Raw genomic sequence first — 72,089 nt, 5'->3', positions numbered from 1 at the left:
AATAATAATAATAATAATAATAATAATAATAATAATAATAATAATAATAATAATAATAATAATAATAATAATAATAATAATAATAATAATAATAATAATAATAATAATAATAATAATAATAATAATAATAATAATAATAATAATAATAATAATAATAATAATAATAATAATAATAATAATAATAATAATAATAATAATAATAATAATAATAATAATAATAATAATAATAATAATAATAATAATAATAATAATAATAATAATAGCTTTATTGCTCAACTGTTACCCCATTTACAGAGCAATTTTATTTTACTACTAAAAATTATAAATACTTAATCTAAATACAGATACAATACAAACTTTGTACATTAATTACGAAACAATTAGGTAAACAAAAAAAATACAAAGATAATCCACATATCATCAAAAGATACGTTGCTGACTTAGTAATTGTATAGCAACCAATATACGCTCAAAATTATCAAAATTAGTGTCACACAAGTGGCATAATTTATTAAAGTTACAACACATTACATAAGGTGATTTTAAAGTAAGATTCGTTCTAGGAATATTACGAAAAAAGGTTTTCGTATGTCTTGAGTGTTCTCAAGGTATATTAAACTGAATTTGAGACAGAAAAACAGAGCAATCAATATTGTTATGCAATATTTTGTATAAAAAAGACAGTGAAGAACATTTTCTTCTTACGTCTAAACGGGTAACATCAAACCTTGTCAGCAACGTATTGTATTGAGTATCAAATTCTGGATAATTTTCAACTTCTTTAAAGTACAAAAATTTTAAAAACTTTCTCTGAATTATTTCAGTACTGATTTTATAACATTGATAATATGAATTCCAAATGATGCAACCACATTCTAATTTAGACCTGATAAACGAATAATATAATGTTTTTAAAGTTTTAATGATGCTAAAGTTTCTATAGTTTCTTAATATAAAGCCGCACGATTTTGCTGCCTCATTTATTTTAGTGAATATGTGTTCCCGAAAAGATAAACTATAATCAAAAAGTACACCAAGGTCTTTAAAGGTTTCATAGCGAGAAAGTGCAATGTCAGTAATAACATATTCAAAAATAATAGGTAGTCTCTTCTTGGTATAAGAAACAATTTTACATTTGGGTATATTAAGATGCAATTTGTTATTTGAACAACAAGTTTGCAAATTGGTCAGACTTCTGTAATATTAAGCAATCACCTACGGAATAAATCGATGTAAAGATTTTCATATTATCAGCAAATAACAGCTTATTGCAGTCAACTACTTGACAAATGTCGTTAATAAAAATTAGAAATAATAAAGGCCCTAGGTTTGAGCCCTGAGGGTCTCCTGAAGTTGCAAAGTAATTGGGTGATACAAACCCATTATATGAAACAAATTGGACTCTATTATTTAAGTATGATTTAAATAGTGATAACGCGTTGCTATTAAAACCAAATTCGACAAAATTCTTTAAAAGGATTTGGTGATCAAGTCTGTCAAATGCCTTTGCAAAATATGTATAAATAATGTCCACTTGACCGCCTTTATCTAAAGTATCAGATACAAATTGAGTAAAACTATCAAATTTGTAACATTGGACCTGTTCATCATAAAACCGTGCTGTTCCACCACTACTTGACCTCCAATAACATTGTATATACGATATACAGTATAATTTCAAAAATTTTAGAAAAGTTGGAAAGGATAGATATAGGACGATAACACAGCCACACAGAAAAATAAAAGTTGGGTATACTTTTTATGCGACATATATTTTTCGTAGTAATTTGGTCTCCTGAACACGAATCTGGGGACAGAATTGGCCCATCACGTCACAATTTTTTCCTAACCTCAGAAAACTTGTGAAAAACAGTGAAAATTGATGAAAATTTACTAGGAAAATTTGGAAAAAAATTGATTTCCACATCAAATAGTACATTTTTATGTAGACTCGGCTGAATTCAAATCTACTGTCAGAATTGAGCTAGAACGTGTGGTTTTTTTCTAACCTCAAAAAACCGAGCAGGAATCGCTATTTTCAAATTCTGAGCGGATTTTGACCAGATTTTGTATAAAGGGGTTTTTTGGGTCGCTGATTACGAATATGAATTCACATTGTAAAAATTCAAGATGGCTGATCCAATATGGCGGGTGTACTTTTTTGAAATCCACCGATTTCAGTAAAATTTGGCATCATAAGGATTGCTGGTTGATCTCACCTTCATTAATCACACATCTGGAGCCAGATTTTCATAAATCAAGGTAAAATTTGTAGGCAGAGTCATAATTTTAGGCCGAGTAGGCGGCATTTTTTCGGCAAAGTCACATTTTTAGATTGAAGGCATAAGCAGATGCAGTGATGTGCTGTGTGGCAGTAATGTGTCCTTTTCCTTGAACTTTAAAATTATTAAGAAATAAAAGCATCTAAATGCCATAGGAAAACTGCATAGTAGTTAAAAAAATCTGATTGGAAAACCATAAGCCCATGCACGACTAAATAAATGAAAGAATAAAGTAGAAACTTTTTTGTCTTGTCCCATGGAAACAAGCACATCACACTACACATCATTACATGTGTAGAGTCCTTAAGTCATTTTTTTAAGCGAAGTCACATTTTTAGACGGAGTGGAATCTTTTACCTTGATTTATGAAAATCTGGCTCCAGATGTGTGATTAATGAAGGTGAGATCAACCAGCAATCCTTATGATGCCAAATTTTACTGAAATCGGTGGATTTCAAAAAAGTACACCCGCCATATTGGATCAGCCATCTTGAATTTTTACAATGTGAATTCATATTCGTAATCAGCGACCCAAAAAACCCCTTTATACAAAATCTGGTCAAAATCCGCTCAGAATTTGAAAATAGCGATTCCTGCTCGGTTTTTTGAGGTTAGAAAAAAAACCACACGTTCTAGCTCAATTCTGACAGTGGATTTGAATTCAGCAGAGTCTTTTACATAAAAATGTACTATTTGATGTGGAAATAAATTTTTTTCCAAATTTTCCCAGTAAATTTTCATCAATTTTCACTATTTTTCACAAGTTTTTTGAGGTTAGGAAAAGATTGTGACGTGGTGGGCCAATTCTGACCCCAGATTCGTGTTCAGGAGGCCAAATTACTACGAAAAATATATGTCGCAAAAGTATACCCAATTTTTTTTTTCTGTGTGGCTGTGTAATTTTCAATATTCACTTTGTTGCCATTCTTAAAAATTGGGCACACCTTTGCCTGTTTCCAATCAAGTGGAAATATATTTGTCTTCAAACATAAGTTAAATAATATTTTTAAAGGAACAGCGAACACAGATATACAATCTTTTATAATGAATGAGGGTAATTTATCTGCCCAGATGTCATCTTATTTTTTAATTTTTTGGAAGCTAATACAATTTCAGATTCAGATATAGGTTCAAAATTAATGAATGCCGAGTTGTTGCATGAATTATTACATAAGTGACTTATAACCGAAAGTAACCAGACTCTTTCTTTCCAGGCGTCCACTTCGACACATCCAGCTCGAGCCTCGTGAACGAGATCACCACCGCCATCAAAGTGTACGCTTACGGGGTGGAAGACTTCACCAACGACCCCGCGAATGCCAGGCGATCCTTGAACACACAGCTCTCCTGCGAGGGGGCGGGAGCGGCGCGCTGGGACACAGGCGACCGCTTCTTCCGCTATCTCAGAAATGTGAGCGTGGAAGCCGAGCAGGGCAGGCCCAACTTGGAGTTTACACAGGACGGTGTTCTTCGAGCTGCCGAGCTTAAAATAATGAATCTACGCCCGGGGGTTAGCAAACAACTCGTATGGGAGGAGGTGAGCGAGATAGAAATGTATTATTTATGGTGCCGCGACTGAAATTCTCCGAAAGCATAAACAATAATTTATAACTTTCTTGGATTGCCACCTACGCGTAATACCCGGTTTCTGTGTACTTTTTATGGGCCAATATACAAGCTCTATAGTTTACGGGTATCCACAACTCAGCGATTATTATCGTTTCGTTTTGATAAGGAGTTTGCTACACTTTCTTTTAAAGCAATGATACAATTATTATCAAACTTATTATTTTATCAACGGCAAGGAGTTTTAAAAGGGTCAAGACTTGAATTCTATAACAAAAGAAAACAAAAAAAATAATACGTTTAGCCAAGTTTACAGTCTCAACACTTGTGTGAGTAAACAGAGAAGGAGTAAATTTAGTTGTCTCAAGGAGTGAGGGGAAGTAAGCTGCTATTATACAAAATAAAACAAAATATACAAGAAACTTGCCTCATCCAGATCCTTGAAGTGTTGAGACAACCGTATTCCAGTCCAGACCATATATTTACCAAAGGCCCAGTTAAAAAACTGCAAGTTTAGGACGTAATCGGAATTTTCTAACACCCTCTCTACAGGATGTTTCTAAAATAGGGTTCCAAACTTCTGCTGCGTTTATAACTCATTAAAGTAAGCCAAAAAGTTCCTATTAACATGTGCCCTAAAACGCACCCTTAGGAAGTTATACGCCCTTAAAAGGGCTCAAACAAAACTCCATTTTATGAGTTGTAATAATGTTGTATACTTAAATTTTCCTCTCACCACTTTTACCAATTAAACACTGCAAAGGTCAATTGACAGTTTATCAACAACTTAAATTGCTAAGCGTTGTGGCAACGTCAGTCTTTTATTTGCCATGGTAAACAGATTTTTGTATTTTTTGGCCTAATAACTTAAAGAGCAGAGTAATTTTCAAACTCAATTTACTCGAAAACCATTGGAAATATCGATTTGGACAAAGATAATTTTTTTACGTAAAATTGTTAAGATTTTATAAATCTGTAGAGAAAATTGTAACAAAAATTGAAATAAAAAAAATTACGGGCCGAAAACCCCCTTCACCGCATATGATTTGCATGTCGAAAAACGGAGTAGCACATGTTATTTAACGTAAAAAGTTATGTAAGACCCATACATTTTTTTCTATTTATTTGCGACCGTTTTGTCAATAACAGAAAAAAAACAGTTTTGTTTGAGCCCTTTTAAGGGCATATAACTTCCTAAGGGTGCGTTTTAGGGCACATGTTAATAGGAACTTTTTGGCTTATTTTAATGAGTTATAAACGCACCAGAAGTTTGGAACGAGATGTTAGAAAAACGAAGGTAACGTACCTCGTCGTACCTAAATTAATTAACAACAAGCATTTAGCAAATAGTTCAAGCAAAGCAAAATACAAAATTAATATTAAAAGAAATAAACCACAGTTGCATACCAGTTTTGAAGGTGTGCAAAATTCTTCCACGCTTAAATTCGACAAAATTAAGCAATTCTCAAACACACGATCTGTTTGCTAAGAAAGCTGAATAGGAAGAGAGAGTCTCTTGTTTCACATGATCTCGATGGTTCAAATGAAGCACCCTCTAATTCATATGTAGGGTACGTTCCATAATACGATTGGTTCACGGTGTTAGTGGTGAGGAAAGGTTGGGTAATTATGGAGTAAATAGAGGCTTTATGTAAAATAAAGTTTATACAGCGTGAATAAAATAAATGAAACGAAATGAATAAAAATTTCGTTACAATATTTACCATATATATTTATCTGAAACTTTACTCACAAATTAATTTTTACATTTAGTTTTAAGTGGATTTGAAAATTGCTTTAAACCAATAAACCAATTTTATACCCATACAAGAAGGTGATTTTTCGTATAAACTTATGGCGTAATTTGATTTGACTTAAGTTACCTTACCTAGTTTGATATTTATCGTAAACGGAAAACATCCTTTGACTTTTAGACACATATAAGTTTGTTTTCTCAAATTCCGTCAAGACAACTGATTTTTTTTCATCAATTTTTATTTAACTTGATTCATATGCATGTGTTATCATGTCACAGAAAATTTGCAATGAAAATGAAACACAAACATGCCATCGCCACAAATACACTGAACCTTATCTCGATTCCAGTAAAAATTAATACTTGCTTCACACAAAAAGTCGCGAAATTACCTACCATATTACAAACAGCTTGTCATAGACCGACAAAGTGAAAACTAAAGTGTTAAACATTTGTTTTTCGCCGATTTATCACCTTGCGGTCATATAACTAAGGCGTAAAGTCAACTTACATTGCTATGTAATAATGAACGAACACGTGTCTGCGGGACTATTGGTCAACGGGTATAATGGTTCTAAATTCATGCGTATCATTTGCGGTTTAATTTTGTCCTGTTGTTGTATGTTGTTTTGGATGAATTTAAGATATCTATGACCGATTCAGTTGATGAAGTAGTTAAATAAGAAAAGGAAGTAAGAACTTATAGTATTTTGTTTAGAATGTTATATCTTTTGAATAGTACATACCCGTTATAACTGTCCTAAATGCGGCCCTGTATACTTTTATGAACAAATCGTGGCTGGAAAAGGATCGTAGTGATCGATTTGTAATAAATCAAATCTATTTATTTACATATTAACATTAATATTTACATTTATAGTAACATACACTTCATTTCATTATTTTGTTTTATCATATTCAACTTTCTTTCCTTTAATATCAACCCGTGTAGCATTGTTGCCATCATTTTCGGAAAGCATAACATCTGCCGAAGTTTGTGAAGAATTTGCACAAGTTACCGATGTTTCTTCTTGGAAGGAACATCTATATTTTCCTTGGATGTTTTTTGCAATATAAAGTTTGTTAGATCAACATAACTTTCTGCTGCAGAGGAGCTCTTCCATCCACCATGCCGTTTGATGGTTGTAAGATCAGCACCTTTATTGGCCAATAAAGTTGTTGAAGTACGAATCATACAATGGCCAGTATATGTATGCTTCCGGATTTGCGATATTCAGGAATGAAGCATTGAGGGCAGGTACCTTCGCCAATGTGTTGATTCCAATAGGCTGAAAGTGCATTTTTGATCGATGTATCTTACAAAGAATCTGTCTTGTGTTAGGCGATTCACCCAAAATCCTTCTTCTATAACTGTAAATTTTCTTGAAATTCCCGTCTTGGTGTCAGTTATTGAAACAAGTAAGTAACTACCAACATCCTGTACGTCACTAATTTTCAAATTTGTCAATTCGCAGCATCTACAGGCCCCAGAAACTCCCATTATTAGTGTAACCTGAAATAATTCAAAGTTCATTATATGGCTAACAACATGTAAAAGATAAAGATATATCATTTTAATCATTAAATATTCTTTATCGGAAGCCGCAGTCAAAAATTCTTCAATATGTGCTCTTTCCAATACTGCAACTTTTTTGCTTTGTATCCTCTCGATTCACTCTTCGAATAAGCAGTAAGCTTGTTATATTTTCCAATATCTATATTTTTGTAGACCTTTGTAGTACGGACAGAACTTAACACGTTAATCGAAATTCTGAGTCAACAAGTCTTGAACTGTTTGTGTAAGAAAAGCAATCGAATTCTGTATAATATGAGGCACACGTTTTTAAATTGCCCAAAAGATAAAAATGGTGTGGAGTTAAGGTTGGATTATCATCTTGTCATCACTTTTGAGTTCAAAGCTAAATTAAAGTTATTCAATTTGAAGGCTTATAAGTCTGGCTGTGTGCAATTTTGTATATAGTTTGGTTAAATTACAATATTTTGCTCACCCCTACATGCACCTGTTCTGTGTCGGTTCTTATGTGGAACACCCTGTACAAAGCTACGCGTCTTGGTCTCTCGAGATTAAACTTTGTTCTGTTAAGGAAACTGGATAAGTTTTGAAAGGTTTATGTGGATGTGGGATTTCTTGATTTGATAAAAAAGTTTCGCAAACTAACTCCAAATAAATTTCTGCTAGAAAAGTTTATTTAATTAATTTTCAAAACGTTTACGATCACAAAAAAAAACAGAAATCTGGTTGTCTGATTTAAGATAATTAAATTGATTGCAAAATAATGCCATTGGCAAAGATTCTTCATTTATTAATGAAAAATAATAAAGGTTTGAAGTAAATTCAGATTGACTTGCTGTTCACCGCATCGTTTTCTTACAAAGAAATGCATATCGTCCTCTTACAAATATAAGTGCAAATCCAATGGACCTACAATGCTCAACATAAAGCAATAATAAGATAAAAACGACTAATAATAATGAATGAAAGGTTAACACTGGTCTTTCCCAATTGTATCCAAAATATGCACTTTGTGGTACTGAAAACGACGGAAACGAAAGATGAACATCCAGTGACTTCTATATCTTGCCAGAAATTAATTCAATCTAACTTTCACACTGAATTTTTTGCTATATTTTTTCTCGAAACTTATGTATCCACATCCGATTTATTTTATTAACAGCTATGATTTACATAATAAGCAGTTCCTCGTGATTTATCATAAGCAATTTGCACTATTTAGCCAGTTTGACATGTCTTAACAAGTCTTTGTGTGTGACTGGCTTTACATTCTGAAATACTCAGTAATTATTTAGTGGCTTATGGCTTATAAAACTAAAAAAAGGTAACCCGTTATCTTGGAGGAAAATTCTACCAAGAATGTTCTTATCAATTTTCTTTTTACTTTAATTGTTGCAATCTCGTTTGTAAAATTTGTCAATAAAACTAAAATAACGAATGCATTTTTCGAATGACAAACCATACACTAAACAATTTACATTGTGACTACCTATATCATCTAATACAAAGATATTTCGGAGCAATTAAATCAGGATCAGTTAAACTTCATGTTTATGTATTTTCGTAAGAGGGAGTTACATCGGCATCATTTAACGCTAATGCTAAACCTATGATTGAATACAACAGTCGAATAATTAACGATCTTCCTGATCTCCCAAATTATCCGCATATCACGTTATTTTACGAAATCGGATTCCACTTCCATTTACAGGTGGATAAATTAAGTTTGTGGAACAACTACAATTGTTGTAGATAATTCAACACAAAAATATCTTGTGTGAACATGAACCAAGAATTTTTTTTGACAACATTTAAATTGCAGTCGGAGGCAGATATATGTCTGATGGGTTCAGCTGACGAATGATCCTGGCTGTTTATTAGGAATTGTTGATATAATTCAATGCTGGTCGGTGCACGTAGTGAGCAGAGTAGTTGTAACTTAACACAGCGGTAAAAATAAAAATACCTGATCCCTATTTAAAAATTAAGTCTCTGTATTGGTTATAAGACACCGCATATTAAAATTCCTCGCCCTTACTTTAAAATTATGTAATCCAACAACAATAAAAAGTTTATAATTTTTCTTTACAGTTAATTATTTCTCGAACATTTTAAGATTATTTGTATCCTCAATTCTGGTGTCTGTATCTAATTATTCATAAATTTTTTAAACTAAAGCTACACTGAAAGAAACGCGTTTTATTCTTTATTAGAATTCTATATGCCATTATAAGACCATTGTATACTATATGTGACAGATAAAGAGGTGAATATTGGATATAAAACGCGTATTGCTAACACAGTTTTGTATAGTGACTATAAACCGTATTCTAGACCAAAAAGGATAATCAAGAGGATTGGAGTCCGGACTTCTGGCTGGCCAAGCAAAAATGCTGACATAGCCAATCCAGCGATTTGGAAAAACTGCATCTAAATATGCACGCACTCTCCGAGAAAAATGCGGTGGAGCTACGTCGTGCATGACCACATGTCTCTTCTTAAATAAAGTAGAAGTTCTTCAAGCCGTGGAAGAAATGATGAGAAACGTTAATATTGCAGCACGCTTAAAAAAAATATAGTTTCACAAATTTTCAAGTTCCTAACCTACATATTTTCAGAATAATCACAACAAAACGATTTAAAATTTCAACTTTCAACACCCTGTATTTCGGAAACTATCAACTTTCGGATAAGGCATGTTTACACCAATGGTCACCATTTCTCGTGTAGTATCTTCAGCTTTCGATTTTCCCATTGTTAATGAATCACCCTGTATTTGTTATAAAAGTTTTAATATGGGCTATACACATTATTCTAGAGAAACAGTTTAATAGGCCAATTTCTTTCAGTGTAGGATTCAATTTAATTATAAATTTTTTTGTGGACCATAATCGTGGAACTGCCAGCTTTAACAAATAACTAATACCTGTTCTATGCTATCAACTCCCATTACATCAATCTTAACATCTCTGTTAATAAATAAGATCTTATTAGCTTTACACAGACCTTAATCACTGTCGAAATTCCTGTGTTAGGACGTCCTTTGTTCAAAGTAAGATGTCGTACAAAATTTCTCAGCCGATATTATTATCTCGGCTGCCTAAAATGATTATGTGGGTTATATCAAATTAATAAAGCATAATGCTGCCTTTGTCAATATAAGGGCTTGCCTTTATCTGTTACCCTGTTGTGTATTATTGTGATATCTCCGCAGCGTCATTAATTTTGCCGTCGGTTGTAGTGTCTCCAAAAATTAGTGTGCAATATATCATTGGATATAAGATAAATATACGATATTTGTTTTGTTACTACTTTATTTTTTTCTTCAGAAAATGGTTCCGAGAGAGAAAGTTAAAAAATAATTAATTTGTTGTGAACATTTTTGTCACGTTGCTGCAAAATACTTTTATGTTCTAGAACGCCAAAATCTTTTTCGTTCTAGAACATAAAATAAATGTCAAGATAATTTGTCATTTATTCTAAATTTATTTATGATTTTATTAATTAAACAATATACATTTTAAGTAATATAACATTTTAATACAAAACAGTAACTATAAACAGGACGATTACAATTTATTTTGCACTACATGTAAATTGAAAGTGCCGATATTGCAGTGAGTTAAATTTATGCCAGATCCGGTGCGGTCAATTATCATAGCTTTTAGTTCTGGGTATTCAATAAGGCTGCTGCTGTAACTGTTTAAGTTTACTGCGCACGTTGCGTTATTGGCAAGTGCCGTAGGCTTTGCTAAAGATGGTAACAATTTATTTGCGATCGAAATTTTATTTTGCATAGAATCTTGTTGTTGTTTTTGATGTTCTTGTCGTCGTTGTTGTTGTAGATCAACGGCATCAATAACAACGACAACAACAGCAGCGGCAACTACAACTACTACTGCTGCTACTACCACTACTACTACGGCAACAACAACTACAACAACAACGACGACAGAAGCGGCAACATCTGCAAGATCAATAATAGTAATAACAACGACATCTAATCTAAGGCAACGACGCTGATAACGCTCTTAAATCTTGTTACTTGAACTGATTTCCTTAGTAGACAGTATGCGTAAGGAGGATAAGAAGCGTTCTGCCGAATTGGAAAGGAATGCTTTGCTCGTGAGGCCGTCACTCTGCTATATCTCTGCTAAAAACAGCTTTGATGTCGTCTCTTCTTCAACTTTCATGTCATGTTCATCAGTCAATACGAGTTTTTTCAAAAATGTGTCGCAGGACTGTTCTTTGTATTTCAGCACCAATTTATGCATAGATAAACTTTTGATCACAAACATAGTATTTTTAATATTTTATTAACTCGCAGCTGTTGTACTTTCTTTTCTTTCTGCTTCTAGAAACTTTTCAAATACCTAACGTTTCCTGATTATGGTTTTAGTAACACAAAACTAAGCAACTGATAGTTGCGAAACACAAAATATTTAAATGAAGATAAATACTGCGGATATCGGCAAAGTTCAAATGAACAAAATGACATTTACATAGATTTGACGTAATTCGCTCTGATTAGTGTTCAACCTATCATGGCGGTTCGCTGTAGTTTGTAGTTTTATTTTATAAAAAATATTATCAATCTCGTTAATAATATAAAAATAAATACATTTTTATATTATTCCATATATCATATTTCATTAGATAAATACATAGTTTTAGTGATTCTTGGTTACTGTCATCATGCCTATTTTCTTATTTTATTGCATTATGGATATTTTTCCTCGCTAATCTCGGCAAAATAACTTCCATTCTTGAACGCAGAAGTACCATTTCGCGTTCTAGATACAAAAATAACTATAGATTTTGTTTTCCAGTGTTCCTTTGGAGAAACCATCTTTTTTCTACAAATTCCTTTGATCAAATGTCATATTTTCGTTTTATGTTAATGTCATGGGATTTTAAGTTAATAAAGTATTTTTTTCCTGACATAGTTCTAATTTGACTTTCAAAGGAATAATTTCAACATTGGCTGCTTTTAGAACGTACTGTGAACGCAGCGAATATAGCATAGTGCTTTGTGTGGCCCTAGCACTATTTTAGTTCAGTTCAAGTTAATAAAAGGTAAAACCCAAGCACGCGGGTTGTTTCTGAAACTTTTCTGGAATAAAAATTTAATATAGAGGGATTTTAGTTTGATACAACGCTATAATCCCCGAAGTTTCTTCCAACAGCATTTTTATACCCCAACTTCTGTCCAGTAAATCCATGATGCGAATGCCGTTCATATCGTTTCGCATCGAATACATACCGTGAATTTTTAAAATCCTTTCAAATACATAATCCTCGACTAGACCAGAAAATTTCTGGGCATGTTCCCGGTTCAAATTTTACCAATATGACTTTTCACGTATCTAATATAACAGTTGTAGTTGTAGTAGATTCTTTTAACTGGTATAGTAAACACATTAATGTATTTATCTTTTGTTAAAAGTTCAAAATCAATCGCACTAGGTGAGTGTTCTTTTTTGACACTATCGCGAAACAACCCGAAAAAATAAAGACGGTCTCTAATTGTTTAAGGAAGCACTTTTGTACTGAGGTAAATTCGGTTAAATGCTTTGTTTCAATCAGAAGTACTGTGGTTAAATTTTTTATTCCCAAATTCGCAGACATGTGCATGATTGAAATGTGGAATAATAAATAGGATGTTCCATTAAGGAAAAAACAACTTTGTTTCGTCATGACTTTTTGACTGATCCTGTATACACATATCAACGACCCTGTATAATAGCTTATCTCCAATCAATGTGTATATCTGATAGTACAGTGCTTTGATTTTCCTGACATGTTACATAAGACTATATGCTATATTCGGTGTAGTCCGGTCAAGTTAGTCATAAAAATAGTGGTCAAATAACAAAAATTCCGACAGAGCTCAATTTTGGTCCATTAGAAATAAAGTGTCAAAAGTCCCCACCGATCCCATGTGTGCTAAAAAAGTTATTCGGGGTCAAATGTCCAAATTTAAGGTTTTTTGGATTTTTTCGAAAACGGTAAGTTTTATCAAAAAAGTAGCTCCTACAAAAATTATAGATCTGAAAATTATCTACAAAAATGACAAAGTCCTTATACTTTTTTTTCTAATAGCCACCAAACCTGAGACATCGTGGTTCTAAAAGTAGGAGTTCTACATGATATGCACATACATATATGCCACGTATACACATAGTCAGGCACTTAATGCAAGTAAAAATGCCTATTTGTGTCTCTTGTATGTATACTATTCTGAGAATATACACTCAGTCCCTTAGTCAAAATGACGCAGATTATCATTGAAACAGCAATAGAACAATTTAATGCAACAAATACAACTATTGTAGTTGGTGAAGATGAAGACTTATTAATACTACTCACTGCAAGGATTCCAATTGATAAAATTATATATTTTTTAAAACCTGAAAAGGCTCAACAGCGAACAGAAATATATTCTTCAAAAAGTTTATCTGCTTATCCAAAATGCCAAAACCGTATCTTATTTTTGCATGCGATAACCGGCTGCGATACTACATCAGCAATGTTCAGAAGGGGTAAAACATCAGTATTAAAATTAATTGGAAAAAAAGATTTGATTGATTGCAGAAATTGATTCTTCACCTCAAACAATAATCACAAAAGGAATTCGCTTTCTCCTTGCTGTTAAGGAGCTCCAAAAAAAATTGATTGTATAGATAAATTTAGATATTTAACTTCTGTAAAAAATACACGAAACAAGAAACAAGTACAACTATCTTGTCTTCCTCCAACATCGGTTTCTGCTAATCAACACTTGTATCAAGTTCAGACATGGCTAAGCAATCAACTGAACCCAGAAGACTGGGGTTGGAAAGTAACAAATAATACTTTGGAACCGATTCAAACTTTACTTCTACTTGCTCTGGAAAAACCCCTAATCACTATTTTTTGCAATTGCAAAAAGGTTGTAGTGCTAAATGTGGCTGTAGAAGAGTAGGGTTACTGTGTTCTCCAGCGTGTAGTAATTGCCAAAGCCAGTCTTGCTCAAATGTCCAATTGAATACAACAGACGAAGATTCATGTGATTTCGATGAAGAGACAGCTGATTCATCTCCATTTGAACAATTTATGAACATCCAGCAAGAAGAAGAGGGGGAAGAAGAAGAAGAAGAAGAAATCGAAGAGGAGATGACTGTTGAAGTTGACTTTGAAGAGTATGAATCAGATTAAAATATCAAAAGAAATCAGAATTACAGTTAAAATCAATAACCAATATCAAGGTCTCCACCAGCTCTGTCGGAATTTTCGTTATTTGAAATGTCTATTTTGACCGGGCTAGTGTGTATCCGACACGACATCGTGCAGTGAGTGTACCGTAGAAATCGCCAAAAAACAAGCACAGGGTGCAATATCGTGTAGCTGGGATTATCCGTGAATTTGTGGTATGTGGAAAAATCACCTCGTCCCGCCCCAAACTCCATTTGATTTTCAAACAGATTTGTTTTCTCTCCGGCACTCCAACCGCAAATGAATAATACAAAAAGTATCGATTTCCAAACCATAAAAGGCAAATAATTTCACGTTAAACTACTGTGATATTACACAGATTACACTTGTATTAATCAGTTAAATAGGATTAAAATATTTCATGGATTCTAATATGGCAAATATTTGGAGATATTTAATTAATGGGAACGTCAAATAAGTACAAAATTTATTCCTATTGGGATAAGCGGATTATTTATGAGGTTTTGCATTGCATTTAAAGCCGTAGGATGCTAACATTCTACATTTTGTTGAAACTCTAAATTAGGTAGAGCGAATTATCTCAAATTTAATAGATACTCGGGAGCAGTCCGGAATTATGCTCACGTATGAAATAGTTTGAGAGTATGTTCAGCGCATAAAATTAACGTGAAATTCCTTTAACAGAATAGTAATGCACAAAGTGCACTCTGGCAGAAGAACTACTCTAATGAAGGGTAAATTTAATTGCATTGTTTTCAAATTGGAGTTAAAAATAAAATTGAATTGTTGTACACCAGGAAATCTAGCCCGAAAATGACCATTTCTTTTGTGAGCAGATAGTAAAAATAGTGTAGGATAATATGTACCGTATCCGCACGCTGAAAAAGCGGGCGACATTGTTTAAAAGTTGATCAAACATGTTGTTTTAGCAGAAATTCGCGTTTTTCGACTGTAACTATCAATCCGGTCAAAAGTTACTTGCAAAAAACCGCCAATTACGCCATTTTACCAAGTGGTCGCGATTTTATTAACATAAACACATTCAAAGTCCTTTACTACGAGTATATCTTTGTCAGTATATTATGCATCACTTGTTTGGTCACAATTGTGACATTCATATAAATATCCTAGAAAATGTTCAACGAAAGATTTTAAACTTACATTCTAAAACTCATAGTGATTATCCCATCGTGGGATATCCTCAGTGTAATTATTTTCACGAGAGAATTGACGACAAACACGAAGAAATTTGGATTTGGAGAAAGCGCGAACAAACTTGTTACAAAATTCTCCTTTACGTTTTATGTGTATCATAAATTAATGGAGAAATATCCTTTAATTTAAGGTAATAGAATCTCTAAAACATTAGGAATAATATGAAATTCTGTAACGACACATTTCATTATATGATTCTGCGAAAAAAAAACAGTTACCTAAACGAACAATTTTAACAACAATAATTCTAATTTTCAATAGAAACTTGTTGGTTTAGTAGTAGTAAAGGCAAAGATCATTCCTCAAAAACTTTTGCAATTAAAATTAAATTGGGACCAAGCAATCCCAGCAAATCTTCATATAACTTGATCTCAGTTTTGCCATCAAATTCAAAGTTTAATTGACTTGAAAGTTCCTAGACACGTTATTGGTTCTGAACTTGCGTTTATACAAATTCATTAAATTCTCACATGCATCAGAACAAGCTTGTGGTGTATGTATTTAAATTCCGTTCAATTCTCATTAAATAACCATTTCATAAAGATTAATAGCGAAGTCGCGTGTTTCACCCTAAGAATATATTTCATTGAGGCGTCAGATCTGTGTCAAGTTAATGGATTTAAAGATGGATAAAAGCTATCATTACATGATTCAACCATAACACCTCCATCGATAGCAGCAGACTCAAATAATTGCAAGACTTTATGAAATTCGTTGTCGGAACACAATGTCTATTTGACAAATATCATTGGAAACAGATTAGTTCTAAGGAGAATATTGCTTAGATATTCTAGAAAAACGCAAAGCCGCTTGTAATATCGATTATTATATATTTGCTTCAATTTTATAAATGCTTATCGGAATGACAAATGACACGAGTTACATGTCAGATGAAAGCTTAGAAGATGGAGAAAAATAAACTATTTTTACTTTTAAAGACAATGCTAGTATACATCTATAACTTGCGTTAAAAAGTGTACATGTTTCTAGGACATTTAGAGGAAAGTCCTTGATAGTCATTTGTTTACATAAATATATATAAGAACTGCCAGAAATTTGAATTTAAATCATGTAAAGAGAAAAATTACTCTAAAATAAAAGAAATCAGGTAATTTGATTGTATTGAATATTAAAAAAAAAAAACATTAAAACGTCAAAGTAGTGAGGTTAAAACTTTAGAGCATAAACTACTGGTGGCAGCGTCTCAGTGGCCAAGAGTGTAGAGAGGGAGAGAGAGAGAGAGAGAGAGGTATAAGAGGTTATATGCTCTCTAGCAGCACGCGATTGCATGTTGCTAGAGAGAGATTACATATACACTCCTATACACCTCTCTCTCTAAACCTCCGCTATACTCTCGTCCACTGGGACGCTGCCTCCAGTAGTATATGCTCTAAGGTTAAAACCAGTGCAGTAAACTAAGGGCCATTTTCATAATATGCGGTAAAAGTAAAAGTAAAGGTAACTATTACCTTAAAGTTAACCCAGACATATCATTTCATAAAAAATTTCACATTCAGGGTTAAGTTAACCGAAAGTATGTATGTTTTTCTACAATTGGTAGTGCTGAGAACTCGTCACGTGACCCTTATTCTTAGATAATCAGTGGTCTGTGGAAGTCAAATAACCTCACATTTTCGTTTAGAAGAGATAATGAGAAACCAAAAAACGCAATGGATAATAAAAGAGCAGTAAACTTTACACAAGACGAATAGAATTTATTGATATATTTAATGTAAAAACATAAAAATATTATAGAGTGTAAAAATAATGATGTACGTACATGGAAAGATAGGGAAAAAATTTGGAAACGTACTGAAGAAAAATAAAAAATTTTTGCCGGACTAAAGCAATTTCTCCCTGTTCTGGCTTTGAATATATTGTGGACGTAACGCGAATAAGGCTCGATAGGAAAAATGCAAAAAAATGTAAAGTCAACATGCAACAACTGTTGTAGACAAAGCGAGGTTCCTACAAAGAAAACAATTAAGTAGTTATTACATAAGGTAATTTGGATACTTACCTTTCTGTTGGATGACTGATTGCTTCCTCAAGTTCCTCCAACAACATTTCAACTGTTCTGGGTTTTAATCTAAATCTCGCAAAATAGTCGTGTGAATCATAATTTCAAAATAATTAGGTCTCCTCCGAAGTATTCTAGGCATTACTTCACTTACTAATTTTTCTTTGCTGCTATATGCATTTTTTTCATAATCACTCAACTTCTACAAACTAAATTCTCAATCCCAACTCGATAAAATTTACGGATTTAGATAAAACTTTATAGGTTAGGTTTCTCAAAACCGGTAGTTAACCCATACTTTAAGTTATAGTTAACAAATTGGGAGGTTAACCAAAAGCTAATGCCAAATCCGATATTGTGAAAAGGAAATTTACTGGTTAACTTGCAGTTTCCAGTCATCTTCAAGTGACCAGATATTATGAAAATGGCCCTAAGTAAGAAAATAATAAACAAATTTGAGGTTTCAAGACAAATGACAATTATTCAAGTTAGGCAATTCACATTACATCTATCACAAAAATTGGTCGGCGCGTCAGCAACATTGGAAAGCAGGAGCGAATCAACATACCGAAGCGGCTCAAATAAGTGCAAAGGAAATCAAGATACTGGGTGGCTCAAAGAAGAGTAAAAGGAAACAAACAAAACCTAAATTAGAGACTTGTAACAGTGAGTTAAATATGAATAATTGTAAAAGATTAGTACAGGTTTTAGCTATTGAGTTATTGCATTGTTGCCAGATGGCAGTCCATCGAAATGGTCGTGTACACCAATTTTGATAATTTATGAAACAATTCTTATAACAATTAACTGGTTCCCACTAAAAACAAATCGGTATGGTTTAGTTTTTCTAATATTAAATTCAATATTGACAATAATATTTATAATTTTTTGCAGATTGGTGTCTGGAAATCGTGGCAAAAGGAAGGCCTGGACATAAAAGACATCGTATGGCCGGGAAATAGCCACACTCCTCCGCAAGGGGTACCTGAGAAATTTCATCTGAAAATTACATTTTTAGAAGAGCCACCGTATATCAACCTCGCACCACCAGATCCTATAACTGGGAAATGCTCATTGGATCGAGGCGTCCTTTGCAGAGTAGCAAGCGATACAGACATCACAGAGTGAGTAATTAAATGATTTTAGTTTGTAGGCTTAAAAATATTAACTATTATCCACAAGGTGCCACAGGAATATCTTGGTTAGAATCAGTATTTTGAGTAAGATTAAGCTGTAGCAATACTCAATATATGTGTACATCCTTTAAGTATGCAAATAGTAAAAAAACAAAGAAAAGTATACAAATATGTATGTAACCTTATCTTCGCTAAGTAGAGATAAAGAAAGTAAATAGCTGTTAAAACAAACCATACTTGAATAAAAAGTTGCATTATTAACCCATAAAATTAATATTTTGAAATTAGAAAATATAAAACTAAAGGTTAGAATCGATGAATTGAAAAATTATAGCAGATAAAAATACTTTGGCTGACTTTACGTCTGGAAAAGCCATATACGGGATCGCTGATATGGGAGGATGGAGGAAATGGAAACGGTCAATTCTCTCCGAAAGTAAAATAGCAATCGAAAAATCATTATTACAATAAATAAAAATTAAGTATACTGTCACCGAATCCGATACTTTGCATTACATCTAATGTAAAATAAATACAAAATCATCGTAGAGCACGAAAACACAGCGACATCGCTGTCATCATCATCAATAAAATTAAATTAAGATAGTGACAGATGCATAATTACGAATCGGCTACTGACTCTCGGACCACGGTAAATCAAACCTCGGACTATTATTTTAGTATCAAACCGTTTTTCGAATGTTTCTGTGATATTTTTAAAAGAAAAAAAGCAATACGAAGTTCTACGCCTTCCTAGGAGCCTTACCAGCCGCGGCTTCGAAACAATCGGGTGGCAAGAATCTACTAGGAAAAGGAGGCGTAGACATGGCGCCCAACTAAGGGGCCTCGAGTGGACAAGTGCGCCCACAAGGACCTTACAACCAGGTATCGATATGGAAAATAGATATCCACCTAGAATTCAACAAAGACATTCAGAAATAGACAGTGAATTGCCTTTTGGACCGGCACAACGTTCCACTCCAAGGCAGAAATCACCCACAGGCGAACAACGTCTCATTGATGCGTTTACGTCAGGCTTATGTAACATGCTACAGCCGGATACAAGGCCGACACCCCGTCTCACTTTTTGCGGCGGAATCACGAAGTGTCCGGCAACGTTCTTCGCACTTTGATGAGTGGACACCAACGCCGGAGATGGGATCAACACCTGCCCCAAGCACTATCCGTATTCCGGACAAGACAGCAACAACAGCGACCAGAACGAGCTGTTCTCAAGCCAAACTCTACGAACCAGACTCCCAAGCACCCACGCAATACCAAGCCAACGCATGAGTCTTGGTGAGGTCTCATCCAACGAATCGAGAAACTTTCGCCCCGCTCTGGACTGGTCCCGGCAGAGTACTACGACGTTTGGGAGACGTTACCTACGAAATCGGACGACACGGCGCTCGAACTCAACTCCACCACCTAGACGACCTCCGCCCAGCGCCCCAGGGCAATGATGACGTCGAACTAAGCGACGACGTGTCTGACGACGACGACCCAGTCCCAGGGGACCACCACCAACCACAACCTCCACAACCAGGCCAGCCAGCCACCAGCGAGCAACAATGTCAAGGTGACGTTTTTTTGGGAAACCTGTGAATCGAAGAGCTGCAGTAATGAGAAGATCGAGGATGCCACCGAATCCAAGCCACTGTGGTGGTTTTCGATAGAGTTCGAAATGTCGTAGCTGCGTGAAATGGATGGTATTTGACATCTTATTTGACTTTTACCCCTGTTTTGTTTGTTCATAAATAACATTGTTTATACGTAATAAAAAGTTGAGTAATGGCACCTCCGAAACCATCCTTTTGCGGATCCTTCATTAAGGCTTTTCTTCAAATTTTGCGTCATATTCATAAATTTTTTAAACATCTCTTATTAGACTCTGTATAAAACGTATGCTTTTTGAGACCACAACGGTATAAGCTAAAAAACTGTTTTTGTGCTTTTAGGATTTTTCCAGCAACGCAAATTAGTGACATAATGGAAGATAATCTCTGTTTTAAATAGCTCTACCGTGAAACCAACGAAGGGTACAATATGGAAACCATATACATTTAAAATAAAAGCAGTAGTTTTTCTAAAGCTTCGTATTAATTATCTAGATTTTATATTTTGTTGTTCTTTATATACAAGTATGAATTGTAAGTGTCGTTAAAATGAATTCGTTGCTTTTTTTAAACATAAATTCCAAACATAGGTATAGTTTTTCAGAACAGAAAATGTGCATTTCCTGTTTATAATGTTTCCTTCTAGAAATACTTTGGACATTTATGTGTCTTACATTACAACATATTGGATTTACATGTTGAGAATGTAGAGTTTAGAACTATAAAAATATTGTTTCCAATTACAATGCAATATGTCTCCTGCAAAAAAAATAATGTGCTGATAGTTTTTTGGAACTGCAGTGTTGAGAGAAAAGTTTCTGATCTTTTCTGTCAAATGCCAAACGTTAAACTCAATGCTCACACAATTTGACTAGTACAGTCTGTTGAACATCTATAAAAACGTCCAGCAGTAAAATTTAATGAGTTTCATACGCGTCCCTAAAAAAAGTTTTCTGCTAAGGTAAAATATAATAAAAATTTGTATATAATGTGTAGAAAATATCTATTATATGTTCATTTGGCCAACAACATTTTTTAATTATTTATGTCCTCAATTTTCTTTATACAGGGTGGCCAAATGAAAACGAAACAGAGCCACTTTCAGGAACTGCGTCAAGATTGTAGAAAAACGCTCAGATTCGTCGACTTTAGATTAAAGGGGGATATTCTTTGGTGGTATTTTTGACTCCGCCACTTTCACCCCCAAGCAAGGGTAAGCATCACCCCAAAATATTTAAATGGCATTGGGGGTTGAGTAAAATTTCTTTTGAAAGCTCTTACAATTCTCTTTACAACAGACTTTAAGTTTTATATTTCCCCCAATACTTATTAAGAATTTTGATTTTAAAGTTGAAACTGCAAACAATTAGTAACGGTAAAAATGTCAGTCATTCGAGTTAAGTACGCCAATTGTATAAATTTAGTATTTCTTGCGTTACATTGGTTTTTGGCTATTTGTTATCACTTTCGTAAAAAAACAGAATTGTAAAAAACAGAAATGAATGCTATACACACACAATGAACGTAAAATTAGTGGATTCCAAACTATTTTCTAGTAATATTTGGAAGCGTTGGTTGGTAGTTTATTTAATTGTTTTTGCAAATTAAACAATATGGTTTATTCCATTATGGTTTATTCCATTGCGGAAAGGGTAGATATCATTTCGCTTTACTTTATGAACAATAAATGTGCGAATAGAACAACTCAGCTATTTAATGAACAACATTAAGATCGACATGTCAGGAGGAAGTATGTTCTAGAGTTAGTAAAAAAAATTCAAGAGACAGGGAACGTATCCAATAAAAAACGAGAAATTGAAAAACCTATTATAGTTAATGAAGCTAGTGAAGTTGCAGTTTTGGGACAAATTCATCTTGATCCTACATTAAGTACGAGGCAGCTGGCATGTGTGTCTGGGATCAATCGAACTAGCATACAAACCATTTTGAAGAAGAATAAATTCCATCCATACAAAATACATTTAGTCCAGGAACTTCATGAGGATGATTATGACCTCCGTTTGCAATTTTGCGAAATAATGAGTGAGCGAGCAGGGAACGATTCACAGTTCCTTTTTAACATTTGTTTTTCTGATGAATGCAGTTTTTTCTTGAATGAGACGGTAAATCGTCACAATTGCCGCTATTGGTCCGATTCAAATTCAAGAGTTTTTCAAGAGATGCATACACAGCAACCGGAACAATTAAATGTATGGGCTCGAATTTTCGGCGACCGGCTGGTGGGTCCTTTTTTTCTACCTGGTAATTTGACTGGCCAAATGTATCTGAAATTACTGGAAGACGCTATTGACCCTGCCTTGACTGATATTATAGAAAATGTTCTAGAGCATGATGATGATCATTTGATTTTTCAACAGGCCGGTGCTCCTTCTCATTATGCGTTAATTGTCCGTCAGTATTTAGATCAACGTTTTCTACAGAATTGGATTGGGAGAAGAGGCAGCATTGAGTGGCCTCCACGGTCACCGGATTTATCGCCCCTTGATTTCTTTTTGTGGGGATACCTAAAAAGTAAAATCTATAAAACACAGCCAGCGTCGCTGGAAGATTTGCGTCAAAGAATCGTCGACGAATGCCGTCGAATCACTCCGGAAATGCTTCGGAATGTGCGTGAATATTTCGAACAAAATCTTTGTCATCAGTTTGAACAATTAATCAACTAAGTAGTAAGTAGGTAACTAAACATAATTTAAATATTAAAATGTAAATTTATTTCAAAGTATTGGGCGGAATTATAAAATTTAAAGTCTGTTGTAAAGAGAATTGTAAGAGCTTTCAGAAGAAATATTACTCAACCCCCAATGCCATTTAAATATTTTGCTTATCCTTGCTTGGAGGTGAAAGTGGCGGAGTCAAAAATATATAATAGTTTAACACTTGACTACACGCGATCGACCCGACTCACCCTGTATATTACTATTACCTTTAAAAATCGATCAATGTTACTATCTAATTCGCCCACCTGGTTAAGCAGGGGCTTTTTCAACAGTATAAAGTTAAATTGACCTCGATAAATTTGCTTGGACACTTCCGCCAGATCCTGGTTGAGCTGGGTTGAACAATAGCGGTTTTTACAGGATCTAATATTTCCCCGGTAAGACCAAGTCTGGTTAGGTGATTACGGATACGGTCCTTCTGGACGTAGCTTAATATCAGTCAGGTATATCGGTAGGGATAAAAGCTTGATCAAGCGGCTCCGCAACAGAAAGGTAAACGTGAGGTTGAAAGAAAAACGCTGCACGATTTGTAAACGTCTCACGTTCCGCATTTAAGTCTGACTTAACATATTTGTAGGAATAAATGCACTAGTTGGAACAAACATTCAATGTCAGTTTATCTGGGTGACGCTAAAAAATACATACAAAATAATTTACATTTACAAAGTTTTTAAATACTTATACAAGGTGCTTCAAAAAGCACTGTGATCGATAATCGAAAGAAAAAAACAATTAGCCTTTTAATCAAACTAAAACTCAGTCCAGTACACAGGATGATTCACAACTTACCCAAAAAAATTAGGGAATAGATGCGGCATGAAAAATGGAGTCAACATCGTAAAAAAATTTTTTGTAAAATCCTTAGTCCGAGAAAAAAACATTGAAGTTGTACTACTTTCAAGCATTACATTGCTGGACAACTGTAGCCTCTAGTGTCATTCGCAATACGCGTGGAGAGCCACGTGGCCTCAGCGACTCCCAATACAGTCGTTGTTGCGGTAGTGTTTACAATAGTTTTTTAGTACCTAGTGTCAAAAATGGCTAGTTGCACTCAGAGTTGATGGATATCGTTTTAATTTATCGGGAAGCAAGATAACATTTGTATTATGGTGAAATATTAGTGTTACGGTAAAGCAGGACAACATTTGTGTTAGTTTGTAGAAACTGAGTAAGACAGGACCAAATGTCGTCGGTGGACAAAATTTTGAAGAGTTGGTTATGTCAAATTATTTTACTAATTAAAACCACAAATTAATTTTATTAATTAACAATAACAATAGCGGCAGAAGCAGTTGAATTTACTGATATAAAATAGGTGCTATAAAATTCTATTTATTCCTTTCCTTGCGAAGTTCTTTCAAGTTTTTGTCCGTTGTGATCACTGCCGCTGTGATAGTCGCATTGTGCGGGGTCAGGTTTTACAGTGCACCAGTTTCCAGTGCCGTGCAGGAGTGTATTTTTAAAACATTTTCGAACTGCCCTTTTTGATTTTTTCTTTACAAAATTGTATTTGTAAGAGTCTACTGTACATCCAGAATTTTTTTTGGATAAGTTCTGAATATATTGAATTATATTCACAATATCTAGTAAATAACTAAGACCATTCTTCAAGAAGAGTCACCAGACAGCCAATGGTTTTTCAAGATGTTAATTCTTATCTGTATGCTGTAGGTAAGATGTCTATGTCTATTGCTGTCTATCTATCTACGGACAGGTTTAGATAAACACATGATGTTCAGATACTAAAAGGATGATATTTTTTAATTAGTGCACCTTTTAACAGATTTCGTCCTTGTTATTGATAAGAAATTCTAAAGCTTTAAATGGTTAAACTGGTTATTATTCAAAATTGATAGGTTTTTCTTATTTACGGTTGTTTCCTTAAGGATTGCTTATTATTAAGGATCATTAAAAAAATTCTCTTGTTCCAGAACGATAACATTAACCGTTTTCCTAAACTACATTTAATTGCATTATATAGGGTGTCCCACTAAGATCGGCGAGATACGATATTAGAGAAAGTTTAAGCCCTAAAGCTTCGGGAAAAAAATTGATTAATTAATCGACCAAGAGAAATCGCAATCTACATACCAAAACAGAGTTGAATTTTTCTGAGAAATGTTTCCTATTCAGGTATATTAAATAGTACAAATATGGATAGCCGAATTTATGTCGCATAACTTTTGTTATTGACATTTTGTTCTATCTCTCGACGGAAAGGGTAGGGGAAGCCCCTAATTTCTGATAAAAAAAATGCATTTTTTAAGGATTGGCTCATCAAAAGCCCATAGTGTTATACCTCGTTGGAGAGGTCTTTTCATGCTTTATCTCGTGGTGAATGCGTGATGTCAATTACCTCAATATGGAAACTTTATGATTTATCTTATTTCAAAAGAATGCCGTTTTATGGATTTTTCATAAAAATTTTAAATGCAATGCTATAGTTTTCTTACATAAATAAATTCAGCTTCAAAAATTGATGAATTTAGAATAAGTTAGAAATTTCTAACAAAAGTGTTGTTTATTTATTGGCGTTATTTATCCAAGTATAGGTTGTTTCACGGTTTCTTAAAAAAGTGAAATAGCAGAATAAACTTTTTAAAGTTAGTTTGAAGAGCATAGAAATAGCTACATTTTGACGCCAAAAAGGGTTCGATATCTTTTTTGTTATCAAGTTATTCGCAAATTAGTGAACAGAAAATAAATAATGAAATTAATTGAGGAACACGATGCTAACGAAAAGATATTTATTTATCAAAACAAGATGTGTTTATAAAAGAACTTGCCTGAACAGGCAGCGAAGGTTAAATTCCTGCATTGAAAATAATGGTATACTGTTCTTAAAATTTAACTGTTCTTTATATAATATCAATATCTGTTTGTTATTGTACATTGACTTAAAGATCAAACTAAAATTACAGTCAACGTACAAAATCAGTGACTACTAGCACTTTGTTAAGTATTGTAATATTTGTGGCAAGATAATGTAGACATTTAAAATAGCTATTTATGATATACGTGTTAAAAGTAAGATTTTCTTTTGTGAGTGAAGATGATTAAAAACGAGCGTAGCGAGTTTTTTAACTTCACGAACAAAATAAAATCACTTTTAACACGTATATCATACACTATTTTTTCTACAAAACTGTTAAAAGTGGGCTTTTAACAGTTTTTAACTAGTGTTAAAAGTAACTTACTTTTAACACGCGTGTCAAAAAATTACATTTTTAACATCAAAAATGACAATTAAAAAGCCCACTTTTAACAGTTTTGCAGAAAAAATATTTTTTGTACCCAAACGGCTCATATAATCAAATAAAAAATTGTCAATATTGCTCGAAACAGGAAAAAGTTATGAATGGATATTATCACCATATATCAATTTTGTAGGAATTGTAAGTTTTAAAAATCTACCAAAATTTGTAGATTGAAATTAAAAGTCCACACCCTAAAAATAATAAAAATCGAATAATACGTATTCGAATTATTTACAAAATTTAAAAAATTTTCACGAACTTTGAGGCTATCTAGCGGCCAAAGGAAGCGATTTTGGATATAGGTGAATTAGCCTAAATCTGTCTGTTTTGAGTCCACGAATCTGCGGTCTTCCGTTGTACACATTATTCTGGGACACACTATTTAAGAAATTGTAAAACATTAAGTAATAATATTTAATGAAGGTAAAAATTTCACTGTACTTTCCTCCAAGATTGACGGGTTCAAGAATCAGTCAAGATTTTGACTTTCAAGAATAAAAAATGAAATATTTTCTTATTTATCTTTTTTTATCAAGAAGTAATTAAATGAAAACTGATGATTTTCGTCTTTTGAGGTATAGGTATCCTTTATGAAATGGCTGTGCGTGGGTAGGCCATACACAGCATTACTTTCTTAGCGTGTTTACCGCACAAAATAGCAGGTTAAAACCTTCTAAAGCCATTCTTAAATATAAAACGTAATCTTGCTCCAGTCCATGTAACTTAGGCTTTCGCTTGACCTTTCTGATAAATTTTCTGCAAAAATAAAGCCTAGTAACTCAGGTTTATACGGTTCACAAATACCCTTCATCCCTTAGTAACTTATTCCTGTTAGATTCGAATCTGTGAATTTCCATATAAGCAAGAAGAACTATGAACTATGAATTTTATATAAATTTCAGGTCTGCGTTTTCCTGAAATATATTCAAATTACTGGCATGATGTTCCTTGTTATAACTTCATTTGTGCTGCTCCTTATTCCCCTCTCTTTTATGTTACTTATTCTGCGCAGTGTTTATAGAAAGCCTCATACCTACACATGTTGGGGTCGTTGATAGGTGCTACTACAATAAATCCTGAAGGTACAAACATTTTTCAAATGTACATACATTTGTTATCGCAGTTGAAATTGACACAATATAAAAAAAATAGGATGTAATTAAGGAAGTATAAAAATAATAAAATAGAAAATCAAAAATATTGTAATAATAGAATAAAATATATTTACAAATATATTTGTATATTACAGGTATATTATTACTAGTATAACATGTTACACAATACTTTCCTTCGGCAAGCAAAGGAGTGCCTTTTTTAAATTCAAAAATATTGAAAATTTTTCGAGTTATATTGATTTTTCGAAATAAAGGTCATCTCGAAAATCGGCTCTTCTTGCTCGACGAATAGTCGTAGAGAAACGAGTCAGGGCCCATTTTTTTTCCTTAAGAGTTGTACTTTCATGGTAAAAAAGAGTGATTACGATTTTTTTCATTTCAAATATCTAAAAATGACTGAAAAAAGTAAAAAATTTTTTGGTAGTGATTTTCTTGAATATCTTTTTCGATTTTCATTTCTCGATAATGTCTATTACAGCAATCGACTGCTGGCATTTTTATGAGAATTTAAAAAAAGACGTTGCTCTACGACCTTCTGGAGCCGAGATACTTTCATGGTAAAAAAGAGTGATAACGATTTTTTTCATTTCAAGTATCCAAAAATGACTGAAAAAAGTAAAAATTTTTTGGTAGTGATTTTTTGAATATCTTTTTCGATTTTCTTTTCTCGATAATGTCTATTACAGCAATCGATTGCTGGCATTTTTCTGCGAATTTAAAAAAAGACGTTGCTCTACGACTTTCTGGAGCCGATATTTTTTTCTTTCAAAAACTAATCGATAGGTTTTTTTAATAGCTACAACTTTCCCATTTAACTTTTTTCGATTGGAGTTCAATTTGCTTTTTTATTACGAAAAACCGTTTTTTAGGTTAACTTCGCCGTTTGTGCGCCACAGTAAAAAACTTCCTTTCTTAGAATTTTTTTTTCTATATCACCATATTTTTTTTGTTTGTAGCTGACATTTTTTGTAAGTTCTTCTACCTATTGATTGAACTATTTGTGGTGATTGTATTATTTGTTAGGTAGGCACTTACTTTTATGTATTAGACATTAGTAGATTCTAGCAGATGTCTATAAAGTGAGATTCTTAGTCATTATTTATTTATTAAATCGGCTACTGTTTGTGGTAACTAGGAAAAGGTATTTATTAAACAAAAAAGTTGTATTAGAGGATGAAGAAAATAAAAAGCATTTTTCGAGGCTTAATTGCGATAACAAGAAGTATTTTAAAACTTATTATTTATGTTGAATAGAAGAAGTACATCCATGGTTCCAATATTTTTCCTTTATTTTCATATCATTTAAGCCCTACATAAGTAAAACATTGCATTGTGACATCAAATAAGGGAACATTTTAAATCTAGGGACAAATATAGTTAAATTTCTAATTTAAATAGGAAAGACATCGGTTTAATTTAAATATGTAATTCAATTAACAAAAATACTTGCAATATTACTTATATATTATTATTTTATATTTATATACTTATTTTATTTATAATGTATCACCAAATATATGAATTGCACTGATTTTTTTTTAAATCTTCATTGAAATTCATGGAATTGTAATTGAGGATCCCAAAAACATTTATCGCATTTTGGCTGAACATTTGGGCTACCGAAAAGTGTGTGCTCTGTTTGCTCCGCACAAGTTGACTGATGACCAAAAATTGCTCAGAATTCCACATTCCAAGGACATCACCAAGGAAGCCAAAAAGGACAAATACTTCCTTTACAACGTTGTGACTGGTCATGAAACTTGTGTGTTTTCAATATGATCCAGAAACCAAGCGCCAAAATGCCGAGTTAAAGGCGGCAGATGAGCTAAAACCTAAAGAAACTCGTTTGGAGAAGTTAAAAGTGAAGACAATGTTGATTTGCTTTTGCGATTCCAAGGCCAAACACTCAATATACAATTCTATATTAGCGTTTTGAAGCGTTTGGTGCATCGTATTCATCGTATCCGACCAGGATATCGCGCGTTTGTTGCACGATAATACGCCATCTCATTGATCGACACTTGTGATCGATTTTTATTTTACTAAAAATCGCATTTTAACTGTCAATTGCTCTCTTTGTTCGCTTGAATTGGCATCGTGCGTCTTTAACCATTTCAGTAAAATGCATTTACGGATGAAATAGTTTTGTGTATCTACTATTAGAATTTCTGTTCAATTAGTGTAAGAAATTTAACTACATCCAAATGACCTCGTGAAACAGCCAAATCTGTTAACGTCAGTCCAGATTTGTCTTTAATATCAATGTCTCCTCCACATCCTACAAGAAATTTGACTACGTCCAAACGTCCTTGTGCAGCTACCAAATGCAGTGCTGTAAGGCCGTTATTGTCTTTACTATCAACAGATACCCCAAGGTCAACAAGCGCTTTAATAACGTTGAAATATCCTTTTGAAGCAGCTGAATGTAATGCTGTTTGTCCGGAACTGTTTGTAATATTAACATCTCCTCCAAATATTATAAGAAATACAATAACATCCGAATGTCCACGCGAAGCAGCAAAATGTATTGGAGTTTGACCGAATTCATCTCTGGTATTAATATTTCCCTTATATCCAACAAGAATTTCGACTATACCTAAATACCCTTCGAGAGCAGCCAAGTGCAATGCCGTGAGACCAAATATGTTTGTAGCATTAACATTTATCCCAAATTCAACAAGAAATTTAACAATGTTGAAATATCCTTTGGAAGCAGCTAAATGTAGTACCGTTGAACCAAATTTGTCACTAATATTAGCGTCCTCTTCATGTATTACAAGAAATTTAACAATGTCAAAATGATTCCCTGAAGCGGCTAGATGTAGCGAGTTGAGCCCGTCGATGTTCCTACTATCAACGGGTGTACCAAGTTCAACAAGGAATTTGGTAATACTGAGATGTCCTTTTGAAGCAGCTAGATGTAACGCCGTTGAACCGGACTTGTCTCTAATACTGAGATCCCCTCCGTGTGTAACAAGAAATTTGACTATGTCCAAATTTCCCCGTAGAGCAGCCAAATGTAGGGCTGTTTGTCCTGAATTATTTTTAATATTAACATCCTTTCCATATTCCATAAGAACGACGCCTAAATATGCCGTAAGGCCGATGGTATGTTTAATATCAATAGCTGCACCAAGTTCAATAAGGAATCTTACTATGTCCAAATGTCCCTGGGATGCAGCTAGATGTAGTGCCGTTGCCCCGCAGTTACTTTTACTATGAATACCTTCTCCGTGTTCTAAAAGGAACTGAACGATATCTAAATGTCCTTGGAAAGCAGCTACGTGTAACGCCGTAAAGCCGTGGATGTTTCTACCACCAAGAGGAACACCAAGTCCAGCTAGGAATTTGACAATGTTGAAATGTCCCTGTGCAGCAGCTAAATGTAGTGATGTTTTATCCGATTTATCTCTGATATAAATATCAGCTCCATGTCCAACAAGGAATTTAACAATTTCCAAATGTCCTTTTAAAACAGCCAAATGCATCGCCGTGAGACCTTCAATATTTTTACTATCAACATTTAAACCGCATTCAACAAGGTATTTGACTACTTTAAAGTGTCCTTCAAAGGCGGCTAAATGTAGCGGAATTTCGTCGGACTTAGTTTTAATGTTAGCATTTCCTCCACGTCTCATAAGTAATTCTAGGACGTCCAAATGTCCATGGGAAGCAGCTAAGTGTAGTGCCGTGAAGCCATTAATGTTTCTACTACCAAGAGGTAGACCAAGTTCAACAAGGAATTTGACAACGTGGAAATGTCCTTGTTCTGCAGCTAAATGCAGTGGCGTTTGCTTGGCTTTGTCTTTAATTTGAATATCTCCGCCATGTGCGACAAGAAATTCGATGATGTCTAAATGTCCCTGTAAAACAGCCAAATGCAGTGCGGTTTGGTTGGCTTCGTCTCTAATATTTGCACCTCCCCCATGTCCAGCAAGAAATTTAACTACGTCTAAATGTCCTTGTGAAGCAGCTAAATGTAGTGCAGTCCGTCCATCGCAGTCTATACCATGAACATATACACTGCGCTCAATAAGAAATTTGACTATGTTCAGTTGTCCAAGTGAAGCAGCCAAATGCAGCGTCTCCACACTTTTTCCATGTCTCACAAAGAATTCGATAATGTTCGTTTGTTCCCGCAAAATAGCTGAATGTAGTGCTGATCGACCGAAGTTGTCTTTAATGTTGATATTACCTCCACATATTATAAGGAAATCTGCAATGTCCATTTGTTCGTGATAAATAGCCGAATATAGTGCTGTCAAACCATCGTTATCTGTAGTATCAATATCTACACCAAGTTTCACAAGAACTTTGACAATTTCAATGTCCCCGTCCCTGGTAGCAAAATGCAATGCCGTGCGACCGTAATTATCTCCGGTATTAATATCTGCACCAAGTTCCGCAAGAAATTTGACAATATCCGAGGCACCCCATTCTGCAGCTAAATGTAACGCTGTACGTCCAATGTCATCTTTAATGTCAATGTCTGCGTCAAGTTTTACAAGGTAAGTAACAATGTCTAAATGGCCTCTTAAAGCTGCTAAATGCAGTGGTGTATGACTACAATTGTCCTTAAAATTGATGTTCCCGCCGAGCTCCGCAAGGAATTTGACAGTTTCCAATTGGCACCAGTCAGCAGCTAAATGTAGCGAGGTACGACCTTCTCCATCTCTAGCGTTAATATCAGCCCCAGCTTGGACAAGTAACTTGGTAATGCCCAACCCACCGCGTTCAGCGGCGAAATGCAATGCCGTGCGGCTCTCACTGTCCTGGATATTAATATCTATGCCGTTTCTCAAGAGGAAATGGACGATGTCCAATCTGCTTCCTTTGGCGGCCAAATGGAGCACCGATTGGTTGTTCTTATTTGGAGTATTAATGTTGATTTTATTCTCCCAAAAGAATTTTACAGTATCCAAATGGCCCAGTTCAGCAGCTAAATGTATAGCCAGGTAACCATTTTCGTTCACACTGTTGACATTTGCGCCTTGATCGACTAAGAACTTCACCATATCTTTGTGGTTTTCCATAGCAGCATAGTGCAGAGGTGTATTACCATTCTTATCTTCGATGTTAATTCCACCTAGTCTTACAAGACTTTGTAAATTGTCTAACATGTTGCTTCTTTCATTTTTATATTCATTGTTTGGTACAGTGAGTTCTTTAGCTCTACTTATTTTAAAATCTATGCACTTGAGAATAAGTTTGAGGATTTCTATGCAGCCGTCCTTCGCCAGGATGTGAATGAGTTCATCATGGTAAGTTGAATTTCTCAGATATGTTTGGGATTGGTAGATTTCGAAAGTATTAGTTGGTAAAGAATTTGCGGTTTGTAGAAAACTGTTAAAGAATGCCCGGGTAACATTGAATTCGGGATTTACTAATACTTCGTCTATCAGCAACTTCTGAAACTCTGGATTTTTATTATGCAGTTCCTCAAGAATACTTTCGGCGACAAAATATTCCGCGAAAGTCCTGTGGACGAAACGAAATTTATCATCGAATCTGTGCACAATTCCGATCTTTAATAAGTTTTTTTCTACATCTTCATCGAATTGTTTGTAATTTGAGAATAAATCAAATTTGCGTTTGTCTAGGATCACTTTCAGGGCGAGATGTCTGTGACAAGTAAGACATACGTTAAATTGTCTGATTAACGCATCATTTGCCGTAGGATTGCCATTGGGATTACCTTTATATATGAACAAGTCCCGCGTCTTTTGTATAAACATGTCATACAAATTTTTTATATTCGTTATTTCTGGCAGTTCTGGTTCTAGGCGATGTCCATTTAAATAATCTTTACATACTTCCCAATCCGTTGATTTCGTCCACCGCTCCTGAAAAATCTCCGCCAACATCCTGACTTGCAACGGTATGGCGGCAAAGTGATTTTCTCCACAGTGGTACAACTTTATCCAAGAGGACATCTTCGATATCAACGCCTTGGCATACTGTTCGCACCTCCCTCTTTTCCAATAATCGGCTTTCAAATTTTGCATCCAGTACGTCACAAGAAAATCTATTTGATTATGCTCTGTAAAAGGTTGCAGTGAAAATGATTTCACTTGAAGTTTTGCTTCCAATTCTCGAATCATATGAGGCCTTGTGGTTACAAATACCTTGGCATAATTGGGTGCTTCCTTGCACTCCACAAGTAATCCAAGAACGAGTCCTGTATAATCAGGGCTGATTTCATCTACTCCATCGAGGATCAACACAACTTTTCCCTTCATTAAAAATATATCTTTTTCTAATTGGTTCGTCAATCTTGTCGAATGTTTAGAATTCAACAGTTCCAGCATAGTTATGGTTTCTCTATTATTTTCCAAAGAGTCCATTAAAATTTTAGTGTAGTAGTTAAGATCGACTCTGATGACCCACAAGCGGGGTCTTTTTCTTTTTATAAACTGTGTTATATTTGTCAGTACTGTGCTCTTTCCCATTCCGGCACAGTCTGAGATTAATATCACTTTTTCGTTTACCTCGTAAATGGTTTCCTCGTACAAAATCTGATCTGATGGGTTAGCTCTTTTCTTTGAATTCTCGCTTTTCAAAACGTTTCTTTTAAATTTGCGATTTATGTAGAACTTTGTAAAGTTTTCTTCTAAATTCAACAGTGGCGCCCCCACTATAATGTCTTTGTCTTTTATCAGCTTCTCCAATATTTCCGGTTTCAAAATGTGTTCATAGTTTTTGGTTAGTTTAGTCCCGATTAAGTCTTGCAAGGTCACTCTTTCTCCTTGAAATATAATATTCTTCTTCAGCAACAACTTCATTTGAGTTGCTTCTAAAAGATCCCCAAATGTCACAATCTTATCGTTGACACTACACGTTAATTTATCTGATACAAAGGTTTTTTGTTTGCTGTCTGTCAGCAGTATAACTTTCTTGAATTCGAATTCATTTAAAATTGTTTCCAATCTATTTCTTATTTCCTCTACTAGAGATTCAGTTTTAAAACTTATGATTACTAGAAAAGTATAATCCGACAATTCAAATGCTTCTAATATTTGTCGCTGTGCTTTGAGGTTATTCTCATCATTGAAATACAATGTTCTCATTTGATTATTACTCAAAGCGTGATGTATTTTTATTTTATGTAACAATTGCCCTTCTTCTACAATAATGTTGTATATTCGCGTTTGATCTTGAAAATTTATATCGTTATTCTTGAAGAGCACATCGTATTGTTTCAATTCTTGCCAGTATTTATCTCTGCGGAATTCTAAAAATTTGGCTTTAGCGTGAACTTCTGTAAAGTATATACCGTTCCTTTGTTGAAACCAGTCCATTACATTATCATAGATTTGATGGCGTAAATCTCGGGAATATTTCACAAGAAGCAACAGTTGCCCAATAGCTTTCCGCATGTGTTGTCCTGAAGGGTAATTGGGGTAAAATTGTAGATCGTTTAAAAAATTGTACAAATTTTCTTCCCTAATTATTTCATCGTGTATACTTTTGCTTTCGCAGTTCTTTTCGTAGTAACTATTTACGCTTTGCTTTAAATGAGTCAAGATTTTGTCATTAAATGTATAAAATGTGTTATTATCCTCTGCATGGTACAATAAGCTTTCGGAACTAACCACGTGGCTATTTAAAAATTCCTGCGCCTTTTCTTCAAACTTAGCATTGCTACAGATGATAACATTTCTTATTTTAAATTTCCTTTTGATTTCTTGGTACGAGATGAAATATTTCGCCAGGCTGAAATCGTCGCATTTTGAGTTTGTCGACATCAGTTCCTGGAATGTGATTTTCTTCGTTTTATTCTGCCTGTGTTTAGCCTGCAGTAGCAGTGCTCCTTCAGACCATTCCAGAACCATATCGTCGAACTTCCCTGCTGCTTCGTTTTCCGTCGACAACTTCCAATTCTTGAGAGTTCGAAGTGCGTTTAGAAGACATACAGTTAACAGGCTGACTTGGAACTGAACGCCTTCGCTTCCAGCGTTGCCGCTTTTTTTATACCTAAAGGAGCTTCTTTGTTTTAAATGCGATTCGATAGTGTTGTCTTCCGCACCGTCATTGCTTTTGTTTTTGGCATACCGTCGTACAGGATCCTCTTCCACGGGGTTTAACCTGAGAAAAGTGTTTCCCGTCAAACTCAGGACAACTTCTCCTTTATACTTTTCACCAACTGAATAATTACCGAGTATGCCGGCGTTGGGTTCTGCAACAAGAATCGAATCTGGTCGTCTATCTGAAAGCACTATAATCCTTATATTCTCCAACGTTGCCAGGATAGGAATGTCTTCTAGCATAACGTCCATCTCTGCTTTCATAACATCAGTTATATAGTCTTCAAAGAGAACTTTGTCGTCAAGTAATACTTGCCTGTATTTATCGTTTACGGACAAACACTTTAATAGTATATCCAATAAAGAAGGTGGAATTGTTTCATTTGCAAAATAAGTAAGAAAAGTTGCCCAACGCATTCGTCTTACTTTTGCGTATTTATCATGGTATGCATCGTCCTTACTGGTTCTCATCCCGAAAGCGGCATGGAAGAAGCTGTTCTTATCGGATATAGTCAAGCTTGGCCTCCACAGTGTGTTGTTGTATGTATAGAAGCAAGAATCCATTTTCTTTGCAGATAGAACAATCCTGTAAAAGAATATATTATGGTTAAGCAAATTCAAAGTACTTTTAGTCATTTGAAAATCATTTTAGTCATCAAGTTCTTTGTGGGACACATACAGGGTATACCACGGTGACGAGACATTAAACGTATTTCAGAAACTACTTCGATTTTAAATTTGGATCCCGAACATCCTTAAGAACATTTGTAGAGGTCATCAAGATCGATTTTGTAGTCGACTTTCAAATGACCTTGAAGACTAAGGTCCAGGCCAGATCTAAGGTCATGATTGAGTGAGTACTTTGATGACAAACATTTTGTTCCGAGGTTGCTTCAAAGATTATTTGAACTCGCTGTGACCTTGAGCTTGACCGCAAGGTCAAAGTAAAGACCACGTCCGGATGTAACATTTTCTGTCGAATCCATTCCCAAGGTAGAAAATAGAGAGTCCCATTGAAAATTATGATGTTGACGTTCAATTGACTTTCAAGGTCACGGTTAAACTCAAATTCAAGGTCAACAACCGCCTCACTCCAATGAACTGAATAACTTTCATTTAGGTCATTGTACATGGTATGTATGTAGCACTGCCACTCAAAGGTTTTTTTTTTATAAATTGGAGCATGTTATTACAGTTTTACTTGAAGGTAGTGAACAACCACATAAAAATGTAAGTGCATTTTAAATATTTACATTTTGAAGAATATCCAAACAATTAAATATATAAATAATCACGTATTAAATCTTAAAAAACATTAAAATAAATAGCAATAACTAAAAAAAGAAAATAAATACATTAATAGGTACATAAATAAATCATGTGTCTCAGAAATAAAGCTTTTGTCAACCTACTCCAAGGAATCACATATAGAATGTTGCTAGTCTAATATTACAACACCCTGTACAACCATTTTTGATAAGTATTTTGCTCAAAATATGTCAAACTTAATGCAAATTATATGTTATGCGAAACAAGATTACAACGGTACCGAATACTGATATTAGCATTACGCAAAACTGCCATTCTTACCTGTCAACTTAATGGGCCTTATTCCGGTTGTGATCGTAGCACTTATCGAATTAACTTTCTAGAAACCCTGAAAATAAATTTGATTTAGAATATCCTCCTACGTTAAAAATAATTTAAATACACAATACCCACTTGTAATAATTATTATAATACAATCAAAACAAATTTACTGCCTGTTTTTTGTTTGAGATACAACTCTTATGAGTCAAGCTATCTTGTCTGACCTCATCTAGACCGCAGAAACTGTGACGTTACAACAACGGAAAAGCATGAACGCTATGCACGTATACATTTCGGGTTATGGCAACTAATCAGCTATGTAAATGTTTCTGTTATTTAACAAACCACATTATGCTAAACTCGTAAAATATTTTTATTTGTATTTATATATACCTAATATTTACATTTAACTTTAACTTAGAAGAGAAAGAAAACAATGTATGTAGTTATGCCGATTTTGGACAGTAAAGACTGTAAGTAAAGACTATTATAATAATAAAAGGTGTAACAGCGACAAGTTTCCTAATCATCAAAAGCTGAAATAAACGAAACGACAGTTACGAGTTTCATTACAACACTTCTTAAAAGTTTTACGATCTTTCTAAACATTGAAAATGAAACAACAATACAGAACCGTCATCGTAGCTACTGCTAAACTTATTTTAGGTTAAGAATCATCTTTGTTCAAACACAATTTAATCAATGACAGTACCTACAATGTATCATCATCTGGAGAGACTATTACTCTGATCAGTATTAAACTAAGAGCCGGATAGGAAAATTTTCCTAATCATTTTAGGCACCGTAAGAGTCTACGACTTAAATACTACAACCTAAAAGAAAACATTTGAGCACTATGCATGTGTTGTCAGCGGAAAATTAAACTTTCCAATTTTGAAAAACATAAAAACCTTATGCCGTACAAAAATAACGGTTCTGGAAAGAATAAAAAAATTTCATTTTCCAAATATTTTCACTAATGTAAAAATTATAGAAAACTATACGGCGTGCCTGATTTTAAATAAAGATCCAAAGTTCCAAAAAAACGTTTCCATATAACTGCATTTTTTTCCATGCACAAGTTTTTAATATGTGTACACACATCTACAATTCGATACGTTTGTTTTGAAAAAAAATATTTTTTGAATCCAATACAACAAATAAAATAAAATTGTTTGATGTAGAAACATAAAACTGTAAGATCAATAATAATTTTTACCATAATTTTCTTTGAAAATTAATTTATTTAAAAAAAATAATTAATCAAACATGAAAATGGTGCATTCTGTAAAGGTTGCTGATGATGGTGATCACGACAAAGATTTCGTAAGTGAACTCGAAAGTGGAGATGAGGAGGACGAGGACGAAGATTAAGTTTTCATATGTATTAAAATAAAAAAAAAACAAAATAAAAAAAAGATCTACAAATGTCATTAAGATCAACAAGATTTAATTAACTCTTCATTTCATTATTTTAGTAGCCTATTTTATAAAATAATTTTCTAAATATAATTTTTTTATTGTAAAAAGTAAAATTTTAAAACGTTATTAATACTTCTTTCAAATATCAATTTAATTTTTTTGTAATTATTATAAATTTTTTGCATTGAAAAATATATGTATATATTTTTTTAATTTTTGAATAAGATTTTAGACTTTTTTTTCAAGAAATAATTTTAATTGTACAAGATGCTTCATTTCAAACAGGAAAATAACATTAACAAACTTAAAAATATTCTGTAACACTTAAATAATATTCTTTTTTGCACTTTGAATCACTATAAATCTATAAATCACCAAAACTTTTCCGGAAAAAGTTTTAGGGGACGAATTCCTCATCTTCATCTGTCTGGAATGGATCTTCATCTCCTGAATCATCGTCGCATACTGCGCAGACAAAATAGAGGTCCTTACTGTTTTCGTTGCATATTCCGCAAATCCATTTTGTGGCACTTGCAGCATTGAAGCCAGTCCACACGCCCTTTGTAGTTTGTCCATCTCACTCTACAAATTCCGCATTTATCTTCTGTGTCTTTTATTCTCTTGGAAGCCCTTTTCTTGATGCTTGCTTTCTTCTCTCTTGTTGGTCTCTCTAGGTTTCTGTAAAACTGATGTTGATGGTGTCTGATCGTCAGGTGGATTTTCTGGGATGTCACCTAAAAGATCTGCAGTCACAGAAGAAAGCAAAATTCTCGTGCCAGCTTCAACCTTTTTCCCACGCTAGCGTTTGGTGGATGGATCTTTAGCAACACCCCTGTGTTCTTTCAATAGTTCAATAAGGCTTGTGTCCAGTAGACGCCCCACCTCTTCCTGCTGGATTGCAGCATTCGTCAACCTTTTCAAAACTTCCTGTGGATTGCATGGGAAGAGTCCGGTGGCTCTAAAGCCAGACATTAAATTTTGTTTGATATTGGGTTGAATCTGTGACCACAGTCTGTTCAGCAGCAGAGGAAATTGTTCTTTAGGAATAAACCGGGATAGCGGCTCTCTTTTCACCACGTGTCTAGAAACACTAGCCATGTTCTCTTCATTGGTGCAAAAACTGCCACGTCCAAAGGCTGTATCAAGTGCGTGGCATTTGGTGGAAAGGGTGTTAAATAAATATCCTCTTCCTGTGCAATCCTAATGACGTTTGGGGCGAAATGACTAGCCAGATTATCGCCCACCACGACGACTCTCATCCCTGGTTGCCTAGTCCGTTGAATGTGTGGCACTAAAATTTTAGTAAACCAGATCTCAAAGAGATTGGCATCGAACCATCCACTTGGGCTATTCCTATAGACCGTCCCAGTAGGTCCACCGACACACAAATTTTCGTAAAGGTTGTAGGCCTTATAAACAACCATGGGTGGTAAAAGTTCACCACTCGCAGTTCCGCACACCATAATACTGATTGCTGTTCTTGAGAAATTCTGAACCCGTTCCACTCTTTTGCAATTCCTAGGAACAATGAATTTTCGTGCTCCAGGGTCATCTGTAATATTGGTTTCATCATAATTGTAGATATGGTCACCTGTAGATTCTAACAAAGCTGGTTTTATGTTGTCGAAGAACTTATTAACGTCATATTGATCAACAGAGGCGCGGGATCTTTTTATGTTGGATGCCATCCTCACAGACAGATTGTTCCTCTGGATAAATAACGCTACCATATCATCCCCCGGGAGATTGTCTTTTAGTATGGGAATAACAATACCTTTTTTGTCCAGAAATTTTTTCACTATTTGCTTGATATCGGCTTTAGTAAGCGGAAAGCCCCAATATGCAACGACGCCAAGGGTTCTTGCAATGATGGCTTCTTCCTCCGAACTCAAGATGGTTGGATGACCTTGAGGTTTTGTATGCCTACCAAGGCATCTACTAGTAAGGGTACTCCGTGGAATTTTACAAACCCGGGACGCCTGTTTTTTGCTCATACCATCTTGCACCGCTCGCACCGCTTCGGCCGCCTGTTCTTCAGTGAAATTGTGGTAAGCCCGGCTACCCGGGGTTTTTTCGTAGGTCCGCATTTTTTTCTAGTTAATTAGGACCTGGAAAAGAAACAAGCCTTACTAGGCAGGAGATAACAAAAATTCTGAAAAAAAAAAATAAAAACCATCAAGCGCGCACAAGGTGACAAAGTTACCCCGGGTGACAAAGTAACCCCGTTTTACGGTAGCTGTCAAATGGATTTTCCAAATTGCAAAAATGATAAACAATTTTTTTAATCATGACCAATTGTTTTTTTCTGGTGCCAATAATTTTGTACGGCACTTTTGTATAAAGACTATAAAGTGGAATAACTTCGAAATTTATGCCGTTCAGGAAATAATGATTTTTACCCAAAGAATAATGGCGTTAACTTCAGAGCACTCACAATTATTTAATAATTTTTTTTTAGCCAAATATTTTGTACGGCACTTATATTTTTCATTATTTTAAAGCATAAAATCGGTGCCGTACAATTCTAAATCATTTTTTGGAATAGAGGTTGAAATGAGAAAATTTGCGTCAGGATAAAGGCTGTTAGAGCCAGTGCATAAAAAATAAATATCTTTATTTAAAATTAGGCACGCCGTACAGCTTTCTATAATTTTTACATTAGTGAAAATATTTGGAAATTGAAAATCATTTATTCTTTCCAGAACCGTTATTTTTGTACGGCATAAGGTTTTTATGCCGTACAAAAATAACGTCAATTTCTATATAATTAATTTGCCCGGCCCAAAATTGGAAAGTTTGATTTTCCGCTGACAACCCATGTACCGGAGAATTGACGGCATAGTGCTCAAATGTTTTCTTTTAGGTTGTAGTACATATTTAAGTCATAGACTCTTACGGTGCCTAAAATGATTAGAACAATTTTTCTATCCGGCTCTTAGTCTATATTTAACGGAGTGACTATTTATGTATAAAACAATGGTGAATCAAAATTTTAACAGATAATTTAAAAAAGTGGTAGGTATGATAAAAAAATTATTGTCAATAATCCTGGCTGTCCCTTGTTGGCGCGCCCATGATTAAAATTAAAAATAACTGCCTAGTTCAAAAATAGTTCTTATTGAAAGTAATTTGTATACAAAAATTCATATCAACGAGTATATAAAAAAGCAAGATATAAAACAGAAACCTTGTGACGTATTTTGTTAACATAAACTTATTTTTATGTTTTTATGTGTAAAATCATTCTTTAGGTTTATGCGTATAGGTTAGGTATCACCTTTATGGAAACTGGAAGTTAAGAAATAGTTTTTTTGCTGATCTCTTTAAAGAACAAAGACATAGAAACGTAATGGCAAAACAATGGCTCACGAAAAAGATATAAATAAGTACCCAATATTTTTCAATTTACTACTTACAATTCAACAATGTAAACACATACATCAAACAAAAAAATGCACGATTGCTCCTCTCCATGGCAAACATGCCACTTTAACTGCGCCAAGATATTCTGTGTTTCCACTGATTTCAGATCCATTAAAAGACTGTCTCTTTAAATTTTGAGTAAACGTATAAAATAGCTAAGAGCTTCTTTGCTGAAATCTTATTTCGGATTCCTACTGTTTTTTGATAGCACTGGGTTTACCCTCGGCAGATAAAAAGGGGATTTGCAATCTTCATAAAATTGTGTTAGCGGACTTTACTTTCCCTACAAATTTATTCTGATTCACGCCTAATTTAAAATTAAAATTTTATTCAGGGTAGGTATAGCAACAGCAACATTGCTACATTGTATTTTCTCATATTTACCAAAACCATTTTTGAATATTTTGAGCATGAAATATTATTCTTTGATATAAAATTTCCAGTTTTGCGGCAATACTAGAAACTAATAATATCTGTTTTCGGGGTAAAAGAAATATGACAGTTACTAGAATTAAACTAATAGCCCAGTCATTATAGCTTTTTTCGGGAAAAAAATACTATTAGAAGTTTTTTTGCGGAATATTGTTCAGAACCGTGTTATAAACAAAATATCAAAAAATCAACTCGAGACTAGTTGGGAAACTTTGTTAAAACAATGGCAAAGTTATGGAAAAGTGGTTTTTTGATTCGCGTAAAAAAACTGTTATTCATAGAGAAAAAGGTTTATACAAAAAAGGTACTTAGGTATTAGATAAATTTGTAAAATAAGACAAGTCCGATTAAATTCCGATAATTTGTTTATGCGCAAGAGCTCAAAAATGGTCGAAAATGGCCGTTTTTTCAATTGCTAATAATTAATACAATTTTCATGGCAGCCACTTGTAATTCAGGATTTTTAAAGGTCTTTGCACCCTTAATAAGTGGTAAAAATTTCAGCCCGAAAGCTTCATTAGTTTGGCGTTGGCGGAATTTGTTATCTAAGATGCTATTTTCAATTGATTTTTCCCAAACTCAAAGGCGTTGTAGAGTTTCGATCATTAGTTGTTTTTGTACCTAAATAGTTGTATTGACATATGCATTTACTAAGAATTTAATTTTTCAAATTTAATTTGTTTAAAAATGACTGAAAAGATGTTAATATTTATTGAATTGTTAAGATAGGTAATTATTATAAAATTAAATAGTAACGTCTATAGTTTAGTTAGTACTATTTTTCTTCGAATTTAAAAAAATCGTTGTTCTATCTAAGTTGATTAGAAGCTGAGACATTTTTTTTTATTTAATCGCAGTGTCCTTAATTATTAAGAGCCGAAATTTGGAGAGAGTATACATTAAGAGCTATATTTTCATGTCCTACATTAAAATTAAGGTGAATTCAACTATTTAATTGCAAAAAAGAAGATAGTAAAACATGATAGCAACAAAAATAAGAATGATTTGTAGATATCGTTTCCTTTTGTTTAGAAACTTGAGTATTCTACAAGTTTTATTGCATTCTCAATCTTCTAGGCTGTTATCTGATCTCTCAGCCTCTCAATACAAAAAGTAAATGGATAGATGGGTGGGTTTTATAGGTGGTACAGGTGGATGAAAGAAAGATGTATGAATTCATAAATGGGTGGGTGGATAAAAAGATGGATCCAAAACTCTGCAACACGAATTATGCCATGAAAATGGCGTTTTTAATCTATTTTCTGTTTTTGAATGAAATTGGACCATCTTGTCTGACTCTATGATGATAAATTGGAATTAAACGAGTGAAAAATCATACGTTTAGTGAGCTGGTAGAATAATTTGATTTTTTATAACTTTTCCCGAAAACTCAGACCCGTTAGGCCAAATCTGAAGGCAGATTCAGATTCAGCGGAAAAAATACATGGAAATATATGGATCTGAATACCATATCCGATACTTTTTTTTTGTGGGACTGTGTTATTAGCAATTATGAGCTCTTGCGCATAAACAAATTATCGGAATTTAATCGGACTTGTCTAATTTTATAGGCTTATTTAATACCTACCTTTTTTGTATAAACTTTTTTTCCCTATGAATAATAGTTTTTTACGCGAGTCAAAAAACCACTTTTCCATAACTTTGACCATTGTTTAAACAATGTATCCCAACTAGCCTCGAGTTGATTTTTTGATATTTTGTTTATAACACGTTTCCGAACAATATTCCGCAGAGAAGCTTCCAATAGTATTTTTCCCCGAAACATTGTTTCATGTCTATAATGACTGGACTATAAGGGTAATAAAATTTTGTGAATATTGCTTATATACTAGCTTTTATGTGTTTGATATAACAAAACGTAGATTTTTTTAATTTTCATTTAAAAATTCTAATTCTGGATACACCACCAGCAAAATATCTATGGTATGTGAGAAAAAAGTTAGTGTCGAATCGAAGATAACTCCGAGAACTCAGTACGTGGCTGGTCTTGGTAAGTTTATGTTATTTAAATTACAATTAAAAATTAGAGATAATAATTTACGAGTAAATAATGTAACGTTACACTCTGCAGCAATAAGTAGCCTATGTTCAATATCCAACTGCATAATTGTTCGAAATTACCCTGGAGACGCCTACAGTCTAAGGTTTTTACAATGGTAAACATTTTCAAAAAATAGGGTATTCCATTGATATTCCTATTTTATCTAATTTTTTTTTGCTAGAACTCAATCTGAAAAGTTATCGGAGGGTTCGGGTCTCTTTGGAACACCCTGTATATTTTTATTAGAAATAAACCCATCAAACATATGACTGTATTCGTACAGTACAAATGTATAAGGCTAAAATTAAAATAATACAGTTTCGTATTTCAAACTACAACAGCATTAACAGTAACAAAATACAACATTTTGGAAACAGTATACTTCAAACTTAATAACATGGCGACAGTCGAGACTGATTGAATTGAATCGATATTCAGGAAATCTAGTTGCATTTTCAATAGAGAACCAATTCGATTTCCTGCGACAAAGAATAACTAGCTAATCAAAAGCTGACGGGATGTCTACGGAATACAGAATTTGATTGCAAAATTGTCGTTTCCATGGTGAATCATGAGAGATTGAAACAAAACTGGCAATAGTTTTAGTAAAGTTCATATCGCTATATTGTATTCTATTTGTTGGGATACTAGTCCATAGGGACAGGGCCTGATTAAAAATAAAAGTGATACTGAATTGTTGCTACATTAATTTATAAAAAGAGAAAAATCAAATAACCTCGTCACAAGAGAAATACCTGTTATAAATACAAAACACAAATAAAAAAAAATTAATTAAAAGAATTCCAAAGAAATGAAATCAAATGAACGCCGGGAATTTTTTGAAATCCCAAAATGTAATTGCTTTCACTTTTAGAAGTCTTATGTCCCAGCCATCCAATAAAGCATCAAGGTTTTTAATTTGTCGTTTAAATTGGGTTCTAACACATTTGTTAATGGAACAGTGGAAAAAATGTGCTTCTACTCGTTCAAATTACGGCACTGAACGAAGGCATTCGACGATAATTTCACACACCTACTATCGAAATAAATGAAATAGACCCCCTGAGTTTGCGAACCGATATTAAGAAAACTTAGTGGGGAAAAAATTGACATTTGGACCATATATAGCCTCACTATTACTCTATTGTGTGCTAAAATTTCAGTTAGTTTCGCTAAACCATTTTCTAGAAGGTGTTCTGTAAACCTTATTTTTTAGAACCCCCCATATAAAAAATCGAGGGGTGTTAGATCTGGTCACTTTTCGGGTCACTGAATAGATCCATTAATTCCAATCCATTTTTCTGGGAAAGTGTTATCTAAATATTGCTACATAATGCTGACCTTGTAGGGCGGAGCCCCGTCGTGTTAAAACTATAGGTTTCTCCTTAGCTGCAAAGGCACATTCTTCAGAAGTGCAGGGATTTCTTCTTGTAGGAAATTTAGGTAACTCACGCTGTTCAATGTATGTTCATAAAAATAAGGTCCAATTATATGCCTACCGATGATGCCGCACCATACATTTACTCAAAAATGCCCTTGGTTTTGGACTGGATTTACAATGTGGTGTGATTTTCAATGGACCAGTACTGTTCTTTGCGCCTGTTTGGAAAACTATTACTGACAAACCGACTTTTGTCGGTCCAAAGAACGTGCCGAAAAAGGTTCTGATCAACAGTTTCTACATTTACTACAATTTGAGCTATAAAATTAAGTCTGCGTTCAATGTGACGCTCAGGCAAATACTTACTCCAAACTGTGAATTTTGTAGCCATAATACCCATTGGTCTTTAAAATTCGTTGAACGTCTGATTTATCCAAATTCAATTCCCGACTAGCTTGCCGTATAGAATTTCATGGATTCTGTTCGTTTTTTTCAATAAAATCCTTAATAATAGTTTTCTAATTTTTGCACTATTGATGATCGAATTGCACTATACCAAATGTGAAATCTATGTGTATCTTCAATGTTATCTTGGTCAAAAATTGTGCTTCTTTTCCAATCTTTGAAGGATCATAAAGCTCTTAAAAAACGTTCTAGAGAAAATATTGTAACCTGAGGGGTTATTTCTTTATCTATCTATCGTTCTGACCAGTATCATAACGAGTCTGGATTTCACAAGAGTTCACTATTTAATCCTCGAAAGGGAGTTTATAATTATCATTGCATTTTAATTAATACGTGGAAACTTAGAAATGTTGTATGTTCAGAGAATGAATTTCAGGCACTTACCCTTTATTGCTTACGTAGAATGTAATCCAGTGGCTGGCTATAAAGGATGACAATGAAGTTGAAAGAAACAAAAAGAAACACCAAAACTTCCAGGAAGGGTTTTAATAACAATAAACAAAACAAACAAACAAAATAGCAACACAACGGCTCGAACAACATTATTGACACGCGATTATCCATTATTAAATTTAATTAATTAGCCCGAGACTCTAAAGTTAAGTAGACTGCTCAATGTGAAACTCAAGGAAGAACTGCCTTTTCTTGCAGGTCTTTCTCGAATTCGACACTTCGCTTTGACACGCCCATTTCTTGGGTGCATAAGTTTCTGTTCTTGTCTTATTGGCGGGAACCCTGAATGTCGGGATGCTTTGGCATAACTATGCCATGTTAATAATTGTCTAATGGACTGAATTTATATTTTGTATAAATAATTATGTGACTTACAAGTAACTCTAGCCTTCCTCTAGCGACTCCGTGTAGCAAATACGGGACGGATTAGTTGATCTCATTTAATCTACTCTTATAGCTTGGAAAATCCGTCAAAAAAACAGCTGCATAATCTGTTACTTTCTTTTCCCATTACTATCAATTTACAATTTGATTTAATTTTACTTTGGAACCTCTACGCTCTTCTCGTGATTTCGCGCGTTATTAAAAATATGGGTTTCTACGCTGGCGCCTCCCAGACGCAACAGATGACTGTCACATGGCCCGACTCTTAAGTGAACTTGTTAAAAATATTGGTAAATTTCTCGAAGGACGACGCTACCTACTTGACAACCCTCAACTTTCGATAATTTGTGTTGACGAAAATATTTTAGTTGGCCCATACTTCCGAGAACTAATAAATAAATGACTACGCGTCCCGGCTTTTGTTACAATATGCTGCTTTTTTTATTTATTTTAAGAAGACAATTTGTTGTCGCTTTACACCTTTTACTTCTGATCCCCCTGGGAAAACATTAAATGTTGAATAATCAATTCAGTAGATGAATAATAAAACGGTGGTTACTAATATCGGCGAGTTGGACAGATGTCTTGTCGGGTCAAACTGGATCAATGCCTATTATGCACAGCCAATAGACTGCTCAACACTTGAGCTTAATCGATGGCTGTTAACCAGTCGAGGACTAACTTTGTAATTGCATTGACAGTAATCTTGACCCAGCGCAGATACAGGATTCTTAAATTTTTTCCATTTCAATTTAATGTTTAATTATTCTATTCAAGTTTAACAGATGTGTCAGATATAAACCTAAAAAGTATGTCATGTTGCAGCCAGCAGAGTATTTAATTTTTTCTCACAATATATCACAATACTGGGAGATACTGTCGCTAAAAATTACAGAATTTCGATGCCTCTGAGCATTTCAGAAATTGGATCAGTGCATTTAGTTCCTAATGTAGTTTCTAAGAATAGAGATATGTTTCACTTTATTAAGAGTTAATCTCTTTTCAAATTTAAAGTAATCTTATTACATGGTTGAATGAATTAAAAATATCTTTAAAGTAAACATTTTGTAAAAAAAATGTACGGCATTCTTGGTGGAGAAAATTCGAAATATTTGGACTTATTCAATTTTCGTGGCTGAAAACATACATAGGTATTGAATTCTCGAAACCGAGAGAGATTCACTAACCAAATTTAGACAGGCACATAACTAATACAATGCGAAACATCGACTTACTGTTAAAAATGTTGTCACCGCCGTTCTTGGTGGAGAAATTTCGAAATATTTGGACTTATTCAAATTTCGTGGCTGAAAACATACATAGGTATTGAATTTTCGAAACCCAGAGAGCTGCATATAAAAATATTGATACATGTTTCTAATGGTCAAAGGAAGCCTCTGTAAAAATACGACCCCCACTCAAAGTTACACCCTGCATAACCAGTGATAGGTACCTGGTGATACTTTGATCCGATTTAATTTTAATCTCATTTTTCATATCAAAAGCGTATTTAATAATGTTATACCTATCCGATGAAATTATACCGAAACTGAAATTGACATATCCGGAAAATTTAATATTTCCCCAATCACAAGACCTGCCCTAACCTCAACTTTACGGAGAGTGAAGCTATCTGAAGTTTGAATTTCAATTTGGAGGATATAATCCCCGGTAGTCCAAGTTTCCGGACGATTAAGGAAATAGATTCTAAGGTCTTCGGAGACTTCCAAGGACTAAATGTATGCTCGCGCGTAATGGAATGTTTGATTAAACGTCACTAAATGTTGCCGATCCACGTAGAGGGAATAATTTATAAGTAAATGGTGTAAAAACTGATGGAAACCTTATAGGAAATGCATTTGAAGATACGTTAACTTGCAATGCATAGCACATTATAAAATATTTTTAAAAAATAGGGAATAACATATCAGTATGTTTTTTTAATGTTTCGTGGTAAGTCATAATTATGCTATCCTATCTTTGGGATGGCCTTTGTATATTTAGGATGCATTTTAAGAAATGTGTTTATTTAAATAAGTTAAGTTTCCCGGCCTAGAACGGAAAAGTAACTTTTCCGTACACCATAAATTAAAACGATATCCATCAACTCCGAGTTGCTTTACACGCAAGCCATTTTTGACACTAATTACTAAAAAATTATTGTAAACACTATCGCAACGACGATTGTTAAATCGGATTGCAGTGTCCGGAGTCGTTGAGACCACGTAACTCTTCACGCGTATTGCGAATGACGCTAGAGACTACACTTGTCTAGCGATGTAATGCTTGAAAGTACTATAACTTTAACATTTTTTTTCTCGGAAACTAGAAGGATTTTACTAAATTTTGTTTACGATAATGACTCCATTTCTCATGCCGCATCTATTCCCAAATTTTTGGATAAGTTATGAATCACCCTGTATATTATTTTACAGGGACGCTTATACGAAAACCAACTCTAAATATTTCTTCTTGATAAATTACTTCTGTTCTATCGTAACGAAATACCAATAAAACAAAACACAATTTTTGAAAGAATGTATTTATGTTAACTCTAAACTCGTTTTAAATTGCACTGAATCCAATCTATGTACGTTGAAACTCTAGCAAAGACTCCTGGATATCCTGCAAGTGTGCATGGCTTTTTCGACCATGAAACTATTCCAATTTGAATTCCATTAACAACTAGAGGTCCTCCTGAGTCGCCCTGCAACAGTAATGCATTACGATTGTTTCAATTCAACTCAATTTTATGGGATGTAATTTACGGAAAATGTACTCAAAGAGTTGGGCCTTAATTTCGTGTTGAACATACATGCATTGTTCAAAATAATTAACTTTTGTTCGTTAATACTACAGTACTGGTATAATTAGATAATGTATATTTAATGCATTAAATTTTGGGGATTAAAGGGTTTCGTTTCTTTTTAATTTAATTCGACAAGAATTTAATTATTTTATTTCACTTTCACAAGAAAAGGCCGAGAATGTACAAGAAATAATTAAGGAATTTTGCAGAGAGGAACATGGTCGTGTATAAGATGGAAAGACATTTCAATTGTTACGTCATTAAAAAGGTCTCCTCATTATTTAGAATTTTTGGGGGCATGGAATGAATTACACTCCTCCCAAAATAATAATAGTCCCTAAAAAAACACTATGTATAAAATTAATGTGAGTATCAGACTTTCATTGAAACATACTGTATTTAAACAAATAATAGGTAAATACAAAACTATGAAGATATAATACTCATCACAATATAAGCAAATGCAGTATGGTATGGACGATTAACTTGTAGAGTATTCGAACATGTAGACGGTGTATATCGACACAATTTATACCTTCTCCTCACTTGCCAAATATTTCCCAAAGTTATACAAACGGCACAACCATAAACTATTTAAGAAATAATGTTGTTTGGAATGTGATCATTCTCTCAGATGACGATAAATAAAATGAATCTGCACGAATGTAAAAACACCGCTATCAATAATTCAATCAAGTATATCACTCTCAACATCCGTAAAAAGAGAGACAAGTGCACATGCAGTATGGTGCGATTGTCAGCCAGTTCAATATCATCTTTCCTCCTACAGGCGGATGACGTCAATAACGAGATGCACACTGTCGTGTATTATATTTATAAAAATAGATAAAATTACTAGAAAAACGAAAGAGAGTTGCATTTCTATGCCAATACACGTATGTACTTTGACTTTGTTAGAGTCGCGTTAGTGACATCACCACAAATACTTAAGCACATTATTCACACAAAACTGGGCCAAATAATCTGCAAATATTTGACAGATTGGCAAGCAACCGCATCATCGGGAGCCAGCTTAACCATCGAAATATTTCACAATCTTCAAATTTAGAAATTAGATATACAGAACAACATAATATTCTAACGGTAAGTTAATCTACCATATAAGACATCGCTAGCAAAATTTCAGACTGGCTCAGATTATTTGTTTTATTTTTTTTATGTGCCTAAATCGCTAATGCTATGACCGTGAAGTCACTGCTCCATACGGGAGTCATATGTGTGACACTATGTGTACATGTGTGATACTATACGCTCAAATTTCCCAGTAGAGTTGTGTCACAGTGGCAGCATATAATTTTAGGCAAATGATGTCCATTAGCGCACAATTATGGGAGACCTCCAGCATGTATTATTTGTTTTTAGTCTTCTTTTTTGAAGTCATTAATATTTTCAGCCAGATACATATTTAACTGTATTACACTTCTTGGATACATGTACTCACAGTACATTGTCCTTTGCCTCCTTCAGGTATACCTGCACAAACGTGAGTTATGCGACTGGTTGGGCCTGTCTCTGCATGCAATGTCTCGCATTGTGAATCCGAATAAACGGTAATATTTACTTCTTGAAGAGTATCCTGCTCAGTACCATGGTTACTCTGAAAAAAGTAAATATTTTACATTCATATGTGTTATATATGATATATGTAAATACTTTTGAGTAACCTGGTATATATGTTGTACTATTTCTGTCAGCGAGCCATTGCTTTTTGCTCTTCTTTTTGTTTGTAAAGAGCTGATACAAAATCTCGATGTACGGCTTTAGACAGACATTCCTTTGTATAAAATTAGCAAATAAACATTTAAAAATAAATGCGTTATAATTTATTACAATATGGTAATAATTTTATTAAATATTGACTATTCCTGGAAAATATCTCGTGTATTTTAAACATTAATACTGTTTTAATCTCTCCATTAAATGGATCCCATAAAAATCCAACACGTTTAAATTTTATTCGAAGCAATATATGTAATTTCGGTGGTAGTTACTACATTTGGAACTTAATGGCAACTAAGACCATTTTTATAGCAGAAAAATTAGAGAAGTATTGTTGGAAATTCTTTAAGGGGAAATTTCCAACATATTTAACTCAGGGAGGCTTGAAACACGAATGTATTATAATCTGTATGGATTATAATGTAATCATGTAAATACGCTTTTGACAACGTCGATTATTTAAAAACTGTTATCCTTTTTCTTAATTTTAATTTATATACAATTTTTTATAATGTGGAAAAATAAAAATGATTTTATGATGTGGAAGTAAAAAGATCTCTTTGTAGCAGTAAATTTTTTTACGTGATCAAACTTTGTCAAAAGTGAAAGAAAGAATGTAGGATGTTTCTGTGAATGATAATACCCTAAAACACAAGTAAAAACATGTGAGAACTAATAACAGAATATACGTATTTTTGAAAGTTTACCATCACGAACACCATCGATGGATATCTGGGAAACCGCTCGAAGGATTTTTTTGAAATTGTGACGGTGTGATACGGACCGTGTGGCCTACCAAGCTAAAATATTTTCAAGGTCATCGTACTTACGGTTATACCGGAAGTCGATACTAACTTTCTTATTTTAAATGGAACCCCCTGTATATTATTGCATTTTTGGAAAGAGCATCCATTTCTAAGTTGAAAACATATAGCACACTCCATACTTGACCGTTTCCGAGATATTTATATTTTTAAGTAAAAATTGACAGATGCAGACTGTCAGCAAAATTTAGTTTTTCCAGAAACATAAGTTTATTTTTTTGTGAAAATTGGACATTTTATAGAGGAAGACTTAATTTATCGAATTTGACGTGAAAATTTTCCAGTTTTTATACAGGGTGGTCAAACAAAATTTGCGAACATAAGTTTAGAAAATGTTTTTTAACGTATTCGCATTCTGCATTAATTCGATAATTTTTTTGACCACCCTGTATAAAAACTGGAAAATTTTCATGTCAAATTCGATAAATTAGGTCTTCCTCTACAAAATGTATAATTTGTACAGAAAAATAAATCTATGTTTCCGGGAAAACTAAATTTTGGTTTATCTGATTTGGAATTGACGAACAAATATTCATAAAAAAAATTAATATAAGCTTATTAATATGAACAAAATCCTCAAAAGAAGTGATAACTAGTTTGGATACCCAAGAGACGAGATATTAATAAAATAATTTTTCACGATTTAGTACAGTCTTATGAGAATGCAGATTTTTTTGGTCTTTCCACATAGAATGCGCAACAATTGACGAACAGTTTCCACAGCAACTTGTATAAATAGGAAACCGATATCTAAGGAACCGTATGACAGCTTGTAGAAATCGATTAGGTACTTGTAAGATACATAATTTATAATAATTCTCCTTCAAACTGCTGTCGTTGACTAACTTATCCTCCATATGCGTGATAGCGGCAACGCGGCGGTCTCGACGTAGCGTATTATTTGAAATTCGCAGGTGTCCAAACAAACAGAATGATCGAACGAGAGCGAGCGAACGCCGAGCCGAGCGCGCCAGCCAAGTACAACGTTGTCAAATCTAAAGGCTGACTACTTTAGTCACTAGCGAATCTATAGAAACTTTCGTTAGACTTTAGACGTACCTCCGTACCCGATAAACCTCCTTAAAAATGAAAATATCTCGGAAACGGTCAATCCTAAGTATGGAGTATGTTTTTAACTTAAAAATGGATGCTCTGTCCAAAAATGCAATAATAAGTATATAGAGGGTTCCATTTAAAATAAGAAAGTTAGTATCGACTTCCGTTATAACCGGAAGTGCGATGACCTTGAAAATATTTTAGGCCCCACGGTCCGTATCACACCGTCACAATTTCAAAACAATCCTTCTAGCGGTTTCCCAGATATCCAGTCTAGGGCTAAGTTAATAAAATAATTTCTAGCTTACCATATACGGATGATCTTTAATATCTGCATCTGTCCCATTTACAATTCGAGGATCAACATCCGTAGAAACAGCTAAGGAACAGTTTATTAAACGAAAAGACAACATTAAAGAAAACTTACCCTGGCAAGTCCTAATATATGCAATGGCTATAACTGCTAGTAAGACGAACATTGTGATTCAATTAAATTAAATTTTTTTAGACATATTTTATCTTTCATACTGAAATTTAATCTTTGCCAACTCTGGCAATTATATTCTAATGTTGAAAATTGATAACATCATCGGTTTAACTGAATAATCTACTTATCCATCAAAATTTAAATAACTAATTCAATACGCTTAACGTATAACAAGGTGCAGTGCTAGAAATGAATGAGCCTATTCCCTATCTAAATTTAAGAATATTTTACTATACGATCTAGTAGAAAAATATATAATACATTTAAACAAGCGTACCTAAATATAAAAGTCAACTACGACATTTCTCTTCTATCTCTCTGAATTTTAAAGGCGTAGAGCCCATTACTATATGTTTTCTAATTTTGCTTCTTGAATCCAGTTATATACCCAACTGTCCTTGACTATCTCTACCTTAAAAGTTAGTCTAAATCCAAATATTTGATGAATTAGAGAAATTTGGTGATTAAACGGTTTTTACTCGAGTGTCAACAGTTTTAAAACCCAGTCTAAGCTTTGCAACCCAGATTATCATATAGAATATAACTTATAAGAAATGATAAATATATAAGTTTAATAAGCTCCAAATTGTGAAGTTGTTATATACAAGCTTCAAAGAGTTATTGTAATGCTGAAAAACCGTAAAATAACATCAAAATTATAGTCAAAAGTAACGTGTATTAGCGGGACATCTGAATGATTATTATTCAAAGTTAAGGTAAGATAAGTTCGTGTACACACCAGAAAAAGTTAGAGATGAAACCCACAAAACTGTCTTTAAAAAGATTTGCCTCTTTATTATCATGACTACTGTCGTATTTTTTTTTCTAAATAAAACCGCCAGTAAATAAAAATCTTCAGAATCATTTATCATAATTTTAACAACCGCTATTATACTTTTAAATTACAGTTTATCCAATCTATGTATGTTGAAACTTTGACAAAAACACCTGGATATCCTTCAAGGGTACATGGCTTCTTTGACCAAGAAACGATTCCAATTTGTATTCCACCAACGACTAGAGGACCTCCAGAATCACCCTGAAATAAAGAAATAAATAAAATAGAACTCTTTAACTACTTACGTTTGATTCCCAAATTTTAGGTAGACTTAAAGATGGGAATAGAGGACTTCACCACTAGTTTTTTTTATGAATATGTTTTTTTATTTTAATTGGTATAACGTATTAGAAAAATTTGTAGGCAAATCATGCCACCTCTGATTTACGGCATATTTATAGTAAGTATCTACATAAAAAATACGTACTTTCAATTTTTATTGAAAACGGTGCAGATTGTTGCCAAATACGGAATAGTTACCCCTTGCCTCTTCGACATTGTGACAAGAAAAAATATTTCCCCGTAAAAATATTACCTACAACTGATCATGTGAAGATCATTGCCCAGTTGCATTTATATCTAGGCAATAATTTTTAAATTACGTATTAAAAATTAATGGCATTTTTAGCAGTGCACTTTCATCACCCTATAACACTTTTACCACAAAATTTTGGACTCACATTTGAAGAAACAATTTTTTAAGAACATTTTTTTTCCATTTTAAATTGGCATTGTGTTTTAGACACCGTGTATGTATACTCACATTGCATTGTCCCTTGCCTCCTTCAGGTACTCCTGCACAAATGTGGAATATGCGACTGGTTGGACCAGTTTCTAAATGTAACATTTCACATTCCAGGTCTGAATAAACCCTGATATCCACTTTCTGAAGAGTTTCCTGTGGAGATCCACCAGTCTAAAAAATAACACATATTGAAGAAAACCGGAAAAAAGTGGATACTAACCGGATCTATTCAAGTGCGATTTTCTTGTCACAGCATGCACTTTTATGGAAAAATAGTGGCAGACACCGCAGACTAGCAGTATGACGGTAATTTGAAATCCAGCGTGGGAGAATTTCTCATAAAACTCGAAAACTGCTGTAAAACAGTATAAAATAAGTAAAAACTAAAAAAAATGTCTGCCGCTTGCCAAATAAGTTCCATAATGACAGCACAAACGTTACATACTGCTGGCAGACATTTCCCCCGCACCCTTCCCCTCAAAACCACCCCAAAAGGGGTAACATGGTTCGTTTGCTAGTGGGCGTGCATTACATTGACAAACATTGACATTGACATTACAGTGGGGGAAATAGAGACGATAATATCCACAAGAAAATCCTGTTTTTAATTCACGTAATGAACATGTTTATTGTGATGAAAATCCACATGCAATCAGTAAAAGACGGTTCCAACATGAATTTAAGATTAATGTTTGGGCTGGTATTATTGGTAGTATTTTAATTGTTCCTGTTATATTACCTGTTACATTAAACGCAGAAAATTATTTAGAATTTCTCCAAACGAGATTACCCTATCTGCCTGAAGAGTTACCGATAACATTACGAATGATTACGATTTTCGCGCATGATGGGGCCCCTCCCCATTTTGCCTTATCGGTAAGGCAATACTTAGATGAGCACTATCCTAACAGGTGGATAGGTAGAGGAAGTAATGTCCACCTAGATCCCTGGGCTTAAACCCATGTGATTATTTCCTTTCGGGAGCGTTGAAGACCACAGTTTATAGCTTTTTGTAAATACAGAAGACGAATTATGGGAAAGAATACAAAATAAAATTAATGTTATGAGCGGTAGGTAATGGATAAAATTCATTTTAATTTCCTAAAAAGAGTTAATGCCTGCGTTCCAGAACAAAGAAGTCAATTTAAGCATTTACTATAATATTATTTTAATGTGATTACTAATATCAATTTAGGTTTATTTAAAATGTTTATGTTGACTTTCTTAAATTATTAGTTGATATTATTTATTTGAAATACTGTTGATTTTTTATTTTATTGATTGATAATACTAAGACTAAAAATGTGTAGTTAATTTTGTTTTTTTCAATGTCAAGTTTTTTCATTATTAATCCCTGCTTTGAGGCCGTGGTTACAAATTATTTTTAATCGAAATTTTTGCCTATACATACTTGATGTATAAAAAATGTCTATTTTACTTGAAATCCATAAACGATATAAAAATTTTGTAAAAGGCAAAAAATCTTCTAAAATAGTGCTTATTTTTAAAAATATAAATTCCGACGTCACCAAATTGCAAGATATGGATGTAGACGATATGTGGTTTCAACAAGACGGTGCCACATACCAAACAGCTCGAGAAACAATTCAATTCCGGATCGTGTAATTTCTCGTTTTGGTGATCAGAATTGGTCGCCCAGATTATGTGAATTAACACTGGTGGACTTTTTCTTTGGATTTTTTTTTTGAGTCTAAAGTTTAAAAGAATATTTTTTTTAATATGCTTTAATTATAATTATGTTAATATACACGATTGTATTTCTCACAAAATTTGTTTCTCAATGATACACATATTATTATTCACAATAGGCAATCGTTGTACTTATGTATCAATTAGAGTAATCAAATCAAGTCAACTGTTTTCTAAATAGAGCACGGTCTAATCTGCCAAATGCAGAACAAATGTAGAAGTACTTCATAGTTTGAACTTAATAATGACGCCCGAAATTTTTCATTTGTCCGCATGTTATTGTGAATTTTCATAAATGTACTTACACCATTTAGGAAGAGCATAGAACAAATAGATTAGATTGTGGTATAAATATAACACTTTCTGATAAAGCACATATTATCGATCTTATTTCATGAGTTCTTACACCTTATAAATTTTGTAGTTGCATTAAAAAAAGTCAATAAGAATTGCTCAAACAACTGTTTTGCTTGCTTTATAAAACATAGAATCAAGGTTTAGATCAAATGTAAACTAACTACAAAACTTACCATATGGTAACCCCATCCAGTTAAAGTAGCCTCCGAAAATTCCGGTATAGCTTCAAAAACCTTCGGAAGTTGAATTGGTTTCACTCTTTCACTAAATTCAAGTGGCTGGGCAAGCTGGATAAATAAAAATTGTTTTGTTCACAAAACTAAATAAACGATATCTTACGTGAACAATGGCGATGTCATTTCTGTAAGGTTTAAGCCCTGTATATCCAGAATGAACTATAATCCTTTCAATTAACATGAATGTACCATATGTGACGATAGTCGATCCAGGTAGTACTGTGAAGCCTTCCAGATCTCTAGCAGACACGAAAATAAATATTTAGTTTATGTAAATCAGGGAACGGAATAATCTAACCTCGTTGCGACGCAGTGGGCAGCTGTTAAAATATTGTTTTTGTCGATAATTGAACCTCCACATAAATGTCGTCCATCGTACTGAAGAGATACCTAAATTTATAAAAATATATATTATGTTCTGTCCTACGTATCTCGAAGAATGAACTATATTTGATATCTACTCATATACAGGGCATTCTACAAGTTACACGACATACTTTGACAGATGGTAGGTGGGTTAATGTCAAACATTTTTTCTTATATGAACACAGGTACGATTCGTTGTTGTTTAGAAGTTACAATCTCTTTAATAAATATAATTTCACATTTCAATAAAAATAGCTTTATAAATTAAAATTAATGGTAACTATAACAATAATTATTATTTGTCATTTTGTATATCTTTGTTAAAACAGCTGATCATAAATCAGAGATCTGTAAATAAAATTACTACTTTCAAATTCGCAAAATATAATTCCATGAAGCTTTGAAGATATAAAAGGAATATAATACATGAATAATCGTTTTGTGAATGTTGTTGTTATAGTTGTTGTTGCCGTAGTGGTAGTTGTAGTTGCAGCTGGTGTTGTTGTCGTTGTTATTGATGCCATTGATCTATAACATCAACAACAACAACAACAAAAACATCAACACGAGAAGCAGCAGCGGGAACAACGACAGCAATAACATGTACAACAGCAGCAGCAGCAACAGTAACAACTAAAGCAGACTTCTCTAACCTATGATCAGAGTATTCCTTAGCAAGTAGTCAGAGATTCCTTACTGTTGTAGTCAAAGGATTCCTTTCCAACTCGACAGAACGTTTCTTATCCTCCTTACGCATACTGTTGGCTAAGCAAATCAGTTCAAGTAACGAGATTAAGAGCGTTATCAGCGTCGTTGTCTTAGATTAGATGTCGTTGTTATTGCTTTTATTGATCTTGCTGGTGCTGCCGCCTCTATTGTTGTTTAGTTGTTGTTGCCGTAGTAGTAGTTGCAGTAGCAGCTGTAGTAGTTGTAGTTGCCGCTGCTGTTGTTGTCATTGTTACTGATGCTATTTATCTACAACAGCAACAACAACAACAACAACAAAGAACAACAACAAAAAACAACAACACGAGCAGCAGCAGCAGCAGCAGGAACAACGACAGCAATAACATGTACAACAGCAGCAGTAGCAAAATATTTCACAATAACCTATACAAACAAATAGAACAGATAGATACCACAAACTTATGTGTAGATATAAAACAGAAATAAAGATTTGATAGATGATATAATATGAAAAATAAATTTCAGTCTTACCATGTAAGGATAATCTCTTATATTCACATCCGTTCCGTTCACAATTCGAGAGTCAATATCCAGAGGGACAGCTAAAATATTACAGCTTTTAAAAATTATGGCAAAATATAGAATAGAGGACCTACCTTGTGAAGCAGACAGAACTGCAATAGTTAGACTTGCTAGTAAAACATACATGATTATGTTAGTACTATATAATTATTCAGAAATACACCTTTTATACAAAACTCATAATCTTTATCGATTCTGACAATGATGATAATCTTTTGTTTGTGATTTTCCTGATAATACCTAAGTCTTTGTATTTTTATTAAATATAATCATTTTAAGTTCCAGTAAACAAGCCATTAAAATATATTGTTGAATAGCATAATATTTTTTTTAAATATATTAATTTGATTTTTTTAATAAATCAATCGCTGATTCTTTGAGAAGTAGCGCATATAATATTTTTAAATATAAAGACGAATGAAGTTACAAACATTTTAACTTTTTACATAGGTACTATAAAAAATTATTATTTTTTCTTTATTTCGCTATTAACTCCACTGACATAATAATCCAAATCTAAACCATTTAACAAAGTATGCCACTTACTTTACGGCAGTTGCTACTTTTCTAACTTTTCGGAGGCATTTAACATCCACAGAATTATTAGGGACAACGTGAATAAATAAACCGTTCTCCTGATACAGTCGTGGTGATGAAGCCGTTGGTTTTTATAGGACAATAAAATTATATAGACCAATACGCCAATGTTTTCAAAACATAAAGATTGCTTTTAAAATATACTTATTTACAGCATGGCTAAATCAAGAATGACCACCCCCAGGTAGATAAGATATATTTTTATGCAAAATATTCTTTTTACAGATTAAGGATTACAATAAAACTCTGAATGCCGTCTTCACTATTTAATTTGTTAATTTTTTTTTTAAATAATCGTACAGTTATGATGAATTTGAATATTGTGACAATTTCATTTATCTTCGTTAGCACTACTCATTTTTTGTACTTTTACACGGTACATTCAGTATCTTACACATTGGCAGTATGTTTAATTTAGATGTAGATTCCTTTGATTGTTTTTGATCATTAATTCTGTTCCTTACACGTAACAGAAAAAAATTACAGAGTTTTTATTGAAGTTTGTTGGTTCTTGTATAGAACTGTGGCAATCGTTAAAAATATTAGAAGATCGACTGTTAGATATTTCACAATATAATTTTCACAGACGTTGGTCTTTGATCGATTTTAGAACATTGCCATAGTTCGAATTTCGTTAAATTTGGAAATGTTTTAATTTCCAAATATTTGGAACTGGTGTCGGTATCTCTGTGAAGGCTGTTGGTCCTTGGCAGGAATCGGGGGGTCTACTGAGATCTTTTGTCTATACTTTACTGTAATATCGACAAATATTTGGCGCAGTATCAGTGGATATATACAATTTTGAGTGGTTTATATTTGAATTATAATACAAACATTACAATGCCGATGTTTATATTTTTCAATGTCACGGAAGGTAATTCTAACAATTTGTTAATTTCGTATTGTTGGACCGAGAAATATATTGTCCATAACATATGCGCGTTCCTCATTGCATCCTACATATCATTTTAAAAATGAAATAAATCGACAGCAAATTAAATCTTTATAAAAAAAAGGTAAACATAGTACCTACTTTAGTATGTGTGTCTGGTATTACTTATCTGGAATATTATCGACTCTTAAGTATCTTAATTCATCAATCATATCAGATTGCCCGAACAATAGTCGCTTAATGCACTCATAAAAAGTTCACTATACTTAAAAAAAATAATTTCCAAACGAAGCAACAGCTTTACCTAAAGGGTTCATATTCCCATCGAAATTTTGTTATTTTTTTCCACAATAAATTTAGATAAAGAAGTTATGACTATCTGGAACATGATTGCTTCTTATTATTTATAGTCCAGACGGTATCTGTTTCAAAAAGCCATATTTGGGTGAATCGTATATCCACGGAGATTTTTGGTTTTTTGGCAAATATCACTAGAAATGAAAATATCACTAGAAATGAAAATTTTTCTATGCGCATAAAAAAAAACGTGGGCTTAACTTTTGGCGGCACAATATGTGAAAAAAATTGGAAAAATGTCATATGTTTCTTCCTATTTAATTATGTATCTTTTTAAGAGTTGATTTTAGGCGAAAATGGAAGAGGAAAAAAATGTTTGTAATTAAATTTTTTACAATACCTGACTGGTTACAAATTGAATGAATTATGATTATTATGGTAAAAATCGAAAAAATCACAAATATGGTGTTAAAAAACAATACTTTTTAGGGAATTTTTTGGTGTATTTAAATTGGGTGTAGGACCTTTATACTTGGCTCAAGAAAACTTTATGTTATGTAGAATCATCACACCAAATTTCATCAAAATCGGTTCGATAGATTTTGCATATTAATTTTGCAATCCAGTTTAAAAAAAATACAAATTTTCAAAATTTTGCACAGCAAAAACCAAGGCCCTTAGATACTTGAATTGAATTTAATCACATATAGAAGGGCTCTCAGGCTTTCAAACTTTTTTTGAAAAATTCGAATCCGTCAATTAGGAGAGCTCTGGTGCTTGTTTAAACATTGGTCGAATTTTTGTACTTATAAACAATTAGAACTTTGTGAATATTCAATCAAATCAAATTTTTTAATGCAGGTTTTAAAAGTTCTTGGAGAGACGCTTCTTTAAAAAAAAAAACAGATCGATTGATCAATTAGTTACGTAGTTATAGACGATTCAATTTCGAGCAGGCCGAAGCGGCCGCGCTCTCTGTACCACCACCCGTACGATTTTATTGAATTTGTCGCTTGCATAAATAACTTTAAACACGTTTTAAAGTAGGTTGCCAATAAAGAAAAGTATTGTAATCTTAGACCTTGTAAGTACTCGGAATACCAAAGGTATTTTTTGAAAAATTAGCCAGGATGTCCCAGTACATTTAGTGTAAATGATGGCTATCGCATCACTTTTTGTATAATAACAGACACGACATTGAAAAACAAATTTTGCAGACAGATAAAAATACAATTATAAGTAGTGAGTTAAGTATTATTTATGAATTATTACCATTCTTTTAACTACAATCCATTATATTTATCAACACTGCATGACAGATATGGATACAATGAGCATTGTTAGTTTAATCAATAAATGCTCACTTTTTAATAAACAAACACACTTTCTTTATCGTTACTCGTGGAAGATTCATTCTCGTCATTATCAAATTTTCGTTGCCAGAACCTAATACATTGAATTTAATGGAAGCATCACGTAAAGGCTCGATATTTAAGAGTTAACGATCATCCAAATACCAAAAAACCTCGTTCCTATTTAAAACTATATAGATTTATTCTGTACTCCGCAACTGCTGGCTTTTCTAAGCTGTTCTTCGTGCTGCTCTACATCATACTGATGTAGATTTTCCATGTATAGGGTACTGGAGCTTTGGAGAAAATCATTCCTGCAGCTTGTCTTAGCAAAGACTGTTCCTATCTTGCTTCAAGTGTTGTAAATGCTTGTGTTTTCTCAATGACATCTAGAAACGGCAAGGTATTGTCCAGATTTATTTCATTGATCTAATTCCAGAATCCTCCTATGTCAATCCATGAAGCCATGAAGGTTTCCTTTTCGAAGACTATATTTTGTCGGTAATGCCAATTAACACATAAACAAATCACATAACACAAATAAATCAATCCTATTCCAACATTTAATGTACATGTGATGTGTCTAGATGATCTAGATCTATATTTCAAAAGGTTATTAGATAAAAGTTGATGATTTTTATAAGTCAAATGCGTGGCTAACATTTTGGCACTTATTTCTGGGTCATCTACGTAAATATTAAATAGTTTTCAGTTGTCCTTTATAGAAAAAAATATTTTTTACATTGCCAATATTTGGGCTACCTACCAGGAGGCATTTGGGGCAGTTAGAAGACACGGTACGTACAATAGCTTCAAAGAAAATGTCTTAAATACCTTTCTTATAAAGTTGGTTATTTCTTGGAACTCTTTAAACTTGCTTTATTTTATAAGTTTGGAATTGCTATGCGTAAAGAATATTACGGAATATCTATATAACTTTCCTAATAAAATTGATTGGCCTCCAGCGAACTTTACCAAACAGGGATAAGCATTTAAACCTGATATTGTTTTCTATATACGCAATATGCTTCTTAGTAGTATCAAATTAAAATCTAAATAGATAGTCAGAAATTATATTTTACTAATATATTAATGGCGTAGTGATTTTTATCTTAAAATAATGAAATTGTCTAATTTTTAATGCAAACGGATATTCTGATTCTATTGATGATATTGAAGTCTTTAGTCTAGGAATCTCAAATAATGACTATTAGTATCAGTAAAACAACATAAGTCGTCAAAAGTAATTCAATATATTCAGAACGGTTCTATTCTCTCTTTAAATTGCAATTTAGAAAATCTATGTATGTGGACACTTTGGTGAAGACCCCTGGATATCCTTCTCGTGCACATGGCTTTATTGACCAAGAAACAATTCCAATTTGAGTACCATCAAATACTAGAGGACCTCCAGAATCACCCTGAAATCATGATAAATCTCATTTTTATTGTTTTAATTTTACAAAATACTTATGATGTATATTTTGTTAAAAATTCAAAGCGCAAATGTGAATTGGTTTAAAAGGAAATACTGAAAGAATATATTTTAATAAAGTTGACTATCATATTGGATATTCACCATTTCAAACATATTTCTACATTTGAATTAACAAACCTGACTCAAACAAAACTGGAATAGGAAGAAATTAATACATGAAGACAACAAAATAGGCGCTCTGAAGAGATATACAGGGTGTTTCAGTTTTGGTGAATCAAACTTTAACCACAAATATACAGGGTAGCCCATCGAAAACGTACCGCAAGGCATTACAGGGTAGTAAAGAATTTTTCGCCAAAATCCAAAAACAGGTCAAATTTGTTTCTGAGGGAGACAACTTTTGGCTCAAAAAGCATACCAAAATCTTCAACCCCCTAAGTGGAGTGGAGGTGGTATCCCCTAAATTTTTTCAAATGGGAATGGGGGTCAAGAAGGGGGTCATTAGAAAGGGCTTTTAATTCTCTATACATCGATTCTTACTTTTTGAAAATCGATTCATTATTTTAGAAAATATGCAGCTTCAAAAATACGAACAATATTTTTGACGAAAAATGCGAAAATCGATTTAATTTTACTTCAAAACTTACGGTATTAGTCATGTAAATGCTGAAAACGTTGTCCGCCAACTTGCATATAATGATACAGGTTGTCTTTAAACCGTTGTCTAACATTCTGGAGCACTTGCGGTGTTACTTCGCGACATACATTAATGATTCGTACTCGCAGATCTTCCAAGGTATCAGGTGGAGTGCTGTAAACTTTGCTTTTAATGTGCCCCCAGAGAAAGAAATCTAAAGGATTTAAGTCCGGTGACCGAGGGGGCCACTCAATTGCACCTCTTCGTCCTATCCAGCGTCCTGGAAACGTCTCATTTAGGTAATTGCGCACATTGAGCGAGTAATGTGGAGGAGCTCCGTCTTGCTGGAAAATCAGTTCGTGTTCATTGTAAGCAGGGTCGTCCTCTATGATATTTGTTAGAGCTGGGTCGATGACATTTTGTAGTAAATCCAAGTACATATCGCCTGTCAAATTTCCAGGAAGGAAAAAAGGACCTACAATGGAATTTCCAAAAATACCTGCCCATACATTCAACTTCTGGGGGTGTTGGGAGTGTGTCTCATGGAAAATCCTTGGATTGGTATCAGCCCAGTAACGACAATTATGGCGATTCACTAAACCATTCAAGAAGAACGTACACTCGTCCGAAAAACACACATTAAAGAGGAAATTATCGTTTATCGCTCGTTCAGTCATTATTTCGCAAAATTGCAAACGACGATCAAAATCGTCTTCATTTAGCTCTTGCACTAGCCGAATCTTATAAGGATGGAATTTGTATTTTTTTAATATTCGTTGGACACTTGTACGACTCACTCCTGTCGCAGTAGCCAATTGCATTGTACTCAGCGTACTATCCATTGCCACTTGCCCCAATACCGCTATTTCCGTAGGTTCATTTAGTACCGGATTTTCAACCTGCCTCTTTTTGTTATGAACGGAGCCAGTTTCGCGAAATTTGGCCACCAATTCGCGAACAATTTTTCCAGACGCATGTTTCTCAGGATGCCGTTGGTTGAACAGTTCGGCGACCCGATTTCCGCATTCATTGTTTTTGAAAAAAAGCTCAATAATTTCTACTCTTTCTGGAATTGAGTACACCATAATTAATCAATTTAAAAGACTCGGCAGTATTGGTACTCTTCAACTACAAGTCACAAGACAGTTATCTAGCAACTTCTTGTGGCCTATCTAAATACGAAACAAAAAGCGGACAATTTTTTGCTCACCAAAATCAGGCTAAAGAATTCGCAAATCAGAAAAAAAAAAAGAATTCTTTTGAAGGAATTTACCAAGCTAATACCGTAAGTTTTGAAGTAAAATTAAATCGATTTTCGCATTTCTCGTCAAAAATATTGTTCGTATTTTCAAAGCTGCATATTTTCTAAAATAATGGATCGATTTTCAAAAAGTAAGAATCGATGTATAGAGAATTAAAAGCCCTTTCTAATGACCCCCATTTGACCCCATTCCCATTTAAAAAAAATTAGGGGATGGCACCCCCACTTAGGGGGTTGAAGATTTTGCTATGCTTTTTGCGCCAAAAGTTGTCCCCCTCAGAAGCAAACTTTACCTGTTTTTGAATTTTGCCGAAAAGTTCATTACTACCCTGTAATGCCTTGCGGTACGTTTTCGATGGGCTACCCTGTATTTGTTACGTTAGTTAGTTCAGGATCGAATATCAGCCAAGCACAGGTTTAACAATTTGAGGAAATTATATAATAAGATCAAACTGTATACGGTGCTGTTCAAAATATTCATATATGTGTGATATTATGCGCGCAAATTTCCCAGTTAGAGTTGTGAGTAGTGGCAGCATATATATGTAATTTTAGACAAATGTTATCCATTAGCGCGCAATTATGGGAGACCTCCACCATATATTTTTTGTTTTATTGAATTTATTAATATTTTCAGGCATATTTATCTGGAATGCACTTCTAAGAAGCATGTTTTACTCACACTGCACTGTCCTTTGCCTCCTTCAGGTATACCTGCACAAACGTGAGTTATGCGACTGGTTGGGCCTGTTTCTGCATGTAATATCTCGCATTGTGAATCCGAATAAACGGTAATATTTACTTCTTGAAGAGTTTCCTGCAGATCACCATTTGTACTCTGAAAACAGTAAATATTTTAGATAGACATGGCAACAATTTTATTAAATTTTAACTACTCCTGGAAAATATCTCGTATACCGGATGTAATCCATTATTTAAAATGGAAAAATGATTAATTTTTAACCATTAATATTGTTTTAATCCCTACATTAAACGAATCCAGGGAAAATCCAACTCGTTAAAAAATTATTCGAAACAATATAAATATAATTTTTATAGCATTAGCTAAAACATAAATATTTGAAAAATTTTCTTTGTAGTTTTTCAAATAACCCTATATGGCATAAATAGAATGGATTCCAAACAGTACAGCAGTATTCTAATTTAGTTCTTATGTACGAAAAATACAAAATAATGAGTGATGCGATATTAGTAAACGATTTACAGTTGCGAAGTATAAAACCGTAAGCCTTCATTGCATCTTCTATCTTGGACATAATATCACATGAAAAAGATAGTTCCTGATCGAAGATCACTCCCAAGACTTTAGTTTTAGTCAAACGATTAATTTCGATATTATTAATTAATTATAACGATAAGGTGATTTCTTCTTTGTAATACTCAGAATATTGCATTTCTTAGCATTTAGATATAAATCATTTAAATTACACCGGGCTTCAATTTTAGCTATATTTCCTTGAAGAGCAACGCAGTCATTTAAGGACGTTTGAAAAAAATTTTAAATCATCAGTTATTAGTTTCCGACAGTTCAGACGGTAGTAAGGTCATTATCAAATAACAGAAATAACAACGGGCCTAAATTTGAACCTTAACAGACTTCGCCAAATACTTGACGGAACCATAACCATTATAAAAAACATGTTGTTGTCTTTCAGATAAGTATGACTGTAATAAGTAGTAAGATTGAATCAGAATCGAAACCAAAGCTGTAAAATTTTGCAAGAGAATCTTATGATTTATTCTGTCAAATGCCTTTGCAAAGCCGGTACCTATATACTCGTATAACAACAAACTGAGCTCCACTGTCCACCACTTCCAATGCATAACTAGGAAAGTACGGCCAAGTTGCTGGTTGTTGATCTCATTTTCATGAAACCATGGCATGGACATATTTGTTGAGAAACCGAAGGGAAAGTCCTGTTATACAAAATGATTTCAAAAACCTAATGCAAGCTTAACGGAATATTGCCAATACGATAAACGTAATGACATTAACTTAATGGAAAACAAATTAGGAAAATCGAATTTACCAGGAAAATGTTACATATAGCAATGCACTAGTGATATTTTATCAGAAGGTTTTTTGAATTAATAAAATTTCCGGATTCAATTTAAGCACCAGTGACATTAAGTAAAATTTGTTCATGTTATATCCTATCAGCTGGTATTTCGATGATGTGAGTCAGCCATGTCGAACCGATTCTTTTAAGGAACTAAAGTTACGACAGAATTGAATACAACCCCATAATTTCTAAAACATGCTGTAAATTAACCAGTAAATGACAGTAAATAAGGAACATTGCTAATAAAAAAATTTGCTTCGTTCGTTAGCTAATTGAAACAAATTCAAAAGAGTCTTATCAAATGGAGTCAAACAATGTTCTTCGACACCATACATCTAGATATGCAAACGATATTGAGCCTTACAGACAAGATTACTAACTACTGATGCTGCGGAAAGCAACATGGGCTTCATGCTCTTATTATATTGTATTACACCACGCTAAATACTCATTAAACAGTAACAAATAATTATTTTTTCAAATTAACTATAAAAATGAAATGCTTAAATAATAATTAATAGAAAAACACATACCTCGTATTTTTACAATTATAATCTATATCGATTATAATGTAATCATATAAATATGCTTTTGACAACGTCGATTTTTTAAAATGTCATCCTTCTTCTTAATTTTAATTTATATGTAATTTTTTTCTGTTAATGTTTGTAACGTGAAGATAAGCTGCTTGGTAAAACAATCGCAAGTAAAATATGGAAACAAAAAGATCTGTTTGTAGCAGCTATTTTTTTACGTGATCAAACTTTGTTAAAAGTGAAAACAAGAATATAGAATGTTTCTCTGAATGTCTGCATGACAAAATTGTAATAATGAAATAAATAAATAAATTAGAGTTGCCAATTTCGTTTGTTAGTTCACGCCAATAATGCTACATTCTTCGTTAAATTTATAGTAATCGTACGATACGATCTTTTAAGTGTCCACCGTTGATTAATTTCATATCGTGACAATGATTTTAGGTGCAATTGTCTTGGTTCCAAGTTTAGTTCAAATAACTGACCTAACGGTGTGAATATAAGGAAAAAAACAACCGGAACTTTTCAATGTGAACGTGAACTTTGTGTAAATTATCTGAAGGTTACTACATTATTACGTAACCAGTTGAATGAGGCATAAATAGATTTGAGCCATTTTAATGGCCAAAAACAAAATACTTACACTATTCAATCCCCATCCTGTTAGAACAGCAGTAGAAAGCTCTGGTATAGGTTCGAAAGCCTTAGGCAACTGGATCGGTTGCACATTTTCATTAAATTCAAGTGGCTCCGCAAGCTGGAAGAATATAAATTACCTTTTCACGTATGAAAATTGTATAGTTTACACCTTACGTGAACAAGCGCGATATCATTACTGAATGGCATATCGTCAATGAAACTTTCGTGTATGAAAGCCCTCTCGACCGACATTAACCATCTGTCATTTTTTGTGATACTAGTGGTTCCAGCTAGTACCGTAAAACGTGAAATGTTCAATTTAGTATGTATGTCCATACTAAAATAATTGATTAATTGAATAATAGAAAAGTAAAATAGGTAGGTCTCTTACTCTTCAAAGCAGTGGGCAGCTGTTAAAATATTGTATTTGTCGATAATTGAACCTCCACACCAATGGGATCCATCCAGTTGAAGAGATATCTGAAAATATGTTTAGTATATCTTTTACTGGATGTAGTATAGTGGTGGACAAAAAAGCTTCAGAAATAGAGACGGATAAAGCCCCATTTTAGAAAGGGCTATAGAACGCTTTAGTTTGGAAATTTTTTATCATCCATAATTGTACGGTTAAACAAACAAAAGTAGTTACTCCTACTGTTAAGAAACTTATATGGTAAAATTACGTGAACTTATTGAAATATGTCGTAATGGAATTTACTTTGAAAATCATTGTATTTATCTTATAGGAATCTTATCTTACTACAGGATGAGTCACTTTAGTTGGGATATAAATGAAAAGTAAAAAAAATAAAATATTCTAAAAACAAGCTTTTATTAAAATGCACTAAAAACAAAAAAATAAACTAAGGACTTCATAAAACCCATAATTCTGTGTAAACCCACAGAAGAGTTGAATATGGTTGCTCTATACAAGTCATCAGGAAAAGTTTGATAAATATACACGTACTACCAGTACCTATGTTCATATTCTTATGCGAAAAGCTTACCGCAAGGTTTATTCCTAATTGGAATTTCTAGTTTAAGGGGTAGATGTCTTTTAATATCTCATGAGCCGCGAATTGCGCGAAAGGCGTGGCGTATCCCCATAATTCTTCTAATAAGCACGTTGTGAAAACATTGACTCAGAACTAGACCATGTGCATCATTACAAGTAGACATGAACTAAGGCGCTCGGGCATCAATAAAGTCAACTGACGAACGTTCGTTATATATATTTTTATTGTTTAAATTAAAATAATAAAGAATAGGGCATTTTATTATAATATTTATAATCGGATCAAAGGCTTGTTTACGCTAGAGCCCGAGAGAGACTGTGAATAATAGGTGTAATGTTTTTAGGACGTAGAATAACTTAGGCGACGGTCGGAATTATGTTTCTGCGCATATGAAGGTCAAAGCTCATAAGATTTTAAAACATCTCTAAGTTAAGACAATTATCTATCTATTATCTGCTACTAATCGTTAAGGTGTGCCCTCCTGAGGCTCCAGCATCATGTTATTTCTATCACTTTAGTGTATTGTCATCAGAACTGAACAAGCATGCAAAATTTCAAAATCGCAAGTTTAGAGGAAGTGGTTCAAATTTGGCTTTGAAGATTTGAACGAAATATACAAACAATAAGAGTTTGTAATAAAAAATAAGTTTTTTCTTTAATTTTTAGGTATTTTGCCTACGGTCAATAAATTTAAAAATTAGTAAAATAAGCCTTGACTCCAAAAGGATCAATCATAGGTTATTTTTATAAAAATAGTTTTGCCTATTTGAAAAGCTCACACTGAAAAAAGCAGACAAATACAAAATACAAAAAGCACTTTAAAAAATTATTAACGTTTTGAAAATCTATCTGTTTTCGTCTTCCGAATTTATTCTGACTTTTGGTGTTTGATACTTTTGACAGTTTTTTTATGAATTGTGAAGAGTTTTTTGTATTTTGTATTTATTTGTATTATTTTGTAGTAGTATTTATTTTGTATTGTTTTATTTGTGTTATGTATTATTTTTGAATTCTGTAATTTTTTTTTCAAAAATTGAAACTACAAAAACATTTTATCGTTATTGAATGCAAACGTCAAAAATATTCAATAGTAATTGATTTTTAAGTCGGTTGTTCATGTTTACTGATAATCTGATATTAGATAATTTTTGTTGTTCATGTATTACCTGTACATCATAATGCAACATATTCATTCAGTATAAGGCATAAGGTTTCAATTAATCAAGATCATTTTATCTGAAATTTAAAGGAAGTCACAATCTTAATGAATCACTCCGGCTTATCTCTAAAATGTTGTATGTATACAGGGTGATTCAGAACTTATCCAAAAAAAAATTCTGGATGTATAGGGTACCCTCACAAATACAATTTTGTAAAGAAAAAATCAAAAAGGGCAGTTCGAAAATGATTTAAAAATACACTTCTGCACGCCACTGGAAACTGGTCCACTGTAAAACCTGACCTCGAATACGACTGGCATGGCGGTGTGATAAAAAACGGACAAAAACTTTCGCAAGGAAAGAAATATGCAAATAGAATTTTATCGCACCTATTTTATATCGGCAAATTCAACTGACTTTGCCTTTATTAATTAAAATTAATTTGTGCTTTTAAATAATAAAATCATTTGACATTCCCGATGTTACAACAACAATTATTCAAAATTTTATCCACCAACGTGTAAACACATTTGGGTTCGTCTTACTCAGTTTCTACGAACTAACACAAATGTTGTCTTGCTTCACCATAACACAAATGCTTCAACATAAATTAAAACGATAACCGTCAACTCCGAGTTGGTATACACGCAAACCATT

General features: G+C 33.5%; 4 protein-coding genes across 5 annotated transcripts in view; all 4 read right to left on the bottom strand.

The window, feature by feature from the left end:
- Positions 1-28,942: 28,942 nt before the first annotated feature.
- On the bottom strand, positions 28,943-37,289 carry LOC108905016. Its single transcript, XM_018707769.1, has 3 exons — positions 37,197-37,289; positions 37,065-37,131; positions 28,943-36,060 (listed from the first exon to the last, which is right to left on the bottom strand). Exon 3 carries the CDS (start codon positions 36,036-36,038, stop codon positions 29,610-29,612), a length of 6,429 nt encoding a protein of 2,142 aa, XP_018563285.1. The 5' UTR covers positions 36,039-36,060; positions 37,065-37,131; positions 37,197-37,289; the 3' UTR covers positions 28,943-29,609.
- A 2,267-nt stretch (positions 37,290-39,556) lies between these two features.
- LOC108904992 (jerky protein homolog-like) lies at positions 39,557-40,573 on the bottom strand. The gene has a single exon (XM_018707742.1). It carries the CDS (start codon positions 40,571-40,573, stop codon positions 39,557-39,559), a length of 1,017 nt encoding a protein of 338 aa, XP_018563258.1.
- Positions 40,574-49,610: 9,037 nt separating this feature from the next.
- Positions 49,611-59,685, bottom strand: LOC108905019 (chymotrypsin-1). Of its 2 annotated transcripts, XM_018707772.1 has the most exons (7): positions 59,598-59,685; positions 59,473-59,543; positions 58,187-58,278; positions 57,992-58,127; positions 57,826-57,939; positions 55,604-55,756; positions 54,845-55,041 (listed from the first exon to the last, which is right to left on the bottom strand). In XM_018707772.1, the coding sequence occupies exons 1-7, from the start codon at positions 59,647-59,649 to the stop codon at positions 54,892-54,894; spliced, it is 768 nt and encodes a 255-aa protein (XP_018563288.1). In that variant the 5' UTR covers positions 59,650-59,685; the 3' UTR covers positions 54,845-54,891. The 2 variants fall into 2 exon arrangements, with proteins under 2 accessions (XP_018563289.1, XP_018563288.1); XM_018707773.1 differs by lacking the exons at positions 54,845-55,041; positions 55,604-55,756 and adding an exon at positions 49,611-49,793.
- A 4,210-nt stretch (positions 59,686-63,895) lies between these two features.
- Positions 63,896-72,089, bottom strand: part of LOC108905017 (chymotrypsin-1-like) — a 9,753-nt gene continuing 1,559 nt past the window's right edge. Inside the window, exons 3-7 of the mRNA XM_018707770.1 lie at positions 69,648-69,736; positions 69,431-69,593; positions 69,261-69,374; positions 66,680-66,835; positions 63,896-64,082 (exon numbers count right to left, since the gene is read on the bottom strand). Of these exons, the coding sequence (XP_018563286.1) occupies positions 63,930-64,082; positions 66,680-66,835; positions 69,261-69,374; positions 69,431-69,593; positions 69,648-69,736 (675 nt within the window). The 3' untranslated portion in view covers positions 63,896-63,929. The remainder of the gene's footprint in view (positions 64,083-66,679; positions 66,836-69,260; positions 69,375-69,430; positions 69,594-69,647; positions 69,737-72,089) is intronic.

The sequence above is a fragment of the Anoplophora glabripennis genome, unplaced genomic scaffold, assembly GCF_000390285.2.
Source record: "Anoplophora glabripennis isolate ALB-LARVAE unplaced genomic scaffold, Agla_2.0 scaffold73, whole genome shotgun sequence".
In the NCBI taxonomy this organism is placed as follows: Eukaryota; Metazoa; Arthropoda; class Insecta; order Coleoptera; family Cerambycidae; genus Anoplophora; species Anoplophora glabripennis.
This window is presented reverse-complemented; position numbering and strand designations above follow the sequence as displayed.

Coding starts and splice junctions, on each gene's coding strand:
- LOC108905016 (XM_018707769.1), bottom strand. CDS start 36,038: ATGGATTCTTGCTTCTATACATACAACAACACACTGTGGAGGCCAAGC.
- LOC108904992 (XM_018707742.1), bottom strand. CDS start 40,573: ATGCGGACCTACGAAAAAACCCCGGGTAGCCGGGCTTACCACAATTTC.
- LOC108905019 (XM_018707772.1), bottom strand. CDS start 59,649: ATGTATGTTTTACTAGCAAGTCTAACTATTGCAGTTCTGTCTGCTTCA. Junction 58,279..59,472: donor TAAGAGATTATCCTTACATG/GTAAGACTGAAA, acceptor TTATAAATTTAG/GTATCTCTTCAGTACGATGG. Junction 58,128..58,186: donor GCCCACTGCGTCGCAACGAG/GTTAGATTATTC, acceptor CGTGTCTGCTAG/AGATCTGGAAGGCTTCACAG.